Here is a 72,089-nt window from a genome sequence, read left to right as displayed (position 1 = left end):
AAGGTGTGTTTAGTGCAATCTCTGACATTACTGTACTTTATGAGAATCATTCAAATGAATAAATGCTTTAGAGTAATAATCTTGGTTTATATCTGCTTTTATATCATATGTATCTTCTATAATTCATTAATTTCTCCCTATAACAAACCTATAATATTTGACTTTATAACTGTAAAACCCTATAAAATGTGGCTTTATAAAAGGAGACAGAAGACAATAATCAATACAAAACAGACAAAAGGGGGCAGAGTGATCCCACCTGTGACTGTGGTGCTTTGCAGAGGCAATAGATGAAGCAATGCCTTCCTACAGGCTGTAATTCAAAAAGAAGTACCAAAGCATGTCTGAGAACAGAGAACTTTGTTTCCCTTCAAACATTCCTTTGCAATTAAATACATTATTATTTTAAGCATCCACCTCTTGCATTGGGAAAGTTGTCGATTCCCACTGCAGAGATTAGGAGGGACATAAAGAAGAGATGGGAAATCAAGCAAATATGTTACTTGTTGGGATCTTCTATGGCAAATAAAGTAATTAACAGCACAGATGTTTGCAGCCAGTTGGAACTAGTTTGCAGTGACCCCTGAAATCAGAAGTAGAGACAAGGAAGTCAGGAAAGCAGAGAAACTAGAGGTTTTCAGCTGTCAGAGGAAAATAAATTGGCTGGCTCTACTCCTTTCCACTAAGCTGTCGAGTAGGCACATCTTGTGCTTCCCAGCCAGCCATGCAGGCTGCAGGAAAAGAATGGTTTGGGGACTTTCCATTTTCCCTCATCTTAAAAATCTTAATCTTCTGAATAATAATGCAGCATGTTTGCTGCAGAAGCCACGAGAAGGGAACAGAGAAAACAGCTGGTTAGAGACTGAGGCTGTTGGAAACCACCTGCTGAAAATGTGCATGCACAAACTTCCTCATTTGTTACTCATGTGAAAAAAGCATTCATTGCCACTGGAACTTTAAGCTGACATATCCTGTGATTAGTCTCCTGGGCTAAAAGGGTAAGGGACTCAACATGTTCTATTACACTGAACATGGTGATTGAATCTTGTATTCTGAGCAGGAAAACTTGGTTGAAACAGTAGTTTTAGGGATATAATCTTGATTACAGCAATCAAGTGATGGCAACCAGTGAAAACCACAATTCTTTACAGAAGCCTGGTAAGAACTCTGCTTGAGCTACAATCAAGCCAATACACCAAGTGGTGTTTGACGTGCTCTGTACTGCCTTACTCTGGAAGGCAAAGAACTGATCTCTGTAATCAGAGAATTAACAGAAAAGGACTTGTTAAATGGTATGAGAAACATAGAACAAGTACAAAAGCAGCATCTTGTTCATTTAAGTAAACACAAAGATCACTTTTCAGTATGAAAGCAAAGCTTGCCACAGAACAGCAAGAGTTGAGTGGGTTGGGAGAGATGAGAGGTAAGGGTGACAAGCAGTTGTGACAGCAGACAATGTGAGGCACTGTGTACTTTTTCCTAGGAACTGAACTGGAACTAGCATTTCCTTCAGTGTATCACAGAATGAGCCATAAATTCATTTGCAAAGTTGTCTGAGCATTTGAATTTGAGCATCTTTGGCTTCAACTGAGACAGACTTGAAGAGGAAGAAAACTCTTAACAGCAATGATGTTCAGTCTACTGGATGAGTTATTTCCACCTTAAGGTTCATACTAATTTTGTTTGCTTTGCTACCATTTCTACCAATCCTGCTAGATATTAAAAATACACAAGACAGTAAAAATCCAGTCCTTTCCACTGTGGGCTTTGGCATATGACAATTCCCTCTAGAGACAGCCATGAGATGTGGAATTTCTGAGCTCAGCACGTGCCTAGTGAGAGGCAGAGGAATGTGTCTGTCCTCAGTGGTGACCAAAAGGAGATGAAAAAGGGGGGATGCTGACTGTGACTTGAAGTGTAGATTTTTTCTGCCCTCCAGAAATAAAAGCCAAGAACTTTTGCTTATGTATTCTATTACTATTCTAGTGAAGATGTGAAGAAAGATATAAACTGGTAAATAATTCAGAAAAACACTTCTAGTGTAAGAGATAGAATTTATATCATTTTAAGACAAAAGAAAAAAAGAGAAAACTGTCATAATATAATGTGATTCCCATAATCTCTCTCTTCTGTAACAGTTTTTGTTGAGGTTGAAACAAGCACATCCTTACAAAAATCTCTGTGCCCTTGATTTTAATATTTCTGGTTTACAGGGTATCCACTCCAATCAACAGATAAATCATTCCAATGACCAATCATTCCCACAATTGGAGTGCTATTCTCATTAAATTCTGGTTTCCACAATGAAATCTTAATCTATGGTGTGGCAGTTTGGCAATATTTGGAGATATTTGCAACACTGTCACAATGACATTGGCTGATATTCATTATGCTCCTGACTGGAAGGAATCTAAGAAAGAAGCAAGTGAGTAAGCAATTTCTCTAAGTCAGTATGAGCCAAAGCTATGAAAAATTCCAGGAGAAAAAAAAGAAAAAAAAAAAAAAAAAAAAAAAAGTGAAGGATTTTAGCTTTATCAGAACAAAATAACTGATGCTGAGAGGCTGCCTGTGACTCTGGGTACCCACCATCAATCTAAGCAGAAAGGTGCCCCCCAGCCTCAGGAACAGCAGCTCAAAGCCACAGGGCACAAGTCTCCTTGACCTGAAGCTGGGTGTCCAGGGAATGTGCCCTCCCTTCCTTCACATGCTGAATATCTGGATAGCTGACCACTCACAGCACCTGACCTAGGCTAGAGGGAGTAATGAAATAATTCCTGTTCTGCTTTCAGAAATGGCTAAAAGATAAGAGCATCTGTCTGTTAAAGTACAAGAAAAGGGCTTTGACTTACAGTGAAAAGGCTGAAAGGCAACAGAAGTTGGTATATGTTCATCACTTTTCATATCACGTAGCCTTGTGGTAAATCCACATAAGCATTTATGGTCCAAATTTCAGAAGAACTTAAAAAATAAATAAACTACTAAGCAGGAAATCTAATGGTCATATAATGAACTGTCTCATAACCATTCCATAAAGGGAAAATCTTATTAAAACAAACAAACAAAGCAAACAAACAAACAAACAAACAAAAAACCCCAAAAACAATGACAAAAAAACCCAGGCCATCATATTAAACTTCTGTCTATATTGTGTTAGATTTTGCAGTTAAGGGAAAAAAAAACCCACCCTCATGGTGAGAGGCTGGAACTAGATGATCTTTAAGATGCCTTCCAACCTACGCCATTCTGTGATTCTACGATGATTGTTGAAAACACAACAAAAGTGTATATCAAGACTCAGAACATTAGAGGACAAAATAAAACCTCATCTTGCCATAGAATATGTGGAGAAAAAAAAAAAAAGAAGAAAAAAAGACACAGTGCCCTGACTCTTGCCTGTCAGGGGCAAACAAACCCCAGAGTGACTATGTATTTAATGTTTGTGACAGGACATATTGCTAAGCTACAAAAGAACCTTAGATTTTCAGAAGCATCTAATGGCCCTAAAAGTATCCATGAATTTCCTACAATGGAGACATTCTTCACCAGGAAGAACTGCCTCAGCTTGATAAATCAATATTGGATGACTTGGAGCAAATTGAGAAACTGAACTAGTGAAAAACTACCCAGATCAGAAGACATTTATTCAGGAGTTAAAGCACTTCAGCTATGGAGCTGCCATGACACGTGATCTATAGTTTAGCACTGACAAAGTGCTGGAGGAATGAAAGGTGGCAGTACAGCACCAACCTTAAACAAGGACTCCCTGCCACTGGTGGAAATCACAGCAAAAATTCCCCACCAAAGAAGAGAACAAATAGTAAATATTATCTGTATGATCTATGTATCCCCATTCATTTTGTCCAGGGAAGACATCCATGTCACCCATCACATGGACACAATCTGTGCTCAAGTGCTGAGTCTGCCATCTTCCAAAAAAGGTGGCAACAGTGCTCCTTACTGAAAGCTCTTCAGCCCTCTCAGCTGGGGAGGAAGGATTCCCTCAAGGACTGATAATGGTTTAAGAATTGGGAAAGAGAACATGGAACTAAACACAGTGGAAAGGCAGCTATCATGATGCTCCCAGGTTCAGTGCTGGGATCTTTATTCTTTGACACATCAATAAATTACATTAAATGGGCTAAAATGGAGTTAAGGGGGTTTTCAGGTGAAACAACAATTTCTGGGTACTGAGACCATGTGTGACCTTTAGCTCTGGCTACTGTGAACTGCTGCAGAAGGATTGCATGATGCCGACTGACCAAGCAATAAAATAGACAATAAAACTCAAGAACAATTACTGTAAAGTAATGCACACATGCAAAAACTAAAAAAAACCCCCACAATCCTCATACAGACCTTTTCATAAATTGTAAATGAGATATTTTCATTCAGGGCAGGGCTATTCCACACACTGTACATGCTGCTCTGGGAAGGCCAGCTGGATTTTCCAGTAGGCGTCAAACAGGCAAAAATAGAAGGTTTAGCCAAATAAATGTCTCATTGCTGACACAACTTGGAAGCTTTACTCTCCTCTAGTCGCTCCTTCTTAGTTCTTTCCTTCATTCCTGTCCAGCCTTCCCTGCTCTTTCCTCCCACATCCACTGATCCCAAGTGCCTGACCCCTCCGTCTGGCGCTGCGACCTGGTGGATCAGGAGGCAAGCCAGCTCAACTCACCAGAGACAAAAGCACTTCTTTTTGTTATTATTTAAGTGACCTTTCTGCCACTGCAGTAAATTGGCTTACTGTGTGTCTGGAGGAGCACCAGCTATGCACAGGCCATCTGGGGTTTATGAAGCCAGGAGCTGGGGGTGCAGAAGCTGAAAAGAAGGGCAGGACCTTTCCCTCTTGGCAGCAGTGAGCTTTTATCTTGGCTTAAGCTGTATTATGAAATCATAAGCTGGTGCTCATTTCTAAGCATCTGCTCCTGGCCCTGGACAGCAAATTACCTAAATTAATCTTTATTCTAATCCTGCAGTGAAATAATTACACTCAATGAATCAGTCTTGGAAAGCAATATGGATAGTTACCTTCAAACAGTGTAGATAATTCTGTGAACAATGTCCCAGAAATTCAATAACCTTCTCACATTAAGTCATCATTACGTTCTCCCAGCACTTCTCCCTGTTTAACAAATCATGAGGAAATTTAACTGCAGAAGGCTATTATAAATTTTATATATATGCACAGGTATTTTTGACTCTCACAATTTGTTCCTTGTTTGAAGGTGGAATATATCCATCTTTATTACATTTTCCTCTTTCTGAGCACAGAAATAAACATATTGCTATATTCCCAGCAGAAATGTTATAGCTGAACTCATACAGACATTTTGGAAATTATTTCACCATTATTGTGAAGTCCCATGTGTTGCAAAACTCGTCAAAGAATGAAATGCTTTAGGGATTAATTACTCTGAGTCATACTTTCTTAAAGCTACCACTAAATGGCATCCAAGGAGCACCCAGAGATGAAACCATTTTAAGTTTTGAAATCTTACAGCCTGAAATGGCTCTACCTGGATACAGCCTTTATGCCTCTGCCCTGACGTATCAAATCCAAATTTGGAAATATGGGGGCCAATCAGTCAAAAACATCCTCAACTGGGGATGAAGACAAGATCAGCAAAAGAAAATGTCATTCACAGACATTACCTGCTCTTTCTTCAGGACATACAAATGCAGCAAAAAACTGCATAAACTTGAATGCTTAAACTGAAGAAAGCCCAAGAAATAAAGAGTCTCTGTTCATTTTTCTGAGAATAAGGCATCTTGCACTACTGTTACTGTGATAGACAGTGAAACTCGGGGGGTTTCACTGCACAAGAAATGTGAACATATCCAACACCAAGACTTCTGAGTGCTTGTGCTCTAAATAAAAAAGAAACATTTAGCAGGTGTACTAGCTCATCAGCTGCTATCAACACATTTTAAAGACAATCAAGTTTGGCCCACAATACAAATATGGGCTTTGGTATGTTTGTTCTTGTGTGGGATTTTTTTTTTTACCCTCTTTTTTTTTGCTCTGCAATCACTATGACCATACTGCTGAAAACAACTAGAAGCTTTATGTGCATTCTTTCTGGTACAGCCTGGCATAGAACCGGCCCAAACCATTTTAAGTTGTGCCACACCTCTCTTCCGGCAGCAGATCTGTAGCCAGGTCAAGTGCAAATATAGCCAGGCCTATCTGCACTGCTTGATTTTTGTGTGAAGAGGAGGCCAGCAAAGCCAGGATACCAGACTGTCCTAGATGGGAAGATGGTGGAATTTATATGAGCATTACAATCCACTGTGGTAACCCTTAGGAAAATAGCCATAGGCAGCTAACAGATTGGTTAAACATGCTTCACCTTCCTGGCCAAAGTGGAATGATGGGAGTGCATTAATACAAACATTTGCATTTAATATATTACCTCATCCTGGAAAAATAGTCATGAATAAATACAAACTGACTAAATACAAACCCAAGCACAAATTTTATTCATCTAGTTTATAGTGAGAAAAACACGTGATCCTGCTTTTCAAATATCCTCAGCCTCCAGCAAGAACCCAGGCAGGCAGCTTGTGAAGCCATGACAAATTGCTGCTACAAAATATGAGGAAGGAAGGGAGCTCAGGAGCCCAGGAGCAGCACCTGGTGCACATCCTAGAGCTGAGATGGTGCAGCTCTGCTCTGGCTCCCACCTTCCCTTTGACTTCGGATAAAATGCTGCCTCTCTCCAGCTTCTGTTTCCTCTCCTGATTTCTGTTTTCCTTCAGTATGTCAGGCATATGATCCAGGGTGCAGAAGTTTGGCTGAAAGATTGCCCTGAAAGACCATTTGGGAATTGAACTAAATGTAACTAAAAAGTAAATTTTAGGTCTGAGATTCACCACCATACACTACCTGTGGTAAACCCACCTTTAAAAAGTCTTGTCAAAGAAAATAGTTTTCCTAGTCATGTAGCACTGCTTAAGAGAGGCAACTGTTTGAAATCTTACTTTGCAGTTAATTCTCAATTTAATGAGACTTCACAAATTTGAACTTTAAAAAAGGGCATCTTTGTAATCTGGTAGTTCAGCATATGGGTGCTGGGGGAAGGAAAGCTATTTTGCATGTCTATAAAAACTGATACCAGAAGCTGACAGATATGAAATGTGTTTCTAAACAGAGTAGAAGCTGTTGGTCTGATGGTAGGTTGTGTGGGGAGCAGGGGGAATATCCAGAAGTGAGTAGGAGGATTCAGCCTGGCTTCAGCTCTGAGATAATCACACCTGATGTGAGGCAGGAGTGATCAAAGGCCAACACCAGACAAGAGCAGGAAACAAAGTGTTGCTCATTGATATAAAACACACTTCTTCTTCACTCCCAACATCTTAAGGAACATACAATAATAACTTTTTTTAATGGCCTATGGAAGGCTGGGGTGAAAGAATGATCTGCGTGGTTTTTCACAGTAGCATTGTTGTAGCTTTGGTGGCCAGAGAAAGTGAAGCTTGGAGCAGAGCTAACATCATTCATCACAGCAGATATAAAACATTTTCAAAGCACCAGAGTCACCAGAGTGTCAGAACCTGGCAACATACCCAATTTTTCCAAATATATCAGCAAGGCTAGTAAAAAATGTTGTCTCTCCCTAGAGGTCTTGTTTTTCTGAAAATATTGTTCTATACTTTTCTACTATAACAAGTTACAACACAATTAAATGGTTCAAAAAATGAGGTCTGGGGAAATTCTTGTACCAAGACTGAATAGAACAAGGGAAAGAGAATAACTGCTGATGAACACATCAACTTTTCACTTCTTAGCAATGTTGAAGGGACACATCTCTTAGAGTTTTGGTCCCTCATCTATTACTGGGTTCAGTGGCTGTGACCCAAATTAGACAGAAAGAATAGTTACTCTTAGCATAAAACAGCCATGAATTTCAGAGGGAAATGCATTCTTAAATGAAATGAGAGGCCCCAGTCAGTGCTAAGCCAAGTAACTGCTCATTTTGGGTGTCAGTGGAGTTATGGCAGTTTGTCAGAAAAATATGATTCTTTTCATTTCTCCAGACACTACCTTACAAAACTGATTCAGGGATACAATGATTAATACTAGCAGCAGTCATTTAAATTCTTCTCTGACAGCAGCCACACAACATTTACCATGCTGGCTGAATGATTTCCCACTGGTGCAGGGAGCTGAGTGATTGAGATCAGAAAGTAAGCCCAGGACACTAGAAAGCCAACAAGGGGAACAAAAAATTTGAAGGAAAATGAAAAGTTAAAAAGTAAATAATTAGTAAAAACACAATCAAAATCAATTTGCCAGTTTTATTACCTGTTGATCCCACTTCTTTCCAACCAAAGCAGGAGGCCATATGCCAAGCCAGTGCAAATGTTTTGTACTCAGGAGTATGTTTATTCCCTTGACCACAGCCCTTTCTCACTGCTGGAATGCATGCTATGGAGCTGGGTCTGACAAACCTCTGAAAAACACTTCCCTAGACAAGCAGCATGTGACAAGAAACCAAACTCTGTTCTCCTTCATGACTGATTTTCCTTTAACCTCTGTCATCTTTGAAGGAAATATCAGAGTAGCAAAAGTCACTTGCTAATATCAAGCACCATCTGAAAGTAGATTCTAAAACCTGGCCTTCCAAAATAGTCCCAATCTCTGAAAACTGGTTTCAAAATCTGCAGTAAAACAGGCAGCCATCCATTCTCAGCTCTTGTCACAGTAACTCAGAGATACACAGCCATGCTGACGTGTTGAAAGCCAGTGATATTCCAGAGAAGGCCATCTGCATGCAAAACTTGCTCTGTTTTTGCTGTCTCAAGTAAAGCCTACTTCTATTCCTCTTCCTCAGGTGTCCTTTATTTCTCCTTTTGGGTTACAAATGCGCACCAAGTCAATATCATATATGCCAAACCAAAATTATATAAGCCAATATAATAAATCTTATAAATTAACATATTTCTGATTTCCACCCAAGTTTTCCCTCTTTCAGTTAATTTTAGCAAGCTTTATCTGACTCCTTTTCCTGCCTTGAACATCTGCAGAAGATAATGGGGGGGGCGGACCCTTCCCCTCCGCTTTCCTAGCTTTTTAACTTTTAAACCATTTTGTTATCTCCAAATATTGATTACTATATCCATATTGATTACTGTTTCAATTTTATCAGCACGAATCACACCTATTTATCACATTAAGTGATTTTTGTTTGTGTGCCCATGTGTGGCTTGCAATAGCACTTGCTTGAAACAGGCACAGAAGAAAAGATGTCTCAAGCACAAGGCTGGAAAAATGCCCCTGAGCACACCCATCCTTTTTGCTCCAAAAGGCAAGTTTTTTAACAGTGTGGTCATTGCCAGGAAAAGATCATATTTTAAGACTTGGTATTTTTTGTACCTTAAAATAAAGAGATTTATAAGCTTTTATATCCTGATTTCATCCAGTTTCTGTTCCTTCTCTCCTGGTTGTGCCTTTGCTGCTGTTCTTATGCCTACACCTCCTCCTCCTTTACATTCCATTTTGTGACTATTTTCTCTGGATCTCTTGAACTATATCTTCTCCTAAAATATTCTGAAAATAATTTATCTAAAATGTTGTGTTCTATGCTTTAAATTAGTCCTCCATGCTGGCATAGAAGATTTCCAAATCCCTGGTTCAGAGACATGGGGATAGATGGAAGAGTTGTCAAAAATAATGACAAAACAATTCTAGTGTTCTGTGTCAGGAAGGAGGCTGCTCCAGAGAAGCAGAAATTGCCATCATTTTAAGGGATAACTCACACTGTATTTTTGGTAAAAAATGGATCCACACCTGTCATAGCATGACTGCACTAACCTCAAAGTAAGACAAAAGCTGAAACATTTTAATTTAGTCTCACAAAAAAAAAAAAAAAAAAAAAAAAAAAAAGGCATTTCAGAGTCACCCTCACTGTGCACAACCCACATGTACTATGTTCTTTCCCTGAAAAAAAAACAAGTGGTCTATTATTAGTAAAGGGCAGCAGCAGAGCTGGGAGAGGAGCACTGGTAGGTCTGGAGAAGGCAGTGCCTGTGGCTGAACACATTTGCTTGCCCTTCAGTGAGCCTGGCCAGGACTTGCACAGCTTTTGGCACTAGCAGCCTGAAGGGACAGGCTCCACAAAGTTGCAACAGCAACAGCAAAGCTGTTCGGTGCTTATTTAAGCAAAACTTCCTCTGAGGCAGAGTCTGAGAGCTCCCCATGGGAAACTTATTTACATATTTGAGTGATACCTCCTTGGGTTATGTGAACACTTCTCAGGACTGTGAATCCTGTAGCTAGTCTAAATCTGGGATCTTGCCACGGTTTCTTAGCTTCTTCCCAGTTACAGGCAGAGAAAAATTCCAACTGATAAACTCTTTTAAAAGCAACTCTTTTTTTTTTTTTTTTTTTTTTTTTACTGCTGAAAGAGAGAGGAACAAGATGAGCCTTAAGTTTTCATCCATCTGGTGGTGAAGTTTCTGACTGTTTTTAGCACTTGGACCACAGACCATAGGCTTTGAAGACTTGCAGGCCCACACAACTCTCTCTTTGAAAATTGAAGGGGAAAAAAATTATTTCTTCTAGCTAACAAGGCTGTTGCTGTTTTGGATCGTTGAAGCAGGGCAAATCTGCAAGAACAAAAATCCAGCTGAGGTAAGGTTTGAGGAATCAACTTTTAATATCAAGTGGCATGGAATGGAAAGCCAATGTATCCTTTAAAGCACAGGACTCAGATGTTCCAGGAAAGATCACTGGACATCTGTGCCATGCATACCTTATTGGACTGGGGGACGGACACAAAAGTAAGGGATTTATAGGAGAGGAGATGCATGGGTAAGAGAACAGTGGTGGGAGTTTATCAGCAGCAGCATCCTGCAGAAATGCACTTCTAGAAAAGCACAGAACTGAGCTCTTCCCCTCACACCCTTTGCAGGAGCAGTTTTAACAAAATTCTCTTTTTCTTTTGTGACTAAAATGGAAACCTGGAGAGCTGAGAGTCAGACAACTGGCTCAGAGCTGTGGTTCACAACTCTGAGTGCAGTGGTCCCCAGAGCTGCAGCAGCACAGAGCCTGTGGCCACAGCAAGAGCAGGCAAGAACACCGCACAGCCCCAGGAGGCCAGCAGCATCAGCTGCTGCTCTGTGCACACAGGAGGTGTGCAGGGTGGAGCCCTTCTGGTGAAACCTTCAGGAGCTGTAAGCTGTGGAGGAGTTCCACAGACACTCAGTGGGGCTGCGCAAACACCCCTGTGGACCTTGCTGGAAAGGTTTTCCTGTGGAAGCAGAGTTCTTGTTCTTCAGAGCACAGATGTAGGACAGGAAGCCACATTCAGAGCTGGGTCCTAAGCTGCCCTGGAGTTCAGAGGGGAAGGTCACACACCTCTCATTTTGCTGATGACTCGTTTTCCACAGGGATGCCACTGTTGATGAATAACTGAATAGCACTGTCCAAAGCCCTACGCTGCCTCTCCCTAGTCCAGGGCTGGTTCTCTCTCCATGACTGTGCAGCCCCTGGGACCCAGGGCTGGGCAGCTGAGGGAATGATCAGATTACTGCAAGACAAGGCAGGTGGAATTGTAAACAGGCAGAGGGAGGAGGCAGAAAGACCTGAGCACGTCGCTGTTGTTTCCAGCTACTAGCTACTAGCACAGTCAAGTTGTTCTGTTCAAGGCCAAAATTACAGCTGAGGCAGAGAATGTTCCAGGGAATCCATGATTACTGGAGAAAAGAGGAATTGGCACCAGCTACCTACCTGCAAGCACTTGTGTGAGGGAAGTGAGGGCTGGATGATAACAGAATTCACCTGCAACCTGGTTGGAGAGAGGGGCAGAGAATGGCAGGGACAATGTGGAGCAGGTCTGAAAAAAAAAAAAAGAAAAGAAAAAGATAAAAGAATGAAGGAGGTAAAGAGACCAAAAGGGAGGGGTGGGAGAAGGAGTAAAACTACTTCAAAATTCAATGTGTTCATCCAGAACAAGGGTACATTGCCTTCTGTCTGTACATACCCAGCTCCCACCTGAGAGGTACAGCAAGATAAGGCCATGTCCTTGGCAAATCCCTTTATTTTGCTGTGTGTCATCTGCTAGCTGGAGACGTCTGCTGGCTGTTCTTTTATCATGGGTCTTGTTTGCCTGACTAGGCTGTAAATTTTGAGGTGTTCATGCACCGTGTCTGGCAGCAGTCATGGTCCCTGTGCCTCAGATGAGCCCAAGGAGCTGCTGTAACACATCAGTGCACGTGCTGCCCTGAATGTTCTGGTGCCCTTCAGCTGCAGCAGCAACTAGTCCAGCAGCATCCAGTGGGATGCTGCTGAGGCTGAGGATCCTCTGAAGCTGTGAATACCAAAGCAGATGAGAAAACATGTGAAGGACTAAGTGAATTTTCATCTTCATGAGTTCTTAGCAGGGAAGGAAGAAGATTGGACAAGCAGATAAACAGCAGCTGAAGTGAACAAGGCACTGTGCTCTACTGAGGACATGCAGATCTAGGCCCAGAAATGTGGAGTACAAATAATCAGTTTTTTGATGCTCCCAGAGCAGACCTCTGAAGTAGGTGCCTACACTTCTTGCATAGGCTTTGGTGAGCTCAGTAGCTCTCTGTAATTCTTTTCTTTAAGGCACTGTAATGAGGTCAGCATTGTTTCTCCCAGTTTACAGATGAGGAAACTGAGGCAGAAGGAGAAGAGGTGAGTGAGCCAAATATGCAGCCTGATCCAGCTACAAGCTTGCTCAAGCTCCTTTTATTATCTCTTCCAAAGAAAAGAGAGCATCATGCCACCCAGGAGTACACACAACCCAAACTTATTTACTTGGTTCATCAGCAACAAACACTGCAATGTCATCAGTTACTGCTAATCTTTTCTGAAAGTTATGGTTTGGAGGGATGGGTAAAATGTTTTCCAAAATCAACAGAGCTCACTAAGAAAGGAAAAAAGAAAATAAGATCTCCTACATACAAATTTCACATCACAGAGAGAGCTAATGTTTCCTGTGAGCTGGGAAGGGGCAGAGTACAATCCCGCTAAGCAGAGGGTGGAGTACAACCCTGCTAAGAGAAAGTCTTGTTATGATGTTTAGTTTAACAGTTTGAAAGAGAAACGGGAGGTGAGGTGTTTTCACTTGGTCTGTAGTTTTATTCTGAAGCAATGCTATGGATGTGGCACTTCCCAAGCTTGTTCTGATCTCCTTGTAGAGTTGTGGCTTAGTGATGGAGATCTGAGGGGTGAAGCACCGCTTTGTGCAAAATTGTTCTTTCACCAGATTCTGGGTGTTGCTAGTCTCTGTTGTACTGGTTGGCTGGTTTCACCTGCCTCTCTCTTATCAGAAGAGCACAATCTACTCTGGCAGACTGCATAAACAGGATCAGAGACTTCAAAAATAGTATTTTGGGTATTTTTTTTCTGGTACGCAAGCTGAAAAATACAGACACATTTCTGACCTCTAGTGCAAGTCAGATGATTCAGAAATGGAATTGGGATATTTAACCTTAAAACACCATTATATCAATGTCATATCATTGACCTAGGGAATTTTTCAGAATGGCCTGTGTTTTTTAAGAGATAGATAGATAGATAGATAGATAGATGATAGATAGATAGATAGATAGATAGATAGATAGATAAATAGATAAATAGATATCTGTATATATGTACTTTCTTCTTTCTTAGAAGAAGTTCACTGTCTATACACTGTATATTTGTCAGGAAAAGCATAGTGAAGATGCAATAAGCTTAAACATGTTGAAAATAAGGATGTCACTGCTAGGGCTCCTATTATTAGAGCCAAGCTGGAAGAGAAATAAAATTTGTATCCATGTAAATTTAGTGGAGCAGTAGAGGGAGTCTGATGTGAAAGGCCTCTGGGAAGGAGCAGTAGTGGACAGGGTGTTGGAAAGACAAACTCTGAAACCTCTCACCATAAACCTCAATTTTAATGCCTGTGACAGACCCTGCTGCAGGACAGGAACCAGCAATTTACTCACTCTTCACGTGCCCTGAAAGTGCCGGTGCAAACAGCTCGTTCCGAAGTGGTTTGCACCTAAAAACCCTTGTACCCTTGGATCAGAATGCTACAAACCCAACAGGACTCCCCAGAGAGATGGTGGGATATTGACATGCTAATTCTGGTGCTCTATCTGGAAGCTGCTTAATCCATTTTGTAGGAAAACAAAGGGAGAGGTAGTTGCACAATATGCAAAAGCTTTTGTAATTTTCATTAAAGGCTGGAGAATCCCCAGGGTTTTATTTAAGCAGAGAAGCAGTGGGCAAAGCTATTTCAAATGCACACCAGCGCCAGTGCAGAATGGGAAATGAACTAACAGTAGCTATAGGTCAGTGAAAGTTGCAAGGTAAAAAAAAAAAACAAAACAAAAAAACAAAACAAAAAACAAAACAAAACAAAAAAACAAAACAAACAAACAAACAAACAAAAAAAAAAAACCAAAAAAACCCCACCAAAAAACAAACAAACAAAAAAAAACCAAACCCAAAACTTTCTTTCCTAATTAACCCTTGTTTTCAGTTTCTGCCTAGCTTTCCAGCCCTGAGGGAGAATGTGTTTGCAAGACAGATGCCAGGTGATCCAGTTCAAGGTGTCCCATCACTTCTGAAGCAGAAGCAAATTACCTGAACTTGAGAATAAGCTGGCAGCTACAAGAAAACCTGCTGTCACTTGTTATTTTTAGATCAAGAAAACGAGATATATGGCCACAAAGGAAACCCCACCTGCACGCTCCGAGTCTAAGGCTGAGGACACGGCTTTTTGTGTCTTAAAGGGCACTACTCCCCTATGTAAGGCAATTTTGACAGGCTTTCAGAAAGTCAGACTGCCCTCTGCAAACCTCTGCAAACTCTAGTGAGTAATACTGAAACAAATTTAGAAGCAGCTCTCTCTGTTTTTTATAGAAGAACCTGTAGAACGGTGCTTTCCTATGCTTTTTAATGGCTCCGTATTTTTCCTCTTTCCTATAAGTGGTCATATCTAGCAAGATCATGTTTGTTTGGTTGTTGGTTTTTTTTTTGTTTTTTTTTTTTTAATTACATGGAAAAGAAATTCTTGTTTGGCATTCTCTAAAAAAAAATTTAAAAAATTAAAAAAAATTAAAAAAAACTCCGGAGGAAAAGTAACAAGCTAATGTGACTCATAATCTTCCAAATCTATATTAGGGAGAAACCACCTATCCTGCAGGAAAAGGGGTAGTCATAGGTTGATCTAATCCCCACTAATTCCAGACAGTGCATAAAATCTTCCAGCACCACCAGAGGCAGATTCTGAATCAGGAGAAAGAGGGGTCTACATGTTGCATGCAGCCACTGAGTTCTTAGCATGGAAATAATTCTTCCATGTCACAGAAGATCATAAAGAATAGCTTGAACAGGACATGAAGCAATTACTGCTATGAGCTCTTTACATCCCTCTGCTTCTCAATCACCCTTCCCAGCCACAGCCTCCTGGAAAAATTTACATTTCTTTCCCATAGCTCAGGCACATACTCTACAGAGCAGGAAGAATGATGGGAAAATTAAATCCGCACATTAGACTAAAGTGCTCTCCTGCTCGAGTAAGATGTGCTACATCCACAGGAGAAGAAGAAGAAGCAATTGATCACAGTGTCACAGGACAGGATGGAGGTGCTGAATTAGTATCGAGCTGGAGTGTTCCTTCTCTTAGGAGGCCAAGCTGCGTCTCACAGATGTCATTTATAATGAAAGATAAGGTTTGTATTCATCTGCAGGTTAGGTCTATAACGAGATTCACTTCCCTGGCCTCTGAGTCACAGTGAAGTGACTTGAGCTCTCCAGCAGGCAGTGTATTAGCCCCAGCCATGGACCTGCCAAACATCAAATACAAAATGCACAGCAAAGCACCCTCTTGGTGCCCCTTATCATCACATATTCACTTGGGCTATGGCACCTCCTGTCACCCGCAGAGCCACGGAAAGCGTGACACTGGAGCACGACCAAAAGGAGCTGCTGCCTCAGGGACTGTGTCTTTGGAAAGTGCCTAGTTCACCTAAAACCTCCCCTAGAGAAATAAACGGTGCTGCTAAAAGTACTGCCCAAGGGAAGGCCTTTTCTAAAGCCTTTTCTTCTTTGCAAATGAGAGTTTGTTGCAAAATAAAATGAGTTTTAAAAAAAAGGGACAAAAAATCCCAACCCTGAACTAGATTATGTGTCTGTGGTTTGTGACCTAGTATAGGACTATGTGTTATAAAAATATTAGTTATTCTAGTGCTTCAGATGCAGAATTTTAGGCAGCACTTCAGATTAATGCAATAGGAAGCTTAATCTAAGTTGCACTTTCTCTTTCCTATTTTTTGAGCAATTTGACAATGTTCCTTAACGCTGTGTTTAGGGCCTCTGATTGAGTGTTTAAATGTGATGCCTGTTTGATGAATCCAAGCACTGTTTCCAACCCAGACTTAGCTTGCCACCACTTTAATAACAGCACTTGAATAATTCATTGTGCACCTGCACAGAGGCTTTACATGATCTGCTTTGGAGGTGTCACCCAGAGTCACACAGCACAACCCACTCCTTTGCAACAACCCTGGCGCTGGCCATCAGGAGCCAGCAGTGTTACTTGGCATCATCCTCAAAAAGTCAGAAGTTTTCACAGGCTCAGATGCTCAGCACTTTACAGTCTTCTCCTCAATCTGTCATACAAGCGCCAAAGAAGGGAGTAGGACCAGACAGCATGGGGCAGGAGAAGAAGCAGAATTATTGCAGCCCTAAAGAAGACTATTTTGAGGTTTCATCATCAAAATCTCTGTCTCGTTCCATTTCAGTCCTTTGTGATGCATCCCAAAGCTCCTAGGTGTGACTTACAGATAAGGACAGTCAGGTTACCCAGAATGGTTTGAAGCTGGCTTTTAAGTCATTCTCAAATATTTAATATTGCAGCTGATGACAATGGCTGCCCTCCAAGGGGATTTGATCCACTAATCCAAAATGCAAAGTAAGGAGACAGCAAAATAAAACTGGTAAAGTTTGGTTTTTTGGTTTGGTTTTTTTTTTTTTTTTTTTTTGCCATAGCTGTTTGCTTCACTGCTGCTATATTGCTAGAATTGGCTGAAATAAGGAGTGCTGAAATATATACAAAATAAGCTACACTATTTCTAGCCACACCAAAAATACTTGGAAACCAAACCCTAGCATGCAACACTGTCCTCACTAAATTCAGTTGAAGATTAAAGTCAGATTCAGCTTTTGGGAGCTCTTACTAGTTCCCAAATGAAATTTCTAAACTTAGTAAGGTTTGCTCATTGTCAGATATTCTACTCCAGCCATGGCAGTGGTGAAATTTCATGAAAAGGTAACCCAGGATTTACCTTGCATGGAATACATGGCTCTGCAAATAATACAAAATCCTCTCCAGATCTAAACATGAGTCGCTTTAAATGTGAGATCACATTGTGAGATTCTTGTGGCTGTCCCATGCAGGACCAGAATTGGACTTTGAAGATCCTTGTGTGTCCCTTCCAACTCAGAGTATTCTGTGATTCTGAAGTTCTGAAAGTTATTAACAGAGCCCACTTGTTTTCTCCACAAATCTGTTATGTAACAGACTTGTAGAAATAAAGTAAGATCTTGAAGCCAGCTTTTGTTTTCCTTATTTTGCTAATATTGGGTATGAGAACACTCAGACAGTTTGGGAAGTAACCAAGAATTCTTCCATATACAGAAATGTTTAAAAATAAATTAATAAATGAATTCCCTAATAGTTAAGGAAATAAATAACAAAGCCATCATCTTTTGTCAATATTGCACCTTTCTAAAAGCAAGTAATGCTAAAGCTGTGAGGTTTTCTAAGGTTTCCTCTAGTCTTCCCCTCCTCCCCACTTGTTTCTTTTTATCCAAATTATATCAAAAATGTCCATTTTAGCAGGCAGGAAAGTTTACCTTTCCCTAAAACCTATTAACCAAGTGAACTTTTTATCCTTGAGGTATAGGAAGTCCCTTCTTCAGTTTCAGTGTATCTGATGTCTTCTAGTGCATCCACAGAGGCCTTCTGCAAAGGCAAACTAAATGTGTCTGAGTCAATAGGAAGCAAAAAACCTGGGATTAAAAAGGTGCCTGTAGTACCTTTGAACTTTTCTCTGTGTATTTTTAATAGAGCTCTCTAAAAATGAAAAGGGCAAGTCTCATAATAGCTGAAACAGGGTTTCAGAGCTTGAAGACATTTAATATCTCAGCATTAACTATTCATTATGAGGCCATATGGATCGGTTCAATAAATGATGAAATAACTTAATGAGAAGCCAAACCAAGAGCACTGGAAAGAAACATTCTCTTACCCAGCTCAGCCACAGACTTACACATTTGTTGTTGAAGACCAAAATGCTCTTAGCTCACTGAAGGCTCTATGTGTATATCTAGACTCTCATAACCATTTTTCCCAGGTTGTGAGAAACAGGTTTCCCATTTTTCTCTTTTTCATTCCTTTTTTTGGCCCTTGCTCTGATTATTGATCCTCCTCTACTTTGTCATCCTCACAATGACAAAACCTGCACTAAAAATGACACTGAGAGCTAGATGATTGAGATTGTTCACTGATGATTCAGATCAAACCATGTGTGGCATGGAATGTGCACAAAAAAACCCCTGCATTTTGTCACATCAAGAGATTATAGTTGTCCCAGGTGAGTAGAGCACAGCAGATCATTTTTCCAGGAAGGAATATATTATAGCAGCCATGCTGTTAGGTGTTGAAACAAGTGTTTTATCCGTTATCAGATGACAAGTAAGGTGAGAACATCCTTAAAATTAGGTACAGTTAAAAGCCCTGCAGAATCAAAGCTTTATCCCACTTCCAGACATTCTTAGAGCTGTAATTATTTGTATTTGTCTCATGTAACTTAATAAAAACCTAGTAACTAAAGAAAAAGTGTGGATTTGTTTGCAGCATGATAAAATTTAGAATTAACTGATATTTTGTCAAAGTACAGTTGAAATCACCCTCCTGATTATTTACAGCTCCTCGTTTTCTCCCTAATAACATACGACTGGATCAAGGAAGCCACTCTTATGATTTTGTGTCTTGAAGTCCTTTGAGGTTATAATATTTATTTGTAAGCAAGGCTGCTATTCAGGTTTTTATATTGCCTCAAATGTGTTTGCTGTAGACCCTGGGGTTGTTGAAAGACTGTTGTATTGCACTAAGTCGTTTATTTAGTTATTATTTTGTTTTGGGTGATTGAAATTTTGCACTGAGTAGTTTTCATATTGCAGAAAGTGGTTTGTTTGTTCAGTTCTCCCCTCTCCCCAAAGCCCTTGGTGGTGGTTTTGCCCCAGGATGGTTTCTCGCCTTGCCCATCCCATCAGTTGTATCCCATTGGCTTTGGCCCCTCTCCTCCGCCTCCCTTCCCCAGGTTTAAAACCTCCCGCAGTGATAGATTCTTTCTCTTTCTTTTCCTCCTTCCCAGATATCCCTGGGGTGATTCCACAATAACCTGTGGGACTTTTATTCCTGAGAAGAAAGAGCCCCTCCAGTCTTTTGCTTTTGTCCTTGTCAGCGGAGCTGCAGTGCAGAGCTCGCCAAACGAACCCCATGAGGCTTTCAATCCAACAGCAAGGCCACAGATTCCAATCTGAGCCTTCTCCCAGCTACCTGAAAAGGGCCTCACTCACTTCTCCCTGGTCAGAGAGGCTGCACAGACCCCCACCCACCACAGCACTGCCCATGTTGGTCCCTCTTGTATTGCACTAAATAGTTAGTCAGTTGTTTTGCACTGGGTGTTTTGGTAATTTGCACTGTTCACGTGATTTGTGTGCTCTCACATCACATGGTCTTCCCCTTCCCCCCCTAAGTGTCAGTGCTGGTGTCTCTTACTGTATTTGCGGGGTGCCCTCATGGCAGGAAGGAATGATGAATCTGACACTATGTTCTCAGAAGGCTGTTATTATTTTATGATAGTATATAATATTAAAGAATATTAAACTATACTATACTAAAGAATACAGAAAGGATACTTACAGAAGGCTAAAAAGATAATAATGAAAAACTTGTGATGCTTTCTAGAGCTCTGACACAGCTTGACCTTGACTGGCTAATAAGTTAAAATAATTCACAGCAGAAACTAATGAAACAATTACCTGTTGGATAAACAAACTCTAACCACATTCCAAAGGAGTAAAGCACAGGAGAAGCAAATAAAATAATATTGTTTTCCTTTCTCTCTGAGGCTTCTCAGCTTCCCAGGAGAAAAATCTTGGGCAAAGAGATTTTTCCAAAGAATGTGCATGCCAGTCTCCTCCAGGTTTGCCCCTCCCCTCATCCCTCCTCACTTGTATCCCATTGGCTGTGGCCACCTTCCTCCGCCCCCCTTCCCCTCAGCTTAAAATTCCCCTGGGAGGAGGCCCCCACCTCTTTTCCACCTGGGAAGTCACCTGGACCATCTGGTGTCTCCTATTAAGGAATAAAACAGGACTTTGTTCCCAAGACAAGAGCACATTTCATCTTTTCCCTTTGTCCTGTGTAAGACTGTGAAGGCTGGGGTCCATAGCTAGCCGGATTGGAGCTGAAGAGCCTGCCCAGGATCAGTCTTACAGCTGGCGCCCAATGGAGGGCTTGAGCCCACGGCCCTGAGACCACATCCCACACTCCTGACTGAGCCAGCCAGGCCCAGGATCAATCTCACAGGTGCCAGTGCTGACCTGGAACAAGACCTTTGGGAAGAAACTGCACAAGCCCTCAGAGAAATCTCTGGTCACTGCAGGGTGAGGCAGGGGGCTGCTGCCAGTCAGGCCTCCATGGTTTGCCAAAGCCCCATTCAACGGAGGAGCGATAAAAACAGGCTATGTGTCATGAAAACTGCCCTTGCACAGTGGCAAAGTGCTGTTTAAAGTCATTGTTAGAGTTGTTTCACTTGTAAAATGGACAAACTGGATCAAAAATGGAAGCATATGTTTGACTGACTGAGACTTGCAACATGCCAGCCCATTTACAAAGGACTGCTTTTCAGCTCTAACAAGATTGTTCTTTAAGTATCTGATTTTAGCCTGCACTTGACTTGAAAACCAGCAGGCTCACCATCCTACAGCCTCAGAGGAAAAACAAGGATAATGAGGAAGAATCTTAGGAAATATTTCTTTTCTGTGTGTATGAATTCAAACTATGTAACTGAATGAAATATTAACACTCATGTAAAATGCAACACATACTCTGAATTATGGCATGGTTGTAAGGAACCTCAGGAGATCTACTCCAGCCTCCACAAGAAAGTTTAACCTACAACCCAGGCAGATGCAGTTTTGCAGCCAGGAGGAATGTGACATCTGTGGACATATTTGGCCACTGAAGCTCTTGAAGCAGATCTTGCCATACCAGACCTTTTGCTGGTTTTGTGTGTTTTTTCTTGCTCAGGGTGATATGTGGACTGATGGAAAGCATGGTTTTCCTACTGCAGCTGTGTTCACTCCTGCAGCATTTTTCTAGCATAGCACACAAGTACTCCTGGTAATGTAGACATGGCCTGCAGCTAAAGTGATCATTTGGTCACACATTTGAAAGGCTCAAAGTTTGTATGCAGACCATGGTGCTTTCCTTTCATTTGCACATCATTTGCTACTAATAAAAAGACAATAATAACACCAGATATGTACCTTAAGCACAAACAAATAATAGAAGATAAATTATCCTGAAATATTTTTCAAAACTCAGGGAATAGTAGCCTCATAGCAGAAAATAAAAAGGCTTTTACAAAGCTTTTACAAACTCCAAATGTGTTTATTAAAGAGTAAAATAATACCTCAGGCCATGTTATTTCAAATTAATGGGGCCTTTTAACACACATTTCTTGATATATCTTATTTGTATCTGCTGAAGTAATATGCAGCTGTGAAGCACAGCCAGAAGTGGTACTCTGCAGAGAAATCTCTGCTGGAGAAACTGCAGAATTTTTATAATTTCTATTAACTAAAATGAATGGGGGAAGTCTCCAAAGTGAGTTGGCAAAACGTTTGTTTTTTTAAATCCCATTTTCCTGGAAATAAAGATCCATTAATCAGCAATAATGATTAGTTTCATGAAGGAAACTAAAACTTATTAAAAACAAACAAACAAAAAAATCCTGTCTAGCCTTGTAGACCTGTACAACTAGAGAAGCACACCCTTAGCACTGTAGATGCAGCTAAGCATGGCATGAGTGAAGAGAGGCCAGTGATGGCAGAAATCATATCTGAGTGGGAATGAAAATAAACTTTACTACTAGAGTACAAATACAGCCAGTGCGTAAAATAAAATATTACACTTTGAAATTAATTAATTATACCAGCACATAGCCTGTGGCTGTGTAAGGCATCAGCACTGAACTTTGATCAATTGAACAGCTTTGTGTTTTTAACACTGTTCAACATCCAGTATGGCTCTCAGAGCCATTTTTGAAATATTTTTCAGGTGGTTTGCAATCTGTTTTTCACAGACAGAGCTGTCACAGTGACTCAGTAGGATTCTGCACAGTAGTCAGTGTTAGAATCAATACAAACAGCTGCAGGGGATGCATCCTTGGAAAAACAAAGAAAAAAAACCAATCCCATCTTCAAGATTTATAATTTTCTTTTTAAAATTCCAAGCCTTTGTCACTTTTGTTTTTCCATAAGGTCTACACAGAGATTGCCTTCAACAAGCACAATATCTGAAAACATCTGAAAGTATCTGTAAAGTACACTGAATTTCTCAGTATCAGAGGGTACCAAATCCAAAGCCAGCCTTTAAAAAGCCCAGAAAGGCAGCTGAACTTCTAATTCTCAATATGACTTTAAAATATGATAATCCATATAAATTGCATAAATATGCATCCCTTATATACATTTTTTGTCAGGCATGTATTTTAATGCTTTTTTAAAAAGTATATTTAGCTTCATTTAATATATATACACCCGTCAAGAAGATGAAATTTCATATAATTGCTGGCCTAGGAGGTGTTTGGAAAAAACACATTGTTGAAAAGGTTTACTGAATAACTCCTTAAAAAAAAAAATCCCTTATATCTGTTTTTAAAAGCATTTAGTGATGGAGACTCCATAGGCTTTCTCAGAAATGCTTCAGAAATTCACTATTTCTCGATACCAGATTTCTCACTGTAGTTTATATCCATTTTTATCTCATCTGCCACAGTCATGGAGAAAGACAGCTTCCTTTCCTCTTTGCAGGAGTGTTTTACATATCAGAAGGTCTGTTATTGCATGTTTTCAGGACCTTTGATCATTCTTGCTGCTTTCCTCTGCGTTCAGAGCTTTCAGAGTTTATCCTGCTGGAACTGAGGACTTTTGCTCTCTCAGAACTATTTGAAGTGGCAGCTGATGTCAAACATTAGCTTGCTATAAGCTGTTTACCTGTGTGCATTGTATCACAGAATACAGAGACACCAGTATTTGGCCAGGACTTCTGGACACCACTATAAGGCCCTGAACAGATTTAGTACCAGCAATCCCCCGAGGAACGTGACTGAGAATTTGGAGACAGTGAATTTTCCTTCTATTTCTGTCCTTGACCATGGTGCTTTTATCTCTAAGTATCTGCTTCCTCTCTCAAACCTCCCACATGCAAATGGTGCATAAGAACCAGGCATTACTAATTTTATTTTTCAGCTCTTTGCCCATGTTATCATTGTGTTGGGGAACTCTAGCAAAGTTGATACATTCCCATTCAAAGTATTTCTTCAAATTCCAAAGGACTGTCTACTGTATTCACAGACTGATGATAAGTAATTGAAACACAAGACAGTCTGATGGCTTTGTCACAGGCTGTTTGAAATGTCAGCCTGCTGGAAACCTTGGTTTTTCAGTTGTCATGCATTTCTGGAACATATTGCATTTCTGGAACATAGAGATACAAGCTCACTCCATTCCAGGGCTGCAAAATGAATGATCTGTCCCAACTTCGTTGAGATGGAGATGAAGTCATGCATTGAAGCTGCCTTAACAGCCACTAGTAATCTGTTCTTTGCTACAAGAGGCAGCGGCAGGGAATCAATTCATTCATTCAGGAAAGGAATCGATTGCTCCCCTAAGCATATGTTTACCCTTGTAAAGAGCAGTTTATAAAGTAGGATGCTTCACAAGGACTTTGGGGAAAACGGGAACTTTTAATTGCCTGACCATTTACATGTTTGGGATGCTTGCATTATCTTGCTTCCTTTGAAGTCAGAGTCCAGAGCCCCTAAGGACTGTAAAGTTACAGGATTGTTACTGATTGTTAAGGAATTATGCTTTGTAAAATAATTGTCCATATTGTTTCTTCTCTATTGCCCCTTACCCCTGGTAGCCAATTGATTTTAAATAAGAGAAACTTCTAGATAGAAAATGTTTAAGTTTTGCAAAGACTTTTAACAAAAGAAAAATTCCCTTCACCTGAAGCAATTGAAGAAATCTGGCAATCAGCACGGATAAAAGTCATGGCACAGTTTAAAACTGGAGACAAAAACAATTGGACATCAGTAGCCATTTCTCACTGTTGACAGAGGTTAATACTGGAGTAACCTAGGGACCAGCCTCAGGACTGGACTGAGAACATTCAACCCATGAATTAATGAATTGAAAGGGAAGGTGAACACCAAGGTGACTATGTCCCCTTCATTATTCTAGATTCTTGTTGCCACTAGGGATTACAGGAAACTTTTACAGGAAAGACCTAGCAAAGACCTGGAGAATGTGCCAGATGTGATGAATCCACAGACAGCTACAATTTTTGTCAGTACTGTAAATGAAGAAAGAAAATTTTCCTTCTTCTCCCTACTAGCAGTTAAAATATTGTGTCAGGGTTATCATAGTTTTGCTGTTGTTGTTAGGCTGCATTTTCTGCTGTTCCAGCTCTCTTTAGGACCTGGTGAGAAGTAGTGCTACCGCAGGAAGAGTTTGGGGCTCAAATCACAATGAGGAGAGGGGAGGAATTCTGCTTTTACAGCAGCATTTGTTATTTTAACTGTTTCATCAAACCACAGCGCAAATGATTTGTCTGAAGATCAAACAAAATAACAAGGAAATCAGCTCTCCTGAATCCAGAGATCGCCACTTAGTCATTTGGAACACCATTCTTCTCAGCAGGGGAAAGCACTGAATGGCAATATTATCCTGGATGTGTCTCCACAGTGTCTTTTTGTGGGTATCTGTAACTCTCCCAGCACTGCTGCAACGACAGCAACACATTTGTAGAAGCCAGGACAGCTCATGTCACACCAGTGGCATAAGGATCCTTCACACCAGACCCCAATATGCTACCCTTTAAATAGATTTTCCTCTCCCTCCAGTGTGGCTCGTGGAAGCTCATCAAGCAAGGCATGCAATACCATAGAATAAAAAAGGTGTTCAGCAGAGCTTAAAGCAGTCCTAGAGGTGACAGCTGTGAAAAATGAAGTCATTTGCAGCCACCCTGCAAAGGCACTCCTGCCACTGAGAGGCAGGGAGCTGCCTCAAGGACAGGAGAGCCCACAGCTTTGTCACAGTGGATTAGCTCACCTTCAGCCAGATAGATTTGTACTTCCCAACCTCCACTGGGATTGCTGGCTCCAGAATGGAGAGAGCTTAGTGCTTGTTTATTGCGTTGAAATAGGCATTTATCTTTGTTATTTCTGTATTCAGGATTACTGCCTTGGGTGAGTGGTTCTCAAATTTTCTGTGTTATTTCTGTATTAAGGATTACTGCCTTGGGTGAGTGGTCCTCAAACTTTTCTGTGTAATCGAACCAGAAGGAAGTTTCACAACCTCAAGCCAGCTGTATATAAATTAAGATAATGTGGTCATTCTCAAAAAAAGACCGAGTCTGAAAGTGTAGAAACCTTGTGGAAAGCAGCTCTTGGTAATTATTGTTCGCTTATATACTGCTAATTTTAAATAGGCTTTTACATTTTAGATGGGCTGCTGTGCTTGCCTGTTTCAAGAAGAAACATTACAACGGCTTTCCTGGGCATTTTGCAATACTATATTTCACAATGCTCTTTCAACTCAGCAGAATATAGTGGTTTTACAGTTCAAGGTTAAATAAAAGCACCATTTGGAAAGCAAATATTGAGCCAAAGAACTTCAAAGCTGCAACATTCACTAATTCAGCTTCCATGTATTTAAAACTGTAACTACAATAAAAGAAAAAAAGCTAAAGGAAAAAGCACAATTAATTACTTTGAAAAGATTATAATTAATATCTCAAGTTTGGACTAGTTTCTTTTGCTCTCTCCCAAACTGCATCACAAAAAGTCCCCAGAACTTTATAAACTTTTGCCTTCCTATACTGAGTCAAAGCTCTCTGCAGCAGAAACTACTGGACTGTGTAAACATGCAATTTATTAGTGAATGCATTGCAGCAGACACTCATTGCTTTCCTTTCCTGCAGGGTTAAAACTCTTTCTCTTGTCCCAGCCACAAAGAAAGCTTTGCTGCAAGAATAATTTTTCCATTTGCTTTTTTTTTTACCAATTCTTTTGCAATGCACTCTGCATTATTTTCCTTTTATTATGTCACCTGATAATTTTCTGGTATCCCTAATAATACTAAAAATATCCTGCTTTGCCCTTCTTATGTATTACCTGTAGAGATGTTTTCTGTAGCATCACCTTCCAATGCAATTTCCTCCAAAACTCATCAATTCATAATCAAAAAGAGAGCAATGGTTTGGACCCAGCTGTTTTGACAGCACAGCCACATGAATTGCACATGACCCTGCACACTTCAGCTTCTTGTTTTGTGTTTATTAAAAAGTCCTCCCCACCACTGGCTCTACTTTTTAACCACATGTTATTTTCCAGCCAAGTACTATTTCTTGACATGCAAGCAGGACAAATTCAGAGTTCTTCAACTTGGCAGTAATAACCTGGGCAACTGCACTGCACAGGTTAACAGGGCTTAAACTCGCGAGCATTTCCTCCTTTTGATCATACCTTTCCAGAGGGAAATCATAACTGGCAAGGTCAAACCAAATCTTTTCAAGGAGGGACTTGCTAAATAACTGTGAAATTGAGGGAGGCACAGATTTTCTGGGGCCTGAGTTTATTTATATGTTGGAGAACCAGAAATCAACAAAATTCTCTTTTTTCCTCTCCCTACATACTTCTTGTATGAGTCTGAATTCCTTTGCTGCAAAAATAACTTGTTGCAGGAACAACACTCCATGTTCAGCTTTATCTTTGCAAGAGCTAAACGCCGCAGATTAAAACAGTGAAACTATTTAACACCCTCCCTGATATTTTCCCCTAGTATTTCTCAAGTGAGGGAAGCACTACATCTCACAGAAGTAGAAAAGATGAAAGTTTTTGAGAAGAGCTGACCTCCTGTAGACACTTGGCCTGGATATTGATGAAAACAGCACCACACAGAAACATCTGCCTCCTGACATGGTGGAAAACAGAGCAGATTGCTAATACACAAACCTTCGAGGCTGAGTATCTCACATTTCTCTGATGTAGCCACACAACCTTGGGGAAACCCATTATAAGATGCTACTAGTACTGGCCATAGGTATCAAAACACCAATAAAAACTTAAGGAAGTGGCAATTTCTCAGGCAGAAACACAAAACCATTTTTGTTCATTGGTTGGTTTTCTTTTTTTTTTCTTTTTTTTTCTTTTTTTTTTTTTTTTGAGAGGGGAGGGTAGGAGGTTATTTGTTTTGCATTTGGAAAGGAAGTGGCAGAATACCAAGGTTATTTTCATACCAGCTTTTCATGTTTCTTACCAGCTGCCTCTAAAAGCCAAGTACAACCATTTAATTCCTCATTACAAAGAAAATGTTTGTATTAAACAGCCCTAAATTCTTCAGTTCTCAAGAGGAAATTCTTATGTTAGGTACCAATTGTGATAACAATGATGTCTGATTTGATCCATTTATGTAGCATTCAGCTTTTACAAAAACTTCATCAGTTCTTATTCTTATCTAACCCTGCCAAAGATATAAAGTATCAATTTTTTACCAGAAAATTTTATCAAAGTCCAGGAATCAGGGAAATTCCTATCTCTTATTACCTGCTAATCAATGGTCCATGAGTAAGATGAATTACCCTCTCTCTTTCTTCCTAAAATGAAAGAACAATAATTAAAGGAAAAAAATCTACTTCTGTGCTAGGTATTACTCTGACTGTTTACACATACAGAAGTTTCCCTCAGGCAACAAGGGTTTGTTCTATTTTAATCAAAGAACATACACAACATAACTCCCAGCTTTAAAAGACCCCAAAGACACAGAATAATGAATTCATCTACCATTACAGGTAGATGAATTTTTGAACATAAAGGAAAAACCTGACTGAATTCCTCATTATGACAAAAGGAACCCTGAAAAATAATCCCAGCTGCTGATAATATATTAAAAAGTGGCATTTCTTACTATTAACCTGTCAAAAAAATAGATCTAGTATAATTTCAAAGCCTCTGCAAGACAAGTTTTGTATTTGCTCTTAGTCAAATACAAAGCTAAATTGAATCCCTGACTAGATATCTGCCTTTATCACTGCTGCACTTACACCACATAAAACTTAAAAAGAAACTTGCTACCCTCTCAGTGTGCATCCACAGTGATTCCTTAATGGGACTGCTGGCAAGAGTGACAAAGCTTCACACTGGGAGTTTTGGCCACAGGCTTTTTAACAATGGGACACAGAACCTTTGGAGAAACATTTCAAATCCTCAGAAAATCACTGAGGCATGACCCATCCATGGGTGCATCCTAGCCCATGTACCTACTGCCTGGCAAAGATTTGAGCATTTCCTTGGGAGATATTCCAGCAGGATATGCTTTTTATCTGCAGGAAGTTTTCACCAGGCAGGTCAAACTAACATAAGCTCTTTCAAATCAGTGTTTCCTCACTTTGGTATTTTGTCACTAGATGAAAAGAACAACAATCTGGTTGAAACCTTTTTTTAAAAGATAACAGCTTTCTGCCTAGATGGCCATGAGATTATTGATGGGTTTTCCCAGTCACTAGTGCATTTGGAGGTCCACAGAGTGTGATAGCTCCTCTCCAGAGTGAAAAGGCTTGTGTGTGCAGCAGGCAGTTCTGCACTGACATGGGCCTCTGCTTCACACCAAAACTGCAGTGCAATAAAACCAGCATTTTCCAGCCCAAATGGCTGAGGAGCAAGAGACACCTAAGATCATCTGAAAAAAAAAATTAAAAACTAATAAAACCCAATTCACAGAGAACATGTTTCATCTATCGTTTTGCAGCAGGAAGGCAATAAAAATTATGTTCAGCATGAACACACACAAGTGTTACCAAACACTTAAACTCAAAATATAACAAAAGCCAACAATTTTAATTAATTAGATTATATCTCACAGATGCACAAAAATTCTTATTCATTAAATTACCAGGTGCTCATATTTGTCAAACACAAAACCTGAATGCAATACACCTTTCTTTGCCTTACCTCAACATGTACTGCCCTCCAACCCCCTAGTCTACAGCTCAGATTTTTATAAACTTGGCTTATAATTGTTACTGAAAAGCATTTAGTCTCCAATAGAAACTGTGAAGAAATCAGCCTGAAATAGAAACTGGTCGGTGAAAAACTACTCAGTCGCTATGGGATCTTATTTTTTCATCCTTCACTTGCCTGCCTTGTTCATTGGTGCAGTATTTTAAAATCCTGCAAAGCCCTACTCTAGCTCCTCTTGAGCTCCTATTTTTTTAAAGGAAGGATGGCCAATATATATATATATACAGCTTTTTATAGTGAGAGCACAGCCTCAGAAGCACCTCCTTATTAAGTGTACAGGTTATGCAGCCTCATTGCTGTAGGCTAGATCTATTTTTTTCCAAGTTACTGTTTAATATGGCTCTGTAAATATTTAAATGTATAGCTACCTTCAGCTATTTCATTAATTCGTAATTTTAGGTCTTGTTCTTATGTTTGCAGCCTCTGACACTAGAAATTTGTGTGTGCTTCCTCCATCTCTAAATGTGCTCTTCTGTGCTTCTGAGAACATTACTGCTATTGACTGCAAATTGCACCCAAAAAAACCCTTTAAGATGTATCAAGACCTGAGATATAATCCTCCCATCAGCTTACATCTTCAGTGAACAAGAGAAGGAAGGAAGTTGATAACTGAAGTACAGAGAAGTTTGTGTGATGCCTAGAGGCTACCTAGAACAGAAGCTGGACAGTGTTAAAGGAATAAAATGGGTGTTTATTAAAAGGCCTTCAAAGGATACACCTTGGGCAGTACAAGAGCCCAGCCATGGCTCCACCCAAGATGGGCTCTGGTCACCAGTTTTGACACTTGTATAAGTTTTGGTCCATTTACATACTGGGGAAAGTATCCAATTAGAGCTTCAGGTTATGAAGTCCCATCCTCCCAGATTGCTCTCCTCAGTTCGCTGTTGTTTGTGCTTTTTGGGCCCAAAGCTGTCATGGTGCCTTTGGCTCTCAAGCTGGAAAAGGATTGTTTTGTCTGACTAAACTGTGAAGAGAACTTGCTAACACTTTATATGAAGTTCAGAGTTACACACTAATGCAGTACAGAATCTGGAAAATATGAAAGCTACAACTTCCTTAAGTTTTCTCTATGTATCACGTGCATAATCACAAGAAAGAATAAAATCTGCCGCTGTTGTATTGATCCCAGTTCTAGTGGCAGCTCACCAGTATCACAAATATTGTTCCAGATTTTTCTATACGTAGGTATCAGTAGGAGGTTGATCACTAACTTTTCATAGCAATCTGTCAAAAGTATAGATGTGAGGTATCCTTCAGCACAAATGTTCTTGCGTAACAGATACACACAAATACAGGCTTTTTTTTTTTTTTCCCCTTTTTTTTTTGGCCAAAATATTGTAGAAAATATTTTTGTTGTAAAAGGTGAAATTATTGCTTCATGAAAAAGAGCGATGAAAAAACCCTTCAAAATAGAGTTGCAAGACAAAGCGCACCACAATATTTATAAGTAACAAGAATAAACTTTGGGAAAGACTTCTGGAATGTAAACCCAAAATTTATTTGCCATAGATCTGGTTTGGTGGCTGCACTGAGAAATTGGCAACAACCAACCAACAAGATATTTTGTGTCAATCAAACAGATCTGTTGGTTTTCCACTGAAAATAATACAAGAATAAATAAAAAGGATAATGAAAGAAAATAAAAAGATGGCTGGACATGCTCACAAGGTGCTGCTACTCAAACAAAAGGCTCCATATCTTAATTAAAAGTGTATTTCAAAAGGGAAGAGGAAGCATAATCTAACTTCCATGAAGAGTTACATACTTTTCAAGACTTCCCACCTCCAAATACTTTTCAGACAAAAGAGTTAAAACATTAATCCAAACTAGACCTTGTTTATTTTACTTTGAGACAAAAGCTTTAGTTGAACAAACTGAAGGTTCTTTCAAATGTAATGAGGAATTACTTTCATTTAGAGGAAAAATAAACACACAGAAAAAATGTTTCAGAGGTGAATTATTTAATATATGCATCAAACTTGAGCTCACTGGCCAAGAAACTATTTTTGCGACTGAGTTTTGGACCCTTCAAATTTATGTTCAGCTTGAGACAACTGAAATAAATCTTCCTTTAATTAATTTTGATAAATGGATTGAGACATACAGTCTGTTGTGGTTTTGGCACACTCTCCTGCCTCCTGAATGGCCATGAGATTAACTTCAGTGCATGAAAGCCTCTATTCTTAATTTTGAAATGTTGCAAAATTGTGTAGTAAACAAGAAGTAACTGAAAAGCACAAAAGAATCCTGTGTTCTGTGGCAGCCTGCAGTGCACCCAACCCAGAGACATTTAGGACATGGGAGAATGGAGAGGTGCACTCAGGTGCTCTCCAAACACCACATGAAGAGTGAAGACACAGGAGACTCCAGGACTTCTGTTTAAAAGAAGGCTCTCCAAAATAACATTATGTCACAATAGCAAGCAATGGTATTTAAATGCAACACTTCCAATTTTAAAATTAGAAAACACTGTTTTGACTTCTAAGGTGGGAAGAGAGGAGCCCTGATCCTAGGAAAAAAAACCCATTCATTTACTTCACAAGCAGACAAAAATTGCATGGGTTTGAAGACTCTAAAGGCACTGCATGAAACCAAGTGCTTTTCAAACACCCATCTAGGAAGTTTATGGCATAGCTTGGAGTTGGCAGCTGTTTCCAGATGTCAGATCACAAGTAAAACATAAGTATTTTGAGGAGAGCTCTGAGAGTATAGTTTTCTCCAAACTGAGAGAAACAACGAAGTGGTGCAATTGAAAAATTCTTTTCTTGGGCCAACATCCTTTTGGATGGGAAACCATTCTCTTTCAAAAGATCAGACATAGATAGATAAATATTAGAGACTCTTTACCTGCATAGATGAATTTGGTTTGCCAGTCACTGAGGAATGTGAGTGAAAGAAATCTGCATTTTGAACTGAGAATATTTCCTCCTGTAGAAAAACTGCCCATTAGAAAAAGCCCCAAAGTCACATCAAAAACACTCACAAAACAAAGAATCAGTAATATGAACATAAGAACTGAAGCCCACACACATCAGTTGCCACTGGCCATTACACCATTTGAACTGCTTTGGTATTTATAGTGAACACACACTTGTTCTCTCCAGTATTTGACTGAAAGGTTGTGCATACAGCAAGAGAAGTTCTGTAAACTTTTCAAAGTTTAGCAGAAAACCAGGAAAATTTCATTTATTTTGAAATATTTTTTTGATATTTATAGTTCTTCTACTTTGACACATCTTCCTGTACTTTTCTTTATAAGTGTCTATTTTAAAATAAATCATCAAACACTTCAGGCAATTAGATTCAAATCTCTACTGACAAGCAAAGTTAAAAAAGGAAGTTCTGACAAAGTCACTGTAAAGATGTCACAAGAATAATGAATAAACATTTCTATACAATTTTATTCATACTTCAGCTGTGATTTCTGTTAATAACGGTTTTCAATTTCTTCGATGAAGGAGAAAGCATTTGGCTTCAGTCCTCACAAGTAATAGAAGGAACACTCCTCTCTCTACAGATTGTCTCTTAGAATTTAACATGAATAGAAGATCTTCAACCTTAACCATTTAAGTGGGAAAAGCAGACTGCAAGGCCACAAAAATTATCAAAACCCCCTTTAAATGGATGTACTTTAAAACTCCCCAAAACAACCACAAAGAGCACTATATATTTAGTTTTCAAAGCAGCTTCCATTCCATGTTTCTTATAAGCAGCTAAACATTTTAATCACTGTACATGTGAGCTGGAACTTAGATGCCTTCCAGGTAAATAAAAAGTTGTAGCCTGAGGTTAATAAAACACAGGAGCAGAAAGAGAAATGAAACTCTGAATTCTCATATCGCACAATTCAAGTTTATTCCATTCATTCTTGCAACACAAACTTAAAAATACAGTATCATTTAGCATTCTGATGTCTATGAACCATGATAATGATGAACCCAACTGTGTCAAAACAGTTAACCATGGTGAAAAGAGAAAGTCAAATATCAAAATGCACAGAGCACTAATTTTTCTTCTGTCACTGTGTAGAAAGATGATTGTTTATCCATTTACAAAATATAATTAAGACAAGTTTGTTTTGAAATTTCGCATGCAACACTGCAATTGCTTGACCTAGGACACTCTATTCTTACCAGCCTCTTCTACAAATAATCAGTGTTATGTTCAGTTCCATTTAACTATTGTACGCCTTTTCTCATTTGCTCCCTGTAAGAAAAAGGGAGCAGAGGGTACAAAATCCAAAATATACTTAAGTTTATAACTTATTCAGCACAAATTTCAAAGGAAAAGGTTTAAGAACAGAGTGGATTTCCAAGTATATGCAATTCCAGTCTGACAAAGCATTTAAATTCTGTTTATAGAATGAAAAATAATTTACAGTTTGGTATTTTTATCTAGTTAGGACCTACTCAAAGATAGAGGAAGCCACCCATTATTTTTTCCACAAAATAGCTAACAAGAAGGAAACAAATGAATAAGCCCAGTCTTGAGACAATTACAAATGTATAAGCTTTTATTTTTACTTTTTTTTTTAATCCTGGGCAAAATGATTAAACACCTGTTATGTAGTGCAAAAAGCAGAAAAGTATTTCTTCTTTATAAGCCAAACATTAAATGCCATCTTTTTAACTATCTCAAAAGGCAGCTTGGGTATGTATTACAGCCAAATTAACACTTGACTCACTGAAGTCTGTTTGCTTCTTTTTCCCCCCCAAAGGGTGAAGTAAGAAAAAATAAGGTGTCCCCATAATTGTAGAAAAAGGGAGGCAAAATTGCCTCAGTGAATCTCCAGAAGAGTTAGTACAAAGATGATGTTTCTTTGCTCACTTAAATGAGAGTTAAAGGGAAAGGCAGGAAAGAATACCGAAGGAAAAAAAAAATACAAACCACTATGCCCAGACAACTTGACACTAATCAACACAAAAAACTTGAATAATCAAGTTCTCCACGTAAAAACAGATTGCAGTTTTCTAGACTAGCATTTGAATAGCTAAGTATTTAATAGCATAATATGGAGGCAAACTGATGCCAAAGATTGTTACTTTCATAGCTGAATAAAGAGTTAAACCTATTGTCTGTGTTCACACTATTACAATGACATGACAATCCAGCACTGATCAGAGATAAGATTAAAGAGTCCTCTTATAAATAGTTTTTAAAAGCACTGTTCACCAAATATTCTTGTTCTTTTATCAGCAGTTCACCAATTGATTTATCACTGATTTCCAACCCTTCTGTTCTTCCTTGCCACCCATCTCCAAGAAATAGATTAATTGCACTGTACAGTTTATGGCCACAGTTGATTGTTTTCTCCATTGCTTTTCTTATTCAATGTGTAGATGTATATCAGTTCCTGCTCTCACTTTACACTCTCAATGCAATGCTTTTCATATTTGAGACATTCAATCCTAATATGCAACATTATTCAAGTAAAACTAAATCTCCATTAAATACTAGTGGTAGTCACCAGTCTACTTCTATATATCCTCTCAATTTCAACAGTGATATCAAAGTAATATCAGCTACTTTTGTTTCAGAATTCAGCATGAGACTTTATATACACGTGCTTTTCTGTATTTTGTTACCAGGAAGTTTGACATCTGTATTTCAAAAGAGAGGAAGATGTACAGTTTGTGGTACAGAACCTGTTACTCAGTTTTAGATGAACCAGGCATCTAATGAAAATTTTCAGGATGAAAGCCAGCAGCTCAGATATTCCTGAGAACCACAAGATGTGACAGGAGTGCCTACAACATCATTAAATACCTTCCCACAAGTGATCAAGACTGTCATACTAGTATAGTAAATCTTATCTAAAAGTCAGTGGTTAATGTGGTATGGTCATACTGGGAACTTCCAGAAAAAGCCTCATGCCTTAATGGAATTTAAGAGGTTCATCCATTCGACAATGAAACACTAATTTGAAGCTATGCACAATTAAAAAAATTCTGTAGTAGTTAGAGCAAGTTAAGACTTCTGCTTGTACATCTTCCTGCTTCTACATCTGAACTTAGAAAGGTTCTATGTCTACCAGAAAGGTTTAGCAACAATATTCACCTGATCTTTCCACATTTGCCTTGATTACCCTTGTGTACCAAACAGCCTGGAGCTTTCACACAGGTATTTTATGCTGATGTGGTGAGTAAAGAAATTTCATCTTACATTCCTTTTGGAAAAAAACTACAGTGAAATTTTGACCCCTCTGTCAAAATCAGTTACTTAAAATGTTTGTCCTGGACTGAAACAAATATGGGATAGAAAGACTTCAAATTCAAGCATCCAAAAGTACCTTGGCAGGTATTATGGAGTGTAACACCACCATGCCTCAACTGGTCTTTCTTTGTTTGCTCAAGAGTCAGAAAACATTAGTGTGACATCCAATTAGTCAATATAAAGAACAGCTCCAATAACTAGTATCAAAAGTCCTCAAAACTGTAACAGAAGCTTTAGGCAGAAGAAGAATAAAGCTACCCACTGAGAGAGAAGAGAGAAGAGCAACCCAGCCACCTACATTACTACACTTCAGATTATGGCAGACACTAAGAGCATGGGACTATTGTCTCCTTCACAATTAGTTTCAGGTACATAGCACAGTACTTCCATCTAGAGGAAGTACTTCCATCCATCTAAGAAATCTTAGTACTAATCTAGGAGGCTTACAAGCCAAATATTCAGCATGGTCTGTCTTCCTTCTTCCATTTTCACTAGAAACGGAAAAAGATTGTGCACTGGAAAGAAGTCCTGGAGGGACACTGTTCATAATTGTTTTCAACCCCCTCCAACCAGATTATATTTGATACAAGCCCCTAACTAGTCTGACTCATAAAGAATTTCCCTCCCCCCAAAGTATTTAGCTGAAGAAGCTGGAAGATGCAAAGAGTGACAGACAGGCAGCAGTGTGAGGCCACAGGAGAGACATTTAAGATATCAGTCCATCCGTCACTGAAGAAGAGTCTTGATTGCCTGGTTGTCAGTGGCTTCAAAGGCAGTTAGTCCATCTGGGCCTTTCACAGTCTTATCAGCACCCTGGAAAGACAATGGGAAGGACTGTCAGTTCATAAAGCCAGGCTGCATCAGTACAAAGTGTGTCAAAAGATATAAAACCTGAATAATTATATTGATTACATGCAGCTTTTTACTACAGTGCTTGTTTTCATTCAGAAACCAACCAGACAAGATTTACGTACATAACTTTTCAGCATGCTACTCTGAGTTTCCAACTTTGTCATTTAAAAATAAGGAAAATAGCCACAATTTTTATAACAAAGAAAGTTGCAAATCCAACAAATTATCAGTTAATCTTAGACGTATTTTTTGTTTCCAGCAACTAGTACTCTTACAAAAGCAAAAATTCAGTGTTACACACTTCTACAAAATATGGTGCAAGAAGCTCTCACATGCTAAATTACAGAGGTAATACCTGGAAGAGCTGATTTACTAAAAAATTATACTATATTTGTTCTATATCATAAAATGGCCACATTCATCAAGGATGGTGCTTCTCTTCCATTCTGAAAAAAATGTGCCCATTGATACATTAGAAAAACAACACCACAAAAATCATTCCAAGTCCAAAACTGCTCAGGTTTGTTTTGAAAGAGTTATGTCTACACCTAAAAGGCAGCCAAACAGAACAGGGAGGCAACAGGAAAATGTAGGATAATGTACCAACTGGATAAATCAAAGAATTAGAATAAACTGCTGCAAGTAAGCAAAAGCACTGTGCCAGATTTATGGCAGGAGAACAAAAGAAGGGAAACACAGTGATTAACTAGCCATGTTTGCTTTGAGCACTGTGTAATCACACTCATGAAAGGGAAAACACAGACTAAACTGTAAATAGGGTAGCTAAATAATGGGACAAAAGTTATTAGAGATCACAGGACTGATTTCAGAACAACTCTGCAAGATTATATGCAATCTCACTTGAAAATGACAGGAAAAACACTTTGGGTACAAACACATTTTGTCAAAAGCATGTACAGCAGAGGGTTGTCTTCAGTTTACGCATAAGCTCTCCACAAAGTATGTACAAATCCCTTCTCAATTACAAGAAAGATTGTTAGTTACTATTAAGGACACTGAATAGTTTAAGGACATAATGGACCTAGAATTTCCATAGCTTCTTCACTGATTATACACACAAATCCCCACTGAACACAATACCATGTCTGCTCCCAAGACAACTGCCACTTCCCTAAACTTCACAACAAACAGTCTAATAAACTGGATCTGATACCACTGTGATGTGCTACTAATGCTACTTTTCACAACATAGCATATTTCCCTCTCTAAAACTCCTGCACTCTTTACTTGAATGTACTCAATCTGTCATTTGAAAAATATTGGTTTTGCAGTGGTTTATATGGCAGCACTGCCAGTCTTGTGGTCCACTGGCCAAAGTGATCCTCTTGGAGCTGCTTACCTTCCTTGTGGCCCCTAGAGACTCTCAGTGCAAGAGATGCACTGAGTTCACTCCAGTGACAGAAGCAATTTTTAGTATTTCCTCTCTCCTATCACTGTGTAACATCCTTGGCCCAAACAGTACAAAGATGTTGCAGTTCTTTGGCATATGAACATGAGCTGAATTAGCCTGTTCCCGACAAATGACAATTGGGTTACTGCAAATACACACTTGGGCTGAAACCATGGGAACATGGCTAGTAAAACCCCCAAGAGATTTAGCAGGTATTCAACACTTATAACCTTAGTTGCCCATGGAAAAGAAAGGCAAAGAAGAGTACAAATAGCTTCTTTTGCAGGTGTTGATTATTTCTGCTGCTTAGATAGCACTCTGATGAGAATCTGTGTGGAAATTAAGAAGGTTTCAAAGCTGTTCCTTGATGTTAAGCTCAGAAAATCCTGATTTGAAGAAAAATGGAACTATGCAGTAACCGACCTGACAGAATTTAAAGAATTCTAATTCATAAAACTCTCCACCAAGGTACCAGCTTTTAGGGTACCAAGGGTAACAGTTAACTGAGATAACTTTGAAGTATAAAGAGAGGTTTTAATCTTAACATGGGACTGCTCTCCCCATCTCAGAAAAATACTTCAGAAAAATTATCAACATTCAAGACCTGGGTTTCTAAAACAGCTTTAGTGAATGTAGGATAAGAGGGTCATGACTACCTAAGGAGGACACAGTTTATTAAACCCATTACTAATAAATTTAGAAAATTGGCCATTAGCTGGACAGAAAGACTCCTGCCTACATTCAATAACAAGAGAATTAAATAATAAAGGTCAGGTCAAGAGGACTTTAATTTGTAGAAGTACAACACTGCCTGGAAGCAACTTTATTAAAAAACTCATAGGAGTATAATGATTTCACAGTATTCTCTACTTCCCCAAAGTAAAAAGTTCCTAATATTTATGTTATGTTCTACTCCAAAAATACACATACACAAATAAATATAAACCTTCTCTCCTGGGCAGGGGAATAACAAACAAGAATGTTAGCCCACTTCAGTCACCAGGCAAAGCACAAATGTTAAACAGGCTCTGAGAGCCACACATGAGCTACTTGGCTCCAGCTGCAGTTCTGGAAAAAACCCAAAGCAACAAGCACAGAACCCATGAGAGCTGAGCTCCCACCAAACTGTGAAACCAGAACTGGGGGCACTTAACAAAGCTGAAGATTGGTTTACACAGCAAGCAGCAAACTGCTAAAAAGAGTTGCCAGATGACACAACAGAGGCAGATGTCTCCTTGTTCAAAAGTACATGGATGAATTAATGGCCAACAGATCTGCCAACACTTCTAAACAGGGGACAGATGCATGCACCTCTGAAATCCCCAGTACAGCAACCATGAATGAGGGAAATGAGTGAGCAGATGTGGTCATACTCACAGCTCTTCCTTTTGCCACTGTCAGAGAAGAAAAAAGGGACTAAACTGCCCAACTTAATAGGATATTTATTGTAAAATAAAAGCAGAACTATTTTGGAAGTTGAACAAATGGATGAAGTTTGTTGCATCCAATGCAACAACCCTCATTCTCTAAGCTTTCAAAACTGCTAATTGCCTATTTTAACATATTGGTTTCTCTGACACTAAAAAATCACAACTTTTTACATTACAAATCAAACACCAGATTATTAAAGAAAAACATGGATCAATGTCTGAAACAATTCTTGAAATACTCCTCCTTCTCCTCCCTTTCAATAGCTTGAGACTCTCACATAAAAGGTTTTAAACACCTCCACAGTCCATCCACCACAGAAAGCAATGGAGAATGTTGGCTTAGTAGCTGGGAAGAACATTTAAAGAGTCAGGAATTTTTAGATCTTTCAGTAAGGGTTGACTCCCGAGTCCCAGGTATCTGCTACCAAAGAACATATGACTATGGTACAAACAAGGCACGCTTAGTTTAAACGAATGTTTAAACAAGGTTCATAAAATAACTGTGTTAAGAGACAGAACAACGTCTACATGTAAGCCCTGCCTCTAACAGACAGAGCTGATAAGCCAACTTCCAGTTGATAAATATTTCATCAGCTAGCCCATGTAAATGGAAGCAATCAGCATTTTACTCTGCATAAAGAAATAAGAAAGTAATTTATTATTTGAACTAATCTAGGTTGGAAAACCCTCCAAACCAGAAATAGAAATAAATCAACATGGGATAAAGGATACCTTATTTTTTGATGATCCTAAATGAAGGATCAATCCTCACAATAAATTTAAGCAAGTCGGACACACCATTTGAATCGTAAATTAAGACACTGCATTTGTTTATAAAGAAGCATACATAATATCAGACAAGATCAAAGAAGTTAAGTGAAATTCATGCAGCATTAAGGGAGTTAAGGAAAACTTCACCCTGGAAGTGGCATATGAAAGTATTACATGGCAAGAATTCCTTTGGCCAAATGACTTAAGTGTAATCAAGGAGTGCATGTGAATGGAGGAAAAAGATTGCTTGAATTAACTACTTTGTAAAATTGATCACTTTTGTAATATAAATCAGTGTGCAAACAGAGACAGATTAAGCTTATTCTCCTCAGGACAAAATTTTTAAGCTGTAGGACAGAGAAAGCTTGGCTTCCTACTTTTATTTCCCCTCCCTCTGCCAACCCAAATGGGTTCTCAGTCATCTGGCAAAAGCTGAGGGAAACCACACCTCTGAGCAACTTCGCCGCAGAGATTGCATCACATGAAGCACTTAAACAGCTGCCAAAGCCAAATCCACTGAAGGAATGCATTTTTTTTTCCCCTTACTGATTTGCAGCTCTGCTCTCTAGCTCGAGCCCACAATACTCTTATGGTCACCGCTACTTTTGCTACACAACAGAAGTTCTTCAACTTTGTCTTTCAGCTATCTTTCACCATGATCAGAGTACCCTCTCTGTTTTAGCAACACAAATGGCATTTGTTTGATGTTCTGAACATATCATTTGGAGCATCATAATCTTATTGAAAAAAAAAAATCACAGTAATATGCTTTGTTAATGTTCAAAACATTTGTATCTCACCTTTGACAGAAGCAATTTCACACATGAAACGTGGCCCTCATAGACTGCTGATAGGAGTGGTGTGATATTGTGTTTGTCTGGAGCCTGCAAATTGAGATACAATTACTTGAAGGACAATTTCACACAGCATTATAAGGTTTCACAGAAATTTTTAATTTTCTTTAATCAACAGTAAGGAAATAAAAATTTAAGAATATTAGCCAGAAATGCATTCCACAGGATTTTTTACCTTTTTTTAATACAGAAAAGTTAACATTTAAGAAAGAGGTCATAGCAAGATATATCTTCCACAAGACTTCAAGGTATCCCAAAGCTTGTTCATAATTTTAGGCCAATTGTGCAGTTTCAGCTGACAAATTTTGCCCAATTTAAAAACAGTACTCCAAATTCTCCCATTTCACAGGCAGCATCACTTCAGAAAACAGTTTTGGCTGAAATATTCTTTTGGCTTTCTTCTCTGTAAACTACAGTCCTGGAAAGAACAAGAAATGGAGCAACTGAAATGCTATTTTTAACTCTTCCCCAGCTAGGAAAATTCCCAAGGAAGAGAATCTTTCCAGACATCCAGGAGCAAAATCCTAGCATTTTTGTTATGAACTAAAGCTAAGATGTCTTACATGTTAACTTTTGGACAAGTGTTCTAAGGCTTGTCAGCATTTGGGGTGTATGGTTAAAGTATTTAGGAATTTAACTTCTGGAGGGCTGATATAGCGTAGTCAAGTCTTTTCAAAACAAGAAGCTATGCATGTCAAGCTACAGCAAAATGTCTTAAACAAGAAAGAATGTCTCCAAAGAAGAAACACACTTTTTCCAATGTGTCCAAAAAGAATTCAAACATTTAATAAGTGTGAACTTCTAACCTCTAGAATCCCACCTCTCAAATATTTTTAGATGCATTGAATTTTTTAGTTTGATTTATATATTTCAGTGACCATTTAGGCACTTACACCAATCTCTTTGGTGTGTGTGGGAAGACTAAGAGCTGTTTGCAAATACAATAATACATACATTAATGTCAGCTCCTTTCAAGAGCAAAAATTCCAGAATCTCAAGCTGGCCACAGTCTGCTGCATAGTGAAGAGGCTTCCTCCCACCTTCAAGTGTCCGGTTGACATCTTCACCCTTTAAAATAAACATAATCTCATCAGCAAAACTTTAGAGCTAACACACAAGGAAGAGCTTGAAAGAAATCCAACACATTTAAACATGCTGAAGACTGTTCCACCCAAATATTTTAGTCACTGCCCAAGAAAAATTAAGTCTTTCAATTTCTATTCCCTCACATCTGCACTTATGACTGTAAGACAACCTTGATCCCTTGTTCTGTATTGCATCTCAGGTGTACCTGTACACAGGGTACAAGTGCACTAGGTAACTCATGATTTAAAAAAAAACCCAAACCAAACCAATAAATAACCCATTACAGCTTGTACAAAATGCTCCCCTTGGCTCATTTTGCTTCTCTTGCCTCAACTAGGATCATAGTTATCTAGCTAAGTTCCTTTATCTGCTTCTATGAATACTGAAGCTTTGCAAAATGACAAACCAGCTGCATAGAAGTAAGTCAGCATCATAACTACCAGCAAGTGAGTCCAGGCCATCCATAATTTAAAATCCAATTATGAAACTGTCCACCCTGTTTTATAAATAGCACTTACCAATTCTACATGATATAAACAAGTCTGAAGAGTCAAGCAAATCAGGCCACAGGAAGTTGTACTCTTAATGCCTCGCATAGTGGATTGAGACATCTCTTAAGGCGTAAACAAAATTTAATTTACTGAGTACCTAATCAGCTTTGTTTCCTCACCTTGGGTTGTGCAACTAAGGATAAACTGATTTACTGCCCTTCGTTAGTGACAAGAAGTTACTGGAAACCAACTAGAGACAAGCTGCGTGGGTAAGTGGCTTCTTGTTCTTACGTGCAAGAAATGTTCGTATTTTAGGAAGTGGCTAAATTTTGCATCATACCTCAAGCCCTGAATCTCCACAGAAAAACAATCAGAAGAATTTCAGCTGCGGCACCAATTCATACTTCTCTATAGAGCCCCTGCAGTCCCTTCACTCCTATCCCAAAGTTTTAGAAAGTGTACAGAATAGAGGGATTGACATACATCTTCCAGCCATTACTTCCCTTCTAAGAATGGAAGAGAAGATTGCCAGAAGGAAATCTTATTCTGCTTTTGATGTTCCATATAATCAGAGTTTTACACTACTAGTCAAATAATAAGATGACCTCATTATTCTCCTCTCTTCTCAATAGAATATTCAATTATTCATCATATACCCTTGTAGCAGATAGTATTGTGATGTAGCTTCTCATTTGCTGAATTTCATTGACAATTAAGTTCAAATGAAAAAAAAAATCACCCAGATCAAAGTAGGCTAATAGCACATAAATAGTCTGGGAAAGCACATAAAGAAGCAGCATATACTTGTGCTGAACATTAAACACTACCCATACTTTTATTTGCACATGGACTCTTTCCATAATTTTAAAACAACTGGCATTTACATAACCCATCATGTTTGCTGATACTTTAGGGATTGGGCGCACAGGTTTCAGAAGCCAACCACATGAAAGCCACATAATAACCAACCCAAACCAAAACAATCTCAGGCTTGTAAAGCCTGACACATGCCAAGACATGGTAAGTAAAGGAGCATGGGAGAAGGACAGGCAAGCTAAGTCCTGGGACAGCACACAGTCAAGCCATAAAGTTCACAGTACTAAGGAAAATTAAGAGTCATCACTTCTCAAGATTAGGACAGTCCAGCAAAGCTCTTTACTTCCTTAAGCTTATAAATATTATTTGGCTCACTGGCTTATACTATAGTAATTTTTCTTTTGTTTTTAAAGAATTAAACAAAGGTCCTCTGCTCTCTCCCAGCTGGCTGTGGAATAAATTTCTGCTGGATGATGAACGTTCAGAGGAAAAAAAAAACCCAAACACCCAAACTCCTAGTTTTTTAAGATCCCCGTAAAGATGATGAAAACATGTTTATAGGGGAGTACCTAGCAAAAGGTTTGCAAATAAAGAGGTCCCAAACACAGATTACATGGTACTGAATATTGGCACCGAGAACACATATCATTAACATTCAAAGTTAAACACTGGAACATTTTAGTGTGAACTAACAGAACACAGACATCACGTAAGTTACAAAAATGTAAAAAAATAAACCCCAAGCACTCCTACATGCTGCAATAAACCAAGTCAAACATCCAGTTGTTTCATAGGTTTGAAAAACCACTGTAAAACAGACCACTGAGTGTCATGAAGTTTTGCCTGGCCTTGGACTGCTAGTCCAAGAAATATAGAAGTAGGAAGGGAAGATAAACCAATGCATTTAATATACAGGGATCAAACTCTGGCAAAAGCACTTGTTTCAAATGCAGTCATCAACACATATATATTAAAAAACTTGCAGGACCCTTCACAGGTAATTTCTCTCAGGTCTTTAGATCTCCTATTTATATTGCCTAGGGCATTTCTCTGTAGGACAAGCAGTGGTTTCCAAAGTGTGGTGTGAAAACCCAGACAGGTGTGCAAGACAATCAATTCACTGGGGTGTGAAAAGAAACTATATATTGTACTATTAATAAAATGTAAAAATAGTATTCATTTAATCTTTAGTTCATCTTTAATTTCCATTTTTGAGGTATATTTTATAATATGCACATTACACAGTACAGGAGTACATATTGAAGTTGACTTAATATTGAAGTCCCCAGTGCACCTGCTCAGGGCCAGGCTGGATGGGGCTTTAAGCAACCTGGTGTACCCTGCCCATGCAGGGGGTTGGAACTAAATCTTTAGGCATAAGATAAAGGCTTGAGCCCCGGCCTCATAAATGAGACAGCTCTGGTGAAGGTGTGGCTAATTATACCACAATGAGATGAAGTGGTCTCTCAAGCCCTGTCATAGGTTAGTGCAGGAAACAGAACACAAGTAAAGATTCAAAGAAAAACATTAGCTCTGCATCAAGTTTTCCAAATTTACTGTGGTTTTGAATAATACTGGCCTAACATGCCATAAAGAATGTTATGAACTTGGGTATCAGCAATCTTAAGAGGTGATGATTCTCAATACAGAACTGTGAGACAGCAAAATAACCAATATATTGATGGGCTGAAACTAAGCTGCTGAAGGTTTACACTAAAAATCACCATCTCCTACAGAGGCACGTGGTCACAATCCACATCAACTGACAAAATAGAGTATAATTTTTCCTTTACAGCCACAGGAGCAAAATCTTCTGTGTACTAGATTAAAAGTGACAGAACAATTCTTCAAGGAAGTTTTATGGGACTTCTGCCATTTTCTAGAGTCTAACAGAGCAGCATGGTTAACATGTGTATTTGGAAAAGATACAATTAAGCCAGGATCAAGGAATCATATTTTTAGGGAATCACCCTCAAAATAAAACGTAGCTTCAGTCAAAGGTCAGGCTTCTCCTGAAAGAAGATTATTTATTTTCACTTTCTAGAGTAGACCCACACATTCACTAACAATGGTGCAAATATTTGTGCATAGCTTCAGAAAGTAATTTGCCCATACAAAAGAAAAGACACGATCATCTCTATAATGATCTTCCAGAATACACTGAATTTACTCAGCCATTTAAAGCTAAGTCTGGTATAAACCACATTAGTAACATTTTTCTTCTCAGATCAAAGACCCAGGGCACCAGCTATGCAATAGCATTAAAAATCTGTTACACCCATGAAACATCAGAAACAGCAGTTCCCAGGTATCTGCTTTAATCCCCTCTATTAAAATGTGATTATAAGTAAAAAAAAGCCTCTGTGAATCTCCAATACTAAACAAGATGATATAAAAGAAGACTTTTATACCTTATTTCAAAAAGTCACATAACATGGCTAACAGAAGAATATTAAATTAGGAGATCTTAAGGTATCAATGTCAGTTGAAACATGGCTATCAATTTTTCACTGCAGGACATGAAAATAAAAACTGGAAACTCACTTCCAAATACTTTTAAGAACTTTGCTCTTTAAGTAACTAAGAGTAGGATTCATTATAACTCCCTATGAATGCAACTATCACCCATTTTCTGTAATGGAGCAATTTAATCCATAAAAACATCTGTTCCAACTAATTTCTTAAGTGACTACTGTCAAAAATAGTTACTCTTGAATTTAATTCTTTCATTACCCCCTCTCTCACACATTTTCCTTGCTTTACCTTCTCTTGCCACTATACCTACACAAAATCCGTTATTATATCCCATGTCCTTTTCCAGTTTAGAGTTTAGCTCTAGTCAAGGTTTTTTTAGTTCCATCCCTGCACACCCTGGGGAAGTACCTATGTTCTTCTTGGGTACCCACCCCCAATTCCCATTTTTATGCTCCCCTCTTTCTTCCTGAGCTCAGAGAGGAGATCCTGACAGCCAACCTGCCCTCCTGTACACCTGATGGATGTTCCACAGTAATCTGGAAGGATCTGCACCTTAACAGCTGCTCTGAGTAAGTTGTGCCAACTTTAATTCCTTTTTCTTCTGCAGCCCTTGTTAAAAGAATGAAGAGTTTGCTCCTTTGTCCCTAATGCACATTATGACATCAGCACCATTAAAATGAAGAAGTTTAGTCATAAAGTACATGTTCTGAAGCTCATTATTTTCCATAGAGGTTATTTAACCACACCTAACTGACTCCAACCTTCAACTGCCCCAGCCTTTCTGCAGCCTTTATTACAAAAGGCTCTATTCCATGTCTGCCTTGGTCTCCCTTTTTCTGCTAACTCCCTCTTTTCCCAGCTCCTGCCAGTTTCAGAAGCATCAACACTTAAAGCCAAATGAGCTAAATTCAAGTTTAACCCAATCTAGGTTAAATTTCACCATTAACCTAATCTAGGTTAAACCTAATCACCATTCTACCACCTTATAGCACACTCCAGGTGCTTCAAGCACAGGCTTATTTTGCAGTGGCACAGGAACTGAAACCAAACCTGAGCCAGGTGTTCACGTGAGCACTGTGGTTTGTCACAAGTGTTGTTCTAGAACATTACTACCAGGCTACAAATGTCACAGCTCACCCTCACTTTAGCACCAACTTTTCTCCCATGTGGCAGCAACAGCTTTGCTACTTCCAACCAAAGTTTGACCCTTCCCACCCCTGCAGCAGAATTAGTGGCTGAAGGGTTAATCCGATGAGAGAACTGATCAGTATGAGAATTTATTTGATCATTTCCTTCATCTGTTCCATGACTTGGCATCTGAACACACCAGCAATTAGTAGCTGGGATTTACACTGCAGTTCTACCACAGGAATAGAAACTGACTATTGTGGCCTCATTAAATCCTATTGCATAGGTTAACTGTATTAGTAGAGCAGTGCCTGTACTACTTATGGCATTAAAATGCTCTTTCAGATTTAGAAACAACTCCATATCTCCATCTGTACTTATCATGCAAAAATAACTGCATCTCCCCTTTTCATGCATTCCTTTCATTTCAGTTTTAATGAAGGAAATCAGATTCCATGCAGTCAGATGTCCTTAGAGGGCAGGGAAGCCTCTTGCAGGAGCTACTGTGTAATTCCTGTCTTCATTATACTAGGAAAGAAAATAACTCACTGTACAGTCTGTTGCATTACTTCCATCTCTTTGCATACAAGGGATCACCACCCTTACAGTGTATTAGATAACTCTGACATTTTAAATATAGCAACAGCTTTGCTGTCTCAGTGATAAAAAGGAAGAGTAAAAAATCCTCTTTCTATAGAGTTTAAGCACAATGGATGACATATTTTGACTATTTTGCTGCATATTGAAAATACTATTTCCAAAAATTTCATATTTACTATTTTCTCCACAGGCTTTGTTTATGCTGGTTGTATTATTTGTTTTTAAAAATTCAAAGAGATTAAATGAGATGGCAGAAGTAAATAAATGATGTTGGATATAATCTCAAGACATACTTTGCTATAACAGAAATGATATTGGTATCTACTGAATGAAATCTTTCCCTCCAATATAACTAAGTTTTAGTTTTTAAATCAAACTAAGCACCTGAAATGTTAAGGTCTATGTTTTGCAGTGGAACATATATAAACTGAGCTTTGAAATCACTTAAGAACAACACATTCCTTAGTTTTCCAAAGGAAGAGCAAACTTGGAAAAATCACACCTGTAGAAAAAATTATTAGCCATATACTCAAAACAGTTTAGAAAACAATCTTGCACTTCCACAGTGAGTATGTGGGGGCATGGATTATGCCTTAATCTTCCCCAAACACTCTAATTTTCTCAGTTTGATTCTGCTCACGCCCCTTCAATCATTCTCCATTATAACTTTCTCCAGATTCATTCATCACTGGAAAGACTTTTAAAAAAAGCCACAAGCCCACTCCCCCGCCCCTCAAAAAGCCACAAACACCAGGTAAGTACTCAGAAAATGAAAATACATTATTTTTGCCATTCTACTTAAATTTTCAAAATGTTTTTAAGTACATAAGCCAAAGTATTTTACTGTTTAACGCGTGTTGGTTTCAGTTGTATGTTCATAGAGTTTTCAAGTCTTTACTGCTGCCACATGGCAGCTCTGGGGCTCATCTAACCAAAAGTTACCTCTCTAGCAAGGAAAATGTAAACACCTTGACTGAGAATCCCTAAAAACAGTACAGTAGAAACAACTGAAAAAACCACCCATTTTCTACACACAAGGTCAATAATTCTACAATTTCTAAAATAACTGTGAGCTCAGAAATATTGTAAGCCAAGCACAAACTTCAGTCCTTACTCAAACAGCAAAAACAACATGATGTTTTTTATATAGCTAATCCTTGGGTCATAAACACTGGTGGTAATGAGGGAAAACTTAAATACCACACTTCCTGAAATCTGACTAATAATCTAAAAATATAAGGAGAGTTTAATTCTACAAGCTTGTCAGCCTAGTGACTCATGCCATTACAGACTATTTAAGGCTGAAAAGGAACTTTGGAGGTTATGCAGTCTAACATTTGCTCTTAAGTAGGTCCAATCAGATCAGGCTGCTCAGCTGAGTTCCACAGACCTCCAAGGACTGAGGATTCCAAAAGTTCTCCAGGCATAAGCCCTTTCCATGGTTTGATCTTCCTCACAGGGAGTGTTTTTTCTCTTACACCTAATCAGAATTTTTGCCTTTTAACTTGAACTGCTGTTTTTTTCACTGTGCGCAACTAAGCAAACTTCTCTATATCCTGCCCTTTGTACAGAAAGATAAATACAAATTCTTCCCTTTATCTTCCTAAAAGGAACAAACTCAAAAACAAACAACAAAACCCCAAAAAACCAAGTTACCACAATTCTAACAGCATCAACTTGTACATCCTTCACCTACCAATAAAGCCAGAGATAAAAAAGCCTTTACAATTTTTTCAATAGATCCTTTGCTCCATAAAGCAGTTGGTAGAGATCTTCCTATGCCTTCCAGATTCCTAATTAACTTCAACTGCACTTCAGCTGTCATACCTCCTCCATCTCTGCATATTTGCACAGTGTTTCTAGATTTCTCTCACATCCTGAGAGGATGTGTCAAATGTACCAAATATACCATGGACTGCACCCCAAGCCATGGGGCCAGCAGGGCAATTCTACCCCTCATCACTCACCTGGAGTGCTGTTTTCAACTCTGAAAAACATTTAGATGAGATATTAGGAAGAAATTCTTTACTGCGAGGGTGGTGAGGCACTGAAACAGGTGTCTCAGATGGGCTGTGGATGCCCCATCCCTGGAAGTTTTCAGGACCAGGGAGGCTGGAGCTTTGAGCACCCTGGTCTAATGGAAGGTGTCTGTGTCCACATCAGGGAGGTTGGAGCTAGATGATGTTTTAAGTTCTTTCCCACTCAAACCATTCTATGATTTTATGAAATAACACAGGAAAGGGCAATCTGACCTTTCATCATAGAAACAGAACTTTATATATCTTTCCTCCTCTGAATTCTTCCACAAATCAGTTGTTCAAGCACAGAACTGGAACCTCAAATACTCTGTTTTTCAATTATCATATTTTCAATTATGAATACTTGAGAAGAACTAAAATTGATTATGAGTTCAAACACAAAGTCAACACAATAGACTGAGTTTTACCAATAAAGACTCAACTGTTACTATCCCAGTTTTCTTACTATTGGAATTTTATTGAAACAATCATTGGGCTTATGTGCAGAAGTACTAGATTTTCCATGTGACCTGAAAAAGAGTGCTTTCCTGCTTCTCAGTCTGCCTCTGGAATGATTCTGTATAGATTCCATTCTGCAAACCTTGTTCTCACCTAAAGCACCAATTCACACACTGCCAACCTTAACTGCAAACTGGAATGAAATACACCCACACACCCAAGAGATGCATTTTTATAAAATATGTTGAAGAAATCTGACAGCATTGTAGAATACCAGGTCTCAACAATGCAGCTTGCTACACAGAAATAGTCACCTGGTCTGCTCTTTAGGCCTTACTTCAGTGATCCCAGAACATTCCAACATTCCAGAACAGTCTCAGAGTCTAAAAAGCAGCACTGACTTTGATGAAGTAGTTTTCATTCTTGCCAAGACAAACTGATTTAGCCAACCAAAATCCATGCTACCACTGTCACAGGTCCCTGGAGATTACCAATAGGAAAAGACTTTAGCTATGAATTACTGAATCCATTTTATGGTGTATCTAAAAAAATTATTTATTGTTTTCAAGTGTAAAATTAACATTACTCTAAACACCTTTGACTAGCGGAGAAAATAAATTAATTTCTTCTTCCAAGCTGCTTATAAAATTTCCTTTAAATACTTTGTTATGGTGACTGAAATGAGCACCAGCCTGAAGCAGTTTTTGCTGGGTAGAGAGGTTAATTTTTTGCATCTATGACAGGAACTGAGACAGCTTTACATTGATACAGCAGACAGACATACAGATACAACCCTCATATCATCTGCCTTAATACACATCTGAAGGTAAACTGAACCACCAGTCCAGCACTTTAGACAAGGAATAATTTATGTAAGATTTTGTGTATTTCATCATAACACTAGTTCAGTGTGCTGATTTCACATTTCCATCTGTTTTAACTAAGAGCAAGAACAACTCAAATAACCAGCTCAAAACAAGTCAGTGCAATGTATCATTTAAAGTTCTGTACATTTTTTTTTCCTATAAATGGAAAAAACTCTTGACATATGCCTCAAGGGTTGCAGACCTAAGAACTGGACAGAGCAGATAGAAAAGATAAATTTCACATTTCCACTCAGCCTGTTTTACTGAAAAAATGTCTAAAACAATGCAGGAGGCCTAAGAAGGAGCAACAGTATTTTATCATTTCTTCCCAGCAAGTTTATGGAGCCTCAAGTTTTCTTGTCTGTATCTTCTGATTCACAAGAAGAATGACCATGTTTCACTAATAGTCACTAAAAATTCCAACCAAGAGCAAGAGTGGAACCTGGTGAAATGACTAGTAACTCAGAGGCTGGGTTAAGCCAAAGAGCAGAAAGGGAAGTAAAAAGATTAATGTTGTAAGCTGTGAATTGTTTATGATTTTGAAGCTGATTTCTTCAGTTAAAAACTGGCAATAAGATCCTACCAGAGCCGAGGAAACTCGGCCGCAACTGCAAGTAGGCAGTTTCCAATGGCAACTGCAAAAATTTTGTGCAAGATCCAAATTTTCATGTGAATTCCCTATACTATCAAAAATTACTTTCAGTCCACTCAAAAAAATCAGTGTAACCCAGCCTCAGCCTGCACAGAGACAACTGCTATTGCTGCTCAGTTGTTCAGCATATTCCAACCATTCCAGTAGTTTTCCAGCTGCAGCCTGAGTCGACCACAGTTGCATGCAGACAACTGAACTGAAACAAATGACCTAGATTTGTTGTGTGGGATACCCACTTCACACTTGGAGAATTTCAGAAAACCTAGAAGTTTGTTGGTTTTTGTTAAACAGCTGAGAGTGACTGCATTAGCTAAGCATTCCTACTGATTATTTCTGTGTTTACCCTCAGACCTATTTAATAATATCTTTTTAACTCCTCTGGGTGTTTTATTCCCCATCCTCTAAATTTGGTAACTTGAAGCGAGAAGGAATTTTCTCCCAGAAGTCTTCTTTCTACCCTGTATGCTTTGGGAAATATAGGGGACAAGATGATTTTACACCTCCCCCTTATCACATCTTACTGAAACAAACAGAAATAGCAAAAACATCCACAAGATATCCTGCAGAGATAGTGATCAAAAACCAAATCCAAGTTAACAGATGTTGAGAAGGGAACTTGAATACAGAAAGTTAAATCCCTGTGGAAGAGGCTGAAGACATGAGTAAATTTTCCTTATTTTTCTGGATTCATTTCTAGTATTTGCTGTTAGTTTATCCTGCAATATCCAACTGAGCTTCTGTTTTTAATAATATGAAAAAAAAAAGGATACTCAAAGAATTTCAGCACAACGTTCCCCCTAAAAGACTCTCATCAGTTTATCAAAAATGGGTTTCTGTTCTGAGGATAGTGTGTGTCTCCAGCTGGCATTTTGTAGCAAGTTGTACATCCAGAGCAGACAGATGTAGATGTTCATGTAAAAAATGGATATCTACTTCGCAGTTCTCTACTTTAGGAGAAGCCTTAATTCCTAATAATAACACCAATACTTGGTCTATAAAAGTTAAGAAAATGAATTATGAACCTGATTATGAATTTTACCTGTCTTGATAGCATATCTAAAGTACTCTGAAAAGCTTTTAAAGCACTGCTACACTTCTTCTGGCTTAAGCCAACAAAAAGGTACTTAACAAGCATACTTTTCAGGTTTTATTGGTGGTAAACAAGTATCTAGCTTATCCACCATAATCAAATGCAATCTGAAGTCCTTTGTTTCAGTCAAACGAATACAATTCCAGAAACAACTGCTAAATAAACTGAACTACTGAGCCATCTGTGCTTCAGTTGTATCAGCATTTTGGGAGACAAACAAACCTGATACATGAGTTGTTCTGTAGAACAGTAATGAACCAACTGTTTCCTAGCCACAGCTTCTAGAAGCTCATGCTACAATCCCAGCTTCAAAGATGTGCTAAACACTGTTATTGAAAACAGTTGTTCTCCCCCCTCCCCCAAAATGCTTAACCTGTGTAAAGATTTGAGTGAGAAATAATGTAACCCACTCACTACTTGCACCAGCAAGGGATGAAACAGGAACGAAGGGCCCAGTTGTGCAGCTTCTCTTAGCTCCTATGAATTTCCATTCATAAGTTTGGTCCAAAATTTCCATTTATAAATTTGATTCTTAGTTAGGTAACAGCTCAGAGTAATGGCAGCAAATAGTTCTGACAGAATAAGCTGCTGCAGACAAAGGTATCATTGCTCTCTGTTCAGATTACCTCTTTAACTGATGAATGTTCGTGCACAAAATATTCTGGATGATGAACTGAAACAGCCAATGATTAGATACTTTCCAAAGTGTCTCTGCTTAGAATTCAGAATTAAACTGCTTTAGTTACAGCATCAGGACTCGCTTGTCAGCCCTGATATGGAGGGCACAAACATCAATAAAAGCCTTTAACCATTAATTCTAAAGAATTGCAGATCAATCTAATGACTTTATCCCTTAAGTTGACATAGACCTGATGTTCACTCTGAAGAGTTGTGTTAAGCACTGCATCTATTGAACACAGTGCAGTGTCCTTTTTCATAGGAAACACTGAGCTGGCCCAAAAGGGTTGGATTTTTTATTGCAGAAGTGATTGGCCAGACTTCATGTTTTACCAGTGCATTTTGGATGAGGTGATTTGCATGATACCTATTCTAAGAGTATACTAAGTAGAAGATATTCCAGCTCACGTGGGTGCCAGACAATTGCTAAACAGGGGCCATCAAGCATACATAAACCAGGAGTCAGAGCAGTAATTGTCTCAGTAATAGACCATCAGCAAACTGAGAATAGATGACACGATAAAACCAGAAAAATCTACAAAACAACACCTGTTCCTACAAAAAGGAATTTTTTTTTTTCAAACTTAACATGTCAGAAACTGCTCCAAAAGTTAAGCAGCTGAGCAAAGGATCCCAGCCATTGCTATGCCTTCTGCATTGTGTTAACTGCCAATTAAAACACTTTCAGTTTCTGGAAGAACCCCACACCAAGTTCTGCATTAAACTGCTCAGTACATGTTGTCCAAGGAATGAACAGGAAGTGGATGTTTTCCTTTGAGGCAAACACACGGCGCCAGCTACTGGGTTTCAGTTTCAATAGATGCCAGCTTGATTTTTTGAATTCTCTGCATGATCTAAAGACACAATAAGTAAAAAAACCCTGCAACAATAATAAATGTGAATTCTCAAAGCTCAGGTTGTACTGTATCAGGAAGAGATGAGAGAATAAACAGGAAGATGAGTGTATCTCCCAAAGATTATTGCTATGGTTAAAAATTCCCTGAATAAAAGTGCTTTAATTGGGGCTTAGCACTATAAGAGGAATTACCTCTGAAGAAACTGAACAACAGATATGTCCAAGGCAAAATCAAGTGTTCTATCAAATCCAAAGCAATGAAGCTCAGCTTCTAAATAGGTTTTCCTATAAGATTAACAGGCGTTATTTTACTGCGCACAGTGAATTTACATTTTCTTCATTCAGCAATGCATAAAAAGATATGAAATGTCAAAAGCAGCATTAATGAGTTCTAGAAGTTTTGTGCCTTAATGCAGAGTTTTGTTGACATGATGAAGCAGTTGGTGATTGGAGTCGTGCAAAAACACAACATGGAAGCAAAAAACTCGATCAGAAAAGCTATTTTTACATCCGTAAAATAAATGCTGCTTTCTAAGCAGTATATACTTAAAAACATATGCATTAACAACTACTGAATGGCTCCCTAAACCAATTATACACACTTGGAATATTCAGCTTCACTGTAATACTTTCCTTAAAACTTACAAATATTGGTATTGCACTTTTAAGTTTGAAATAATCCACCTACAAGTTAAGCTATTTTCTCCAGGAATTACTGTTGAAAATGCTTCAGTAAATAGAGTCTATTAACTTGTCACAGAAACGGAACTAAACTGTATCTCATGTTATACTCTAATTAGAGGAACCTATTTTGAAAGTAATTATATTTACTGTCATTATGCCCAAGGTAAATTTAAATAACAGAGAATTACTGTTTTTATCACAAGCCAAATTCAAGTTTTTTAAATTATGCTAAATATCCGTGACTTTAGCCAAGAAAGATTTAACAGCATTATTGAAGTTATTGAGAAGTCAGCAATCCAAGAAATAAAGATTCGCACAAATGCCTCACTTGAGTACAAAGGATTCTGTGGGATTTTTTGTGAGTTTGTTTGGTTTTTCTTAATGTAGGGCACAAACAGAAATGCAGATCTCACCTCACAGGAAGTCTCCCGGACTCTTTGTTATTTGACTTGAAACCTCCTTTCAATTGCATTACCTGAATCAAGCACTGGAAGTATTTTTGAACAAACAGAAAAATACTTTTTAAACATTTATTGCCTATGGTATTTGCTTTCATAGTGTCATTAACAAATCAGTTTAAATGACAGATGCTGATGGTAACTGTTCTATGGACCGCTCTCTATCTATTGTCTCAAATGGCCTAACAGCTCATCTTTCCTGCTTGAAGCTAATCACTAATTTATAGGTCACAAGTGTGTTACAAAGCAAGTTCATAAATGACCAGAGTTTGGAAAATGAAAGAATTAGTCATCCAACAATAATTATCAAGACTTGATGTTAGCTCATCAGAAACTCTGAGCACACAATTTTGTTGTATAAACTGACTCAGAACATTCTCTGAACTTTGGCTGGAGGTGTGACAGGGCAATCTCCAGAACACCTATCTAGTGATGTTTTGGTCTGCTCAGCTCATTAGCCACAGCATGCAAATACTCTCTTTGATTTCCAAAGTGCAGCTGAAGGCTAAGTAAAAGGATTTCACCATTTCCCTTCTGGCCTGTAACCACTGAGGAAGGCAGCAATGTCTGTAAGCAAAGACAAAACTGCAGACCATATTCTAATTCTTGGTGCAGCAAGAAAGACACTAAAATTCTTCCTTTGAAGAAATGCAATGCCCTTGGCAAACAACGTATCTGAACTGAGCTACAGAATTACACTGCATAAGAAATACTAATAAAGAATGTAAAAATGGGCAAAGCACTAAAAGCACCAAATCCCAACTCCCTCAAGCTACTTCAAAGCCATATTCATGTGCATTATGAGTTTTCAAGACCATATTTTTCTTTCCCTTCCTACTCTCCCTCATCAGGATTTCAGTTGCTTTTGGGAAAACAAATTATTTGCTACCCTAATAAAGAGGTAAAAAACCCAACCCCAAACAAAAAAACCCACACAAAAACATTCCAATCAAACAGAATTAGGACAAACACTGCAGCTTGTTCAACAGGACTTATTAGTACTGATTGCATTCCAAGACAAAACAGCAACATGACAGATAGCAGTTCCTCAACCATTTAAATGAAAGTATTGTTTCCTTTCACATCTGCAGCCTGTGACTGTAGTATCTGCCATCACTGGTCAGGATGATCATAGGCTTTAACACCCATACACTACAAAAAGATACCCAGCATCCAATAAAAGTTTAAAACTCGCTTTAATATGAGCTGTACTGATTTGTACCTACCTCTCCTCATAATGAGCTAAAGCAGAAAAGCATCTAATTGTTCAAAACTGCTGAAACTGCAACTTGTAGGAAAAACAACTGTTGTATAACCAACTGGTCAGTTATTGGCACTTATTAATTCCAGCTCATGCTTTTGTCCTAGCAATAAATCTGTCTATGGAAATGACGACTGTTTCTTTCCACAGAATTGTACTGGGAAATTCAGCATTAATTTTACTATGGAGGGGATGAAAAATTAGGGATAATTTAACACAAGCCTTCAACTTGAGAAGTGAGAAAATTAGGTAGAAATAGGTAACTTTGCTCACACTTTTGTGTGGACACATATTCAGAAGTTCAAACAAGCATTAACATGAAACCATAAAAAACATGCTAAATTCATCTGATGCTTCACATAAAACTGTATCCCCATGACTTCAGCAATACAATTATATCATCCCCTGGTTTTCTGCATCTTTCCTAAATTTTCTCTTCTGACCTTTAATCAGACATAAAAATTCTTGGACATGAGAACCCTCAGTCCACAATGTTCTCCTTTAATTTAAGTAAAATATTTGACCTTCAACCCCTGATACATTACCAGCTGAGCCTATTGTCCTTCAGAAAAACCACATGGAAGTTGTTTGGTGTACTGAGAACTACCCAAAGGAATCCTCATTTATGCATTTTGACACTGCTGCAAGATCCACTCATTCAGTATTTTTTACTTATGTGGCCTGCATGAGTCACCAATGCCATGGTACCCAAGTCAACATTCACTGCACGATCTTCACATCTAAGTCAACTTTCCACATATCATTCCAAATGGATACAGATCCATAGCACTGCAGAACTGTTCTCTCGGAACAGAGAAGCTTAGCTCATCTCCTGTAAGCCTTCTCTTGAAGTCAAAATTAACTAACTGAGCTAGGCTTGAAAAACAAGGATTTATTAAAGATAAAACTGATACAAGAGGGAAAAATGTGGTTAGAATAAGGGAGGGAAGAAAAAAGAAGAGCAGTAGTAGAATTCAATATTTTCCTCACATCACCAAATTCTCTGCTTGTTATTCATAACCTATTCCCAGCTTTGACTGTCATACTTAGGAATGCATATGCTGTATACCACAAACTTGGACAACACAGGATACATTTCAGACACAAAATTTGCTTTCAGTTTAGGGAATGGAATACATTAGTACATCAGCAAAAAAAGATTAAATTAAATGTTTTATTATCCGGTCTTAATAACTCTACTTTTTGCAGCAAACACTCATTAGGCACAGGACAAATCAGCACAGTAAGAACACCCCAGACAGAATCAAATAAGTAAGTACTTAACTTGGGTTTTAAGCATAGAAAGGTCAATTATGAATCATTTAGGCAATATGTTAAAGCTATCCAGATTTTCAGAGCACAGACATGAACTCAATGAACAAAATCACCACAGCCTGACATCAACCATCAACATCCCAAAGAAATTATTACATTTAGCAGTTCCAGATTCATGATCATTCAAATGATCACAGCTGGAATGAGCTCTATTTACATTTCAAATTGAAATGGCTGAAGAATCAGTTCTATCTGTACCTTCACAAAAAAAAAAGCAGAGATTTGAGAATTCTGGGATGTTCATTCAGTCAATGAGTCACACATTCCACCACAATGCCAGGTTTGCACACAAGTTTGTTACTCCATGCTGCTTCTATAAACTACTTAAGAACTGATGCACAAACTGTTAATATCTTTGAATAATTCTTTGCCTCAGACTCTCTTGGATCAGACTGGGGAAATTAATTAGCCGTCCTGAAGAGGTGGTTTTCAACAACCTCATTCATTTTACTGTGCACACCACTAGGAAGTGGCAGCTGTGCTGTGTTTTTCTGAAAGTTTTTCTAGTACATTCCTGGGATTTTGGTTAAGAGCAACTCCACCATGAATATGGAACCTGCTAATGGCAGGTTACAGTAGCAAACAATTATCTTGTTCCATAAAAGGAGGATTTAGGTCATAATGTTAAAATTTGCAAAATATAAATTGAACACCAAGATTAATTAGAACTACGCAGTAAAACAAAATTATCTTTAGCAATCACATTTCAGCTGACTCAACAGTAATCAAGTGGAAAATAACAGAACTCCGAGAATCTGCAGATAAAGACAAACCCTCATAGTAAAAGTGCTGCCAAAACACTGGGGAGTTACAGAGATACCCAAGAGACCCCAGAGGGAATAACCTCAGTCCAGCAGCTCCCAGATCAGGGCTAGCTCTGATATGCTCCTGGACAAGCTAGTGAGGTGTTGCTGCCCTGCACTGTAATCCAGGCAGGCTTCCAGGCTGTCACTCAAGAGCAGGAAACCTGTTACCTGACCAGAGGCAATTCAGGTATCAGTGTAGCCATAATAACAATGCGCACTTCAGCATTCGGCATTATGAGATAAGGGGAATTTCAATGAATCCATTATATGCTTTATCAAGTAAATCAAGTAATTCATTCACATATAGCAACCATTTAAGCACACATTTTCATTTAGTTTGTAACTGAAAGTGTAAAAGTCTTTGGAACGGACAGTGAAGAGAACAGAGGTTATCCCCAAGAATTAAAAGCTATTTATTACTCCATGTTAATCTTTCTTCTTGCAGATATATTTAAGTTTCTTCTCTGCTTCACAGCACTTAACTATATCCCTGACTGCTGCTTCTTGTTCAAAAAGGTACTTCTAGACTTTTTTTTTTTTTATTTTGCTCCATAGTTAGTTTAGCAGTAGTCAAGTTTTATGCATGTCTCAAGACATGCACTCAAACCTCACTATATCCCAAAGAAATGCAAGACTGCAGCATCACAGTTTTGTCAGGAACACACAGGTGGTCGATGTTGTCTAGATGAGTTATTGGAGGTCCTCCAGGAATTTGGTTTTGTTTGTTTCGTTATCTAAAAAAACAAGACACCACACCAGAAATGCCTACAAGGCCACTTTCTACAAACATCCATTTCACAGCCTACCATAACTTCAACCTCCCAGTCCTCTGAGCAGTAAAAATCTGGTGCTTCCAGCTTTGTTGCCTGTCCTATCTTCTTATGGTATTAGGTTAGTTGACTTACCAAACTTAACTGTAAGCAGCGGTAGGTTTAGGAAACGATGTAAGGGATTAAATCATCTCACGGAAGTGGGGAATTCTCAGTTAAGCTATGGGAGATGTACTTCAGAACAAACATTTATTGAAGCCTCTCCTACAAATCTAAGTTTATCTTGCCAAAAACTTTATGCCTCGTGAATAAAAAAATTGTACTTCACCTCAGAAATCTATTGCTGATTGGAAATGCTATGTGCACATGCTGATAGAGAAGTCCTTTCTAAGCAAACGCACAGTTTATCTAATTACACTGGGGAAGAAGGCTAAAGAAAAGGAAAAAGAGCAAACACCATTCATGTTAAGAAATTCTGTAGACTTAATACAACTTGTTATTCTTCTAGCTAGTACTTTTTAACCCACTCCCTACCTTGAGGGAGGTAAATTTCTTTCAGCTGCGTGGGTCCTCCTCACCCATTAAACTGTGCATTTGATTCAGTTGTTCCCATGGAAGTTTCTGCTTTCTTGAGGAATTTTAAAAATTTGAGTGGATGTATGTGGGAAGAGTGCAGAATTCCTTCAATCCTTTAGATTCCTGTAGGCATCTCTGATGCTAATATATGCTAGCTATATTAAAAAGGAAGACATGAAAAAAAAGCAAACAGTAAAAACTGCTTAATCTCATCATCATAAAAATAGCTGACAATGTACTTGCTGCCATAACACACTAGATACAGTATTCCAGGAGAAATTTACATTTCCCATAAAGAAAAAGTTGACACTGTTGCAAGTTCAGAAATGTAGACACTAATATAATGTCCCTTACAAAAACAGAAAGAAGTCTTACAAGGTTATTCAAACTATAAAAACAATCTTTCATATTTTAATCAAATAGAAGCCACCAGTATCTTTCAAATGCAGACTGGCAACACTGAGATCTCTTTTGCTTATCATTTGGCATTGTCTGTTTCATTGAAACCCCTCAGAACTACTCTTTCTGTGAAAACTTTTTTTCCTGAAGAAAGTACCTTCAAGAGAAAGCAAAATCCCAATGCAGAAAAACATGTAATGCAAATTGAGACCTTTGCTTCTGTTTCTGTATCCTTTCTTTGTCCAGGAACTGTTGAAGTGGCAGAAACATTCACATTCTTCTTGGTACTTACTAGCCAAATGGAAGATTAAAAAAAAAAAAAAAAAAGAAAAAGAAAAAGAAAAAAAAGAGATACTTGTGACTCCACAGATAGGACTTCCACAGCTTACTACACACAAGTGAAGTCCAGTCTGATTAAGGGAGTTCAACTCCTAGAGTCCCACTGATAACATCCATTTATATTATTATTTTTAGAGCACCCAGGGTCACCTAGTTAGCATTTCAAGCACTGCCATTCAAATATGAAACAAAATCAGAGGTCAAACCCTTCATGTGGTAATTGGTGGCAAAACTGCAAGATCATAGTTAAAGGCTGTATTGTTTCCAAACAAATAATGAGGAAACAAGACTAGAACAAGAAACAAAACAAATGAGAAGCTGGGAAACAAAAGTTTCAGGAAGACAGACAAGGAAGAATTTTATGAAGATGCAGACTGTAAGATATATGACTGCCTCCCCCATTACAGGGAGAGGAAATTTATGCCACTGCAAAGTTTATATAAGTAAAATTCCTGAACATTAAATCATACTTAGAGCAGGAAAGCAGCAGGGAGCAGAAGCCGTATAACTGATAAGGAAGAAAGTCAGCAAGAACATAGAGCACAGAACAGATACTTTACTGAGAACTCTAACTACCAAAGCATGATTTGCCTTCACATATTTCATTAATCTCAGAACTGAGAATGTGAAGTTCCAGCTGAGGCTTCTCCTACATTCAGATGATTTATGGAGTTCTCTTGCCCCTCCTCAACGTACATTTCCTGTTATACAGTAAAACCTAAACTCATTCTTGTACTCTTTCCTTCCCTGAAGGCACTCCCTCTATTTCATTTACCTTACCAAAAATTAACCTACCTGTACTTCTGTAAAACTTACAAAAAATCAGACAGAAAAAATTTTAAAAACCACTAGGAAGGATGAGGATCAGTCAAAACTTGCTTATATAAGCTTTGCTTCCAGAGGAAACCAGCCTAAGAGTTTACTAGCCCACTAGTCTGTCAAGAAAACAAAAAGGACTGAAAACATTTGACTTCTTGTAGGTTGTTTAACAACTGAAGACACAACAGAAACTTGCAAGTGTGAGAAAAGTATGAATAAGATTACATCACAAACCAACAGAAAACACCCAGAGTTTATTCAACTTCTGCATCAGAAGCAGTTCTACAATGTAAGAGCACTGAAGGATTGGTGGCTCCTTTTACACTAATCATCTAACTCCAGTGAGTATCTCTCTTTTAAGGATGTCTGCCTCATTAGTACAGTTCATGACAGACTTCAGCCTCTTTACTACAGCAGCATCCAGGCTGGCTCAAGCCTCTTTCAGTAGCAGATGGAACCAAGTATTTGACTCGGCACTGAAGCAGATGAAGAGTGATCACAAATCCATTCGCTACACAAGTTGCAGTGACACTCAGGAAGAATGGGAATACAAAAAAAAGCTTTCTAATTAGCACTGCAGTGAACTTGTAGATAGAAACTGAACCAAGACACTGCCAAAGCATTAAAGCTTTGGCCTCAGCAAAAGATACACAAGGATCCAATAATTACTAACGTGCAGTGAATTTTCTAGACACGGAAACCATTTAAAAGCAGTAGGAAACATCCAAATATGCTGCTGACACACTCTGCAAGTCCCCAAATCTGAGAAGATATTAGACATACCAATGTATTACCCAACTTTATTACACAGACACAGGTACACAAACAGCAAACAGCTGAAGTGGGATAATTACATTGTTCCCAGTTATTTCCTCTAGAACTTTATAGGCAAAGCACGTGAGTGCACAGTCACTTTGATGCAAAGTCCAGAAGCTTAGCTGGAACTGTCGGAGAAGACTATTCAGGCTAAGCTGTTGGACTTTGTACTAAAGCAGCTGGAAGTACTTGCACACTTCTCTTTTTGCCAGGAGCACTACAAGTTTGAAAGTTGACAACTGGAGTAGAAAGAACCTAAATCATCACGGCAAATTGTGTCAGCATGTGTCAAGCTCCCAAAGACAATCATTAACTTGTACAGAGATCAAAATAATTACAGGTAAATTAGATGTACACCTCTGCTCTGATGTAACAGTTCCCAGACAATCCTCCTGAACAGTAAGGATTCACTAAAGCAGAATGTTGCCCTTGTGTACTTTTCCCACAAACCTCAGTGACAAGAGAAGGCAAACGAGGACAGAATGCAGCTTTCCCATCCTGCCGTGTACCTGAGGACTGCTCAGCCATCACACAGGTGCCTGCTGGTCCCGCAGCACTCGCCCTGACCAGGTATCAACACACTACCCGAAGGTTAATGCATTAAGCCTCAGCACACCCGGTAGCTTAGCATCACCCTACCAAGGATGAGCCCTGAAGCACAGTGGGAGGATAACCAAACCGAGGCCACAAATCCACACAAGATCAGCGAGGCAGGACCATAATCCTGCCTGTCAGTCCTTTAAGTTTCACGTAGTGACACGGAACAACTCCACCGGCATGCGCGAGGGGCGGCCGGGGGCAGGAGAGAAGGAGGAAGCCGGGGAACCGAGAGGCCCCGAGGAGGGGGAGGGGGCTCTCAGCTCCGCACGGAGCTCAGCCCACGGCCATGGAGTGCCCGTAGCCGCCCAGGCCGCGGCTCCCGCCGTCCCGGCCCCATCCCGGGGGCTGCGCGCACATCCCTCCCTCCTCCTCCGCCCGCGCCGCCGCCGCCTCCTACCTTGGCCACGTAGTCTTTCACCTCATCCAAGTCTCCGTTTTTGAGGGCCCACATGAACTCCTTGTCGGACATAGCGGCCGCCGGGCGGGGGGACGCGGGCGGGCAAGGCGGCGAGGGGCCGGCGGCACGGGCCGGGCACGAGGCAGCGCGGGCGGTCCCGCCGGGGCGAGGAGCGGCTTCACTCGCGCGCGGCCGCGCTTCCGCTTCCGGTTCCCGTGTCCGGCCCCCGCTCCGCCGCGACGCCCACGCGGGACGGCGGCACACGGGGCGCAGGGCGCATGCGCGCGCCGCCGGCGTCCCCGCGTTCTCCGGGATACCGCGGGGGGAAAGGGGAGGGCGAGCAGGGAGGGCTGCGCATGCGCCCTGAGCCCCGCGGCCCCGCCCGGGCCCCGCGGTTGCCATGGAGACGCGGCCTAGGCCGGGCCCGCGGGGACCGAGCCGTGCCGACCTCTGCCGGACACGGCCGGGACGCGGGATCCGCCCTCACAGTCTGCTCCCGCTGCGGGACCCACGTGTCTGAATAGCTGTTCTGCAAACCCCGAGGCTCTGAGCTGCAGATAATTATCATAATGCTTCCAAAGCAGCAGCGGGGAGACATGAAAGGAAGGATGTGGTGGTTAATTAATATGTTGGCACTCGGCGGTTGCATCTGTTTAACAAAGCCACATGTTTTGCATACGGAACATGCAGCCTGTTGTGTGACTCAGGCTTGTCTGCCAACAGGCAGCCGCTCTTCCTAATCCCCCCTGGCAAACAGCATCCCAAATACCCTCGGAGCTGGAGCTGCTCTGCAGTGCCTGTAGCCAGTCTGAATCACAGAGTAGTTTGGTTGGAAGAGACCTCTGAGATCATCCAGTCTGACCTGTGACCCAGCGCCACCACGTCTGCCAGACCATGGCACTGCGTGCCACATCCAGGCTTTCCTTGAACTCCTCCACGTGATTGGAGGCAGTATGAAAACACACAGATTAGGAAGAATTTCCTTTCTGTGAGGGTTGTGAGGCACTGGGACAGGTTGCCCATGGAAGTTAACATATGCCCCATTCCTGGAAGTGTCGGGACCAAACTGGATAGGGCTTGAAGCAAAGTGGTATAATTTAGGTTGCTCCTGTTCATGGCACAGGGCTTGGAGGTAGATATATCTTTAAGGTGCTTCCAACCCAAACCATTCTATGATTCTGTGAATCCACCATTCTATGATAATGAGTTAAAGTGTAGGGAGAGTGCTAGATTAATCAACTGTGCCTTTTCTGGCCCAGTTACTCCCTTTGAGATAAAATACAACTTTCTGCTTACTGGTTAAGCTGTTTTGAAGTCCCACCTTACTGCTAAAGTGTCCCAATCTGTTTTAATAAATAACTTGGAATTCATTGTCACAGTCCATTATTCTGTTGGTATTCTGTAATGTATCCACTTTTATAAATCATAAATACAGTACACAAACAGTCAAGAATAAAAGATAATCTAATTAATTCAGCTATCTACCTAAAAAACCAAACCAAGCCAACAAAACCCAAAGAACAAGCAACATAAAAATCCAAGAAGGAGACCTGAATACATATTGGTCCCATTGCAGGTTTGATTTGAAAACACAAGTTTGATCTCATACTTGCTATATTCCCTTTGTGTAATCCTGAACAATTCATACACAACAGCTGTTAGTTCAGCAACAACAGCCAAGCAGTAATATAAAATACCCTCATATAGAACTCAGTCTGTTGAGGAGAAAATAATAAAGATAGCAGCCTAGATAAAGTTATGGAACTGACACAAGAGTGACAAGTGAAAACTGAACAATTGATTTTCTTTCCATTTATTAGCTTGTATTTGTACCGAAAGAAGAGGGAGTGGAAAGGAAAAGGAAAGAAGAGTTATTTTTTCTTTCCCAAGGTCAAGTGAAGCTTGCAGACAGGGAAACCCAACAATTATTGTCTGTATTCATTGTTGGACTTGAAGCAGGAGGGGAAGCAGACAAAGTCACACCACCAGTTCTTTGGTGCTTGTTCATGAATCCCAGTGAGGCTGGGCCTCAGCAAGTCACTTGGGTGGCTTTGGTGGTGAGGAAGGGTGTCATTCTGTGGAAATGTGTCTTCCCACAGAGTGGAAATACCTTTTTCTTGGACACCGTATAGTAAACACAATTAGCAATTGCTAAACAGGGGCTGGCTCTGAAAACTAAACTAAGGGATGATTCAGTGTTGGCAAATGCTCTCAGAGCCAAATCAGAAGGCGAATAATTGTTTGGAAGTTTGACCCATAATATGTAACTAGGCTGGACTTATTTATTAACACAGAGTACAAATCTCCTTTTGGCTGTAGGTTTCCTTTCTTTCATTATTATAGTTTTAATTGTTTATTTCACATCTAAGTGCTGCTGTAGGTGCATGGTTTGTGGTAGGCAATGAGACATGGAGTGCACAGGTGCACTGACCAATCACCAACCAAAGGGAACAGAGGGCACACAGATGCAATGCGTGAATGTGAGGGGTATAAAAAGTTGGGCTAAAGACTAGGATGTGCAGATGCTTGAAGTTTTCTGTTGTGGTGTTGCTTTATTTGGGTTAGTGCTTAAAGCCTTCTTGTATGGTGATACTCTGTGTATCCTGGCTATCTCAACTGTGACATACTGCATCTTTTATTTACAAGAGTATGCATGTAAGTTACTGTCATGTTATTCTGTTCTCTGTGACTAAAGCAGGCTAAAATCTTTATGCCTTAACACAAGATGAGTTACCTTTTATTTCTGCAACCTTACCTATGTTTTCAAGAGTAGGCTATAGAAAATAGAAGTTCAAGAAATTACCTTTTGATAATCTGTTATTTCTTTAAATCAAAGTCATAAAATTGTAGAAACACAGAATAGTTTAGGTTGGAAGGAATCCCTGGAGATTATATGTGATCTAATCCTGCTCAAAGCAGGGCTAATTTAGATGTGGCTGCTCAGGCCAACCAGTCAAGTTCTGAATATCTCAAAGTGTGATGAAACCACAGCTTTTTCTGGTAGTTTATTCTGGTGTTTAACTGCTTTCACAAAGCAAGCAAAAAGTCCTTCATTCTAGTCCCAGTTTCACTGCTGTAACTTTTTATTTGTTACTTCTTGTCCTGTCTCTACCTTTTCAGGAGCGTTAGTCTCTATCCTCTCTCGGTACTCTCATGAGCTAGGTGAAGATTGCAGTGAAATCCCTGTACCATAGCCTTGTAATCTCAGGGCTGAACAAGCCAATTCTTTGAGCTTTTTGTCACATGTCAATTGTTTAAGTCAGCTTATCATCTGGTCATCTTCCAATGGACTCTATCCAATATGCCCCTGTCTTTTTTATCCTGGGAAGTGCAAACCTGGGAGCAGTACTCCATCTGCAGCCTCACAAGGGATGACTAAAAAAGGTCAGTCCTTGATTTTCCTTTGGAGGCTGGACTTGCCTTCAAGCAAACCTTTGAAATGAAGGGTTGAGCATCACCCTGCCATGCTGGCTGTGAGTGTCAACACATCTCTGTTCCAAAGCAGGGGGCTGTTCAGGGCAGATGAGCATCACAATCAGAAGAACTTAGCCTGAAGCTTTGCTGATGGGGCCAGAGGCTGAATAGGGTGCAGTTTGGGTTTGTTTTTTCCACAACAGCTTGGGCTTTGCAGTGCTGACAAAGGTGAAATCTTCTGCTAGTAAGCACATGAGAGTTGGGTGCATTATGGACTGGTACTAACAAAGAGGAAATGTAACAACATTGCTTCCCTCACAGTACTCCTAGTTAAAGCAATAAACAACTGATTACTAAAAGTGATACCAATGTGATTTTTTTAGCCAAATGAAAAATTATTATTGCACTTTTTTAGCTGCCTAGAATAATACCATAAGTGACATTCCAGAATTTTACAACCACTTAGAAAACTGGAAATTCCCAGCTCTTTATGGAGGAATTGGCTAGCAAAATTATGTCTTTTGTGGAAATAGTGGCCATTGAGGAAAAAGGTGTAAATAATAGGTGTAATTTCCTATGCACGTATTTTTAGCCTAATTCAAAAAGATGTTTTTGTGCAAGTTGCATTTGGAAAGTGAGCATAAATATGTCTAATTTATATGTTGTGTGGAAGAAGGACTGGAGAGGTTGGGTAATACCAGAAGTAGGCTAAACACCAAGAAAATGTCTAAAAGTTTCAAGGAAGCTGCCTCATGATCTCCTGCTTGCTAGATCTGCAATTTTCCATTAATGAACTATGCATTTCATTGTGTGTTATGGTTTCCTTACCCTTAACAGGAATTTTCTGAGACTGTTTTTTTTCATGGTGGAAAGATTTTGCAGGTGGGAGAGACATTGACTGCTGGCTTCAAAATCTTGCTATTTTTGAAAGAGTTTAATATTTTAAGTGTGTTAAGCACTGTCTGAAACTCTACAGTGTGTATAGCCTGCATGTGTGCTGTAAGCTGTCATTGTTCTAGAAAATACAGAAGTTTTGATCACTAGATACCGAATAAATCTGCTTTAATCAAAGCAACAGTTTTCAAGTTCAGAGTGACTGAATTAATCATACAGATTATACTCAGGGGATTTAATATTTGAGCATTTGAAAACAGTAATGAAAAATTTGTGCTAATAGTCCACTCATAATCAACTTGGGACCACTGAGGTACTACTCATGGTTCCACCCTGAGATCTACATTTTCAGAGCAGTGTGGGCCTGCGTTTGTGTAGGCTCATCACAGCTATACTGGTTGTCCTATAAACATCAGAAGATAAAAAACAAAAATCTGAGAACCCCCCAACCAATCAAAAAATTTTTAAAAATCCTCAAAACTACAAAAATCTCCTCATTTGGTTACATGTGTTTGTGCGAATTTGTATAGTCTAATACTTTGCAGAATGTTTTGAATATACCAATGTGTTTGATAAGCCAAGTATCTCTTTATAAGAGCAAGGACAGTAAATTCCTTATTTTCTTCGGTTTTGCCTTATTCACTAGTGGTATTTAACAAACAGCAAGCAGTAACAGTCACACTCACAGTGCCACAGGGAGACTCCATTGTCCCAACCATCATTTTTTATGCCTTCATTTTCCCATCCATAATCCAATACTTTTCTACAATTGTGGAAAGCCTTGAGAATCTCAGATTAAGAATGTTGTATCAGTGAAAAATATTGATGTGGTTTTTCCTGACAATCATATACTGAGATGCAGAATAGACAAGTCTAGGGAATCAGTCAGTTATTACTTGCCTTTGGAGAAGAATTTGAAAAAAAAAAAAAAAGGATACTTTGTTGACATGTAGATTTCTTCAAAAATTTGAACATATCCTGTTTTGTGAGACTTTGTTTCAAAAATTAAATATGTCTGGAAACAGATGCAAGAAAGACCATAGCCACACTACAAATTCTTTTTTGTGGTACAGCACTGAAAAAGTTTAGTTTTCTACATTAATGATAATATTCTTTTTTCACAGTAACTAACCATATTCTTATGTCACTTATATTTCAGTCATGTCTCCAGTTGTGTTTTTCCTGTAAAAATCAGACAATTTATATAAACTGAAAATGCAGTGCTTGAGAACTCTGCAGTGTTTTTCAGCTAACCATAATGACTTACTATCCATTTTTAATCAGCCTTTTCCTTACTTTGAAGCAGCAGCTGGGGTTTTTTATCCTTTTTTTTTTTTTTTTTTTTTGCTTCCTTCCTCTCTTTCTATATTTTTCTCTTGTCCATTTCCTATTTAATACATGGGCTATCCCTTTATATTAACAGAGGCAGAGCTGTGGTAATGCTCTTATCATAATCTATGTAAGAGTTTGTGCCTCCTTTTGCAGAAGGGAATAACTTCCTTGAGTGGGTGTATATTCATCTTGCTACATTGATTGGATGGATTATGAAACATTTTGCTCTCAATTTGGAGTGCATCTCTGTTACAGTACAGTCTGGAGCAATGTTGTATTGCAATGCTGCCCCTTCTATCTTTCCAAGGAATGTTTTTGCTGCATTCTCCATGGTCCTAGCAGGCAGTGGAAGGATTAAATGCCATCCTAAATTTAAATGGCTTAAAATTTTGTCTTTCACCTTAATAGTGCAGTCACTGAAGGCCCCAGCAAACCTATGACATTCATTATTCCAACACTGTAGTGGTAATACTGCTGGAGTATCTCAAGAGAGCAGCTGAGTATTGCTCAGTGTGCTCTGTCAGGTTGTTCCTCTTGTGTGCCACACTCCAGAAGCACAGCTGCTGATGTTTGTAGTGACAGGCACAGTGACAGAGTCCAGCCATCACCACTGTTAACAGACTGCAGCTCTCCATCACTGTGTGCCCTTTGCACAAAAACATCTCCACTGCTCTTTCTTGCCCTAGGAGATGCCTGGCTGGAGCAGTGGAGCCGGCTCAGGTGCCTCTGCTCGGTGCTATCCCATGCCTCCCGAACTGCCTGCAGTACCCCCAGTAATGGAAAAGACTGGCTGTGGTAGCCCCTCTGGATTCTCATGGTTTATTTGTACTTTCAGTTAACCAACCTTGTGCTAACAGGATACTTCTGTTTATTTCCTTAGCAGGTTAATGAAGTTATCAAGTCTCAATGGAAAAGGCGAAGGAGAGTCCGATGCCTGGAATATTTCTGCAGCTGTAGATAATCTTAAAGCTTTATGCTCATCCCCCATGAATTTGTCAGAGCCACTTCTTATCCATGCTTTGGTGCATCCAGCCAAGGTGCTCAGGGGCTCTGTCACTATTCTTGTGGTGATGCCTACTCTGTCTCTGCCAGATGGGATGGAGTATTGGAGCAGTGTGTTAATATAGCCTCTCTGGATAATGCAACACCTGCTATGTCTGCCTTATCTTTTCCCTCTTTCTGGAATGATCTTCCTTATCTTGCAGAATCATTAGTGGCACCTGATTGAGTATTTAGAGTGTTTTCTCACAGTTCCCATTTGAAGGGCAATTGCAGATTGCATTATGTACATGCTAATAATAAAGCCTGTGCACAGAGATGTGATGTTTTTTCCTCTATCTATCCACCGGGTGTTACGCTCTAATTTCCAGCTGCTATGCGATGTGAAATTCAGGATGTAGCAGTGGAGGTAAAATACAAATAAGAGAGAAAGAATGACTTTTCCTATGTCTGTGTTTCCTTGTTCCTCTTCTCCATGGGAACTGATGAACAGTTGGCCTTCTGATTTATTTGGTTGGTGTATTTTAGTTTGTTTGGGTTTTTTTTTGAGGGGTGCTTTTTTTTTGACTCTAGCGAAACTGAAGTATACATGGATTTTGGCTATGCATATGGTTTAGAAGCATTAAAACAGCAATGCCACATATATATAATGTATGGGGACACAGGATCCAGAGCAGACTTCAGTAGCACTTTTCAGTTTGCCTCTGTAGACCCTATTCATAGTGGTAAGAGGCAAATAATCAAGTCACTATTAGCCACAGTTTCAGAAACAAGTTTACATTGTTACAAACAGCAATTAGACATTATTTTTTGTCTATTCAGACATAAATCAGAACATAAGAGTTCCCAGATTTGTGTAATGGTAGTTCTGACATTGAAGCAGCTAAAGGAGACATAGGACTTTCTTTTTAATATCTGTTAAAGATGACATGAGCTGTCAGGAATCAGTAAGTATTAAAAGATTAGCAGATTATCTCTTAATGAGTAACATTTGTTAGCATGTTTTCTTTTTATTTCCCATCATATTGTGGTAACTACATCTAAATTTTTTGCTTCTGTTTTTGTGGAATACCATTAAGGACTTACTTCAGACAGCTGTCTCAGCAGATTTTGGCTAACTTGAATTAAGTGATATTTCTCCTGGATGTGCTGTTTTTGACAGAACTATCAGAGAGAGGTATCACTAAATAGAGATGTACAGATCTATACTGAATTAGGAATGTAGGAAATACAGTTAGATGTGGAGCTTAGTAAATGTTACTGAGTTTTCAATCATTTCTTCTGTTCACTTGAGGGTATGGTAGCTGATACTTGCAAATAGCCACATTTATTTTGAGTAAAATAAACCAAAGCTATTGTAGCCTTCTTGTTGATAACTAAGCCTACCTTAATGTCAGTGTTGGTGCAATTATTTTGGATGCTTCCTGGGAAATAAGCTTCCAGGAAATATAGAAGTGCTGTTAGAGCACCTATCTGCAAATCAGTCAGGATGATGAATGCACCAGGTAGTGAAGTGGCACAGAGGAAAAAGAAACATGATTGTTTGAGGAAATTCTCTGAATCATTCTATGAAGTACAAAATGCCACCTAGTCTTTGAGCTTATAGCCCTGTAGAGGATGCAGGGGAATATGAGTATCTGTGTAAGAGGGGAGGGATATTTTGGATAGAAGTAGCACTTTTCCTGTGGCCAGGAAAGCCTATGAGGCTAAAGGAGGCCGTGACAAGCTGCAAGTCAACTCTCCCCGTGAGTGGTGCCACCTGTGAGCCTATGAGCTTGACTCATCCATTTCCACTGAAGGAATAGATGTCACTGAGGAGATCACCAGAACAGTGACAACTGACTGGGAGATTCAGGGAAGCAGCTGCTGAACAGTTGCGCTCATTTCATTATGATATTCTACATGTATTCTGAGACTGGGACTGCAACTCTCAGAGGAGAAAGAAGTGTTAGTGTTTTTCTCTATATTATTGTCCTGTCCAGACACCTTTGTGTAATGAAAGCAATGTGGAGAACGTGTTTCAGGTGGCAGCTGAAGATACAGT

The 72,089-nt window shown here is 39.2% G+C and overlaps 1 protein-coding gene across 1 annotated transcript; it reads right to left on the bottom strand.

Moving 5' to 3' along the window:
• Positions 1 to 33,230: 33,230 nt before the first annotated feature.
• MTPN (myotrophin) lies at positions 33,231 to 63,536 on the bottom strand. Its single transcript, XM_041398667.1, has 4 exons — positions 63,407 to 63,536; positions 41,886 to 41,999; positions 40,878 to 40,961; positions 33,231 to 36,426 (listed from the first exon to the last, which is right to left on the bottom strand). The coding sequence occupies exons 1-4, from the start codon at positions 63,476 to 63,478 to the stop codon at positions 36,340 to 36,342; spliced, it is 357 nt and encodes a 118-aa protein (XP_041254601.1). The 5' UTR covers positions 63,479 to 63,536; the 3' UTR covers positions 33,231 to 36,339.
• Positions 63,537 to 72,089: the final 8,553 nt, after the last annotated feature.

Source organism: Onychostruthus taczanowskii, unplaced genomic scaffold (genome assembly GCF_017590055.1).
Source record: "Onychostruthus taczanowskii isolate IOZ18803 unplaced genomic scaffold, ASM1759005v1 scaffold15, whole genome shotgun sequence".
In the NCBI taxonomy this organism is placed as follows: domain Eukaryota; kingdom Metazoa; phylum Chordata; class Aves; order Passeriformes; family Passeridae; genus Onychostruthus; species Onychostruthus taczanowskii.
Note: the sequence above shows the minus strand (reverse complement) of the source record. Positions and strands in the feature narration are given on the sequence as shown.

Excerpts from the sequence above, each read along its gene's own strand:
- MTPN (XM_041398667.1), bottom strand. The coding sequence starts at position 63,478 with ATGTCCGACAAGGAGTTCATGTGGGCCCTCAAAAACGGAGACTTGGAT. Across the intron at positions 42,000-63,406 it reads TGAAAGACTACGTGGCCAAG|GGTGAAGATGTCAACCGGAC; the intron begins GTAGGAGGCGGC and ends TTTATTTTAAAG. Across the intron at positions 36,427-40,877 it reads TGAAATTGCTTCTGTCAAAG|GGTGCTGATAAGACTGTGAA; the intron begins GTGAGATACAAA and ends TTGTCTTTCCAG.